Source organism: Rutidosis leptorrhynchoides, chromosome 8, assembly GCF_046630445.1.
Source record: "Rutidosis leptorrhynchoides isolate AG116_Rl617_1_P2 chromosome 8, CSIRO_AGI_Rlap_v1, whole genome shotgun sequence".
NCBI classification, from domain to species: Eukaryota; Viridiplantae; Streptophyta; class Magnoliopsida; order Asterales; family Asteraceae; genus Rutidosis; species Rutidosis leptorrhynchoides.
The window spans coordinates 288,143,566-288,215,654 of record NC_092340.1 but is presented as its reverse complement, the minus strand read 5'-3'; the positions used below and the strand labels follow the sequence as shown (position 1 = coordinate 288,215,654).

The following is a 72,089-nucleotide window of genomic DNA, read 5'->3' as shown; positions in this document are numbered from 1 at the left end:
CGCAACGGACTAAAAAGATCTACTCAACTATGCATATAAATATAATATAATATATAAATAATTATTAAAATTATTTATATATTTATATTATTTATTTATTATGTCGACAAGCAATCTGACAAAACAACATGAGCTGTAATTTCCTACCATGCGACTCGCATGGCAGGAAGGCCAAAGTCATGCGAGTCGCATGGCTTACTTTTCCAGGCCAGGTCTATAAATCTCGCGTGTTTTGTTCAGTTTTAGGTACACCATATTATCTATCTTTCTCCATTTGTAATAAATAAATAAATTTTAATTTTAATTTTAATTAATAATAATAATAAGGTTATGTTAAGGAGTGTTTTGAGTGTATAAGTCGAAATTCTGTCCGTGTAACGCTACGCTATTTTTAATCATTGTAAGTTATGTTCAACCTTTTTACATTAATGTCTCGTAGCTAAGTTATTATTATGCTTATTTAAAACGAAGTAATCATGATGTAGGGCTAATTACTAAAATTGGGTAATTGGGCTTTGTACCATAATTGGGGTTTGGACAAAAGAACGACACTTGTGGAAATTAGACTATGGGCTATTAATGGGCTTTATATTTGTTTAACTAAATGAAAGTTTGTTAATGTTAATATAAAGATTTACAATTGGGCGTCCCTATAAATTACGATATACACTCGATCGGACACGATGGGCGGGGTATTTATATGTACGCATAATCGTTCATTTAACCGGACACGGGAATGGATTAATAGCCATTAGAATAATTAAAATAGGGGTGAAATTACATTCAAGGGTAATTGGTGTAATTGTTAACAAAGTAGTAAAACCTTGGTTTACACGCAGTCGATAACCTGGTGTATTCATTAAACAAAGTATTAAAACCTTGTTACAATTCGAATCCCCAATTAGTTGGAATATTTAACTTCGGGTATAATAATAATTTGATGAGGACACTCGCACTTTATATTTATGACTGATGGACTGTTATGGACAAAAACCAGACGGACATATTAAATAATCCAGGACAAAGGACAATTAACCCATGGGCATAAAACTAAAATCAACACGTCAAACATCATGATTACGGAAGTTTAAATAAGCATAATTCTTTTATTTCATATTTAATTTCCTTCATTTTATATTTAATTGCACTTTTAATTATCGCACTTTTATTTATTGTTATTTAATCGCACTTTTAATTATCGTACTTTTTAATTATCGCAATTTTATTTTATCGCACTTTTATTATTCGCAATTTCATTATCGTTATTTACTTTACACTTTAAATTAAGTCTTTTATTTATTTAATATTTTACATTAGGTTTTAACTGCGACTAAAGTCTTAAAATCGACAAACCGGTCATTAAACGGTAAAAACCCCCCTTTATAATAATAATATTACTTATATATATATTTGTATTTTTATAAAAGTAAACTAATATAGCGTTGAGCTTTGTTTAAAGATTTCCCTGTGGAACGAACCGGACTTACTAAAAACTACACTACTGTACGATTAGGTACACTGCCTATAAGTGTTGTAGCAAGGTTTAAGTATATCCATTCTATAAATAAATAAATATCTTGTGTAAAATTGTATCGTATTTAATAGTATTTCCTAGTAAATTAATAGTATTTTATACCCCTCTGCTTTGACATCACTCTCTCTAGAATCTCTCTCTCTCTCTAAAATAGTTTGAGAGTGATAAATGGATGTGAAAATGATCCAAAACTGATCCAAACCAGCTAATATGGCTCACAAATCCGGCCCCAAGTGAAATTACCCAATTGCCCTTCATTTAAAACAATAAAAAAGAAGAAGAGAGCTGTCTGCGTAACTTGGCGCGGCGTGCCCCTGACCCGCGCGGCGCGCAAGTAGCCAGTTTCAGATTCTTTTACCTTTTTAATTACATAACAATATTCAACGAAGCCCGTTCTCGAATGTCATAAGTACACAAGTATACAAGATAAATATTCGGGTCTTACAGAAATCTTGTGGTCTATTGTTACGATTTGATATATATAGGTTAAACCTATAACTCACCAACATTTTTGTTGACGTTTTAAGCATGTTTATTCTCGGGTGATTATTAAGAGCTTCCGCTGTCGCATACTTAAATAAGGACGAGATTTGGAGTCCATGCTTGTATGATATTGTGTAAAAACTGCATTCAAGAAACTTATTTTGTTGTAACATATTTGTATTGTAAACCATTATGTAATGGTCGTGTGTAAACAGGATATTTTAGATTATCATTATTTGATAATCTACGTAAAGCTTTTTAAACCTTTATTGATGAAATAAAGGTTATGGTTTGTTTTAAAATGAATGCAGTCTTTGAAAAACGTCTCATATAGAGGTCAAAACCTCGCAACGAAATCAATTAATATGGAACGTTTTTAATCAATAAGAACGGGACATTTCATAAACGTTCTAGCATTTGGTCAATATAAGGAAGTGGGAAATGATCTTTCCTTGTGGCTTCGTTTAAACGACGGTAGTCTATACAGACTCTCCAGCCAGTGACTGTTCTTGTAGTAACAGGTTCATTATGATCATTAAGAACGACAGTTGTACCTCCTTTCTTGGGTACTACTTATACAGGACTAACCCATGGGCTATCAGATATAGGGTATATTAACCCGATATCAAGTAACTTGATAACCTCCTTCTTGACAACTTCTTTCATGTTAGGGTTTAACCTTCGTTGTCTTTGTACCACGTGTTTAAAATCTTCTTCCATTAGAATCTTATGAGTACAATAAGTGGGGTTAATCCCTGGAATATCGGTTGTTTTCCAAGCAATTGCTTCCTTATGAGTTTTTAGAACGGACATTAACCTACTCTTTTCGTTATCGGAAAGTTTTGATGAAATTATAACGGGTGATTGTGATGTACCTTGGAGATAAGCATACTCCAAATGTTCCGGGAGTTCTTTAAGCTCCAAGGTTGGCGGTTCTTCCAAGGAAGATTTTATTCGGAACCTATTACCATCGGTAATTTCTTCAAAGGGTTCATCTTCCTTGAGAATTTCTTCCTCACAGCAATCTTCATCGATTACTACTTTCAATAATTCGTCAAGTTCAAGTTCTACATCGAATTCATCACCTTCACTTATTGAGGTGAAGTTCGAGGTGTCGACATTTAGTAATTCTTGTAATTCTTTTTCGACACAACTATCAACAATATCTACCTTATAACATTCGTCATCGGAAGAGATAGGTTGTTTCATAGCTTTATCTATGTTTAGGGTAACTATGTTTAGGGTAACTCTATCTTCCCCTACACCTAGACTAAGCTTTTTGTCTTTAACACGCACAATTGCGTCAGCGGTATTTAGAAATGGTCGCCCTAGAATTAGGGGAACCTTGCTATCTTCTTCCATTTCGAGGACAACGAAGTCGGCAGGAAAGATTAAATGATTGACTTTAACTGGTAGGTTTTCGGCAATACCAATAGGATAGTTAAAAGTTCTATCTGCTAGGCGTATACACATCCTAGTTGGTTTTAGATCACCTAGGTTTAGTTTTAAGTATAAGGAGTGTGGCATAAGATTGATACTTGCGCCTAAGTCAGCTAATGCATCGTACATTACTGAATCTCCCATCAGACACGGAATAATGAAACTACCAGGATCTCCAAGTTTCGGTGGCATCTTTTGCTTTTGCAAAATTGCTGAGCATTCCTCATTGAGGAATGTGGTTGAAACTTCTTCATATTTACCTTTATCGGCTATGAGATCCTTAATAAACCTTCCATAATTTGGCATACCCCTAAGAACTTCCGCGAGTGGCATGTTAATGCTAATTTGTTTGATCATATCTGCAAATTTTTGATATTTTCTCGCGAGTTTGTCTTTCTTTAATGCCTTCGAGTATGGAATATGTGCTTTGTTCACCTTCAATGGTGGTTCTTCAATTTTCTTCGATATGATCTCAGGTGGATCATCTTTTCCTTGTTCTTTCTCAACATGTTCATCTACATCAACAGGTTCTTGCAAAATAGGAGGAGATAAAGGAACTTCTGAGGTCTTACTAGTTCCTGGGTTAACAGTTAAACCACTTCTAGTAGTTATAGCATTTACATGCTCATTCCTTGTTTGATTGTTGTTGGGATTCACTTGAGTATTTGAGGGGAGAGCTCCTGGTGGCCTCTCTGATAGTAACTGTGAGATCCTTCCAACATCTCTTTCTAAATTCTGAATCGTAGCTTGTTGATTTCGAATTTGTTGAGTTTGAATTTCCGCAGTTTGCTCATGCTTAACCATAAAATCTCTTAAGAGATCTTCTAAACCGAATTTCTTCTCGGGTTGTGGTTATATAAGTGATTGTGGTTGTGGTTGTGGTTGATTGTGTTGGAAATTATTTTGATAAATTCGTTGAGGTTGATTTCGGTTGTTTAGGTTATTGTAACCTGGTGGTGCATTTCTTTGATTTTGATTTTGATTTTGGAAATTTCGGTTATTTTGGTAAACCAGATTTCCTCCTTGATAGTTATTATTATTTAAACCTGAAGGTCCTCCTGTTTGATAGTTGTTAATTTGAGGATATTTTCGGTTATTTGCTTCTATCGCTGGAAAATCGTTGAAATTTATTTCACCTTTTCGCAAGTAACCTAGAAAATTTGCTTCCTCTTCCATCGTTGTTTTATCACAATCTCTAGTAAGATGGGGGCCTTGGCACATTTCACATCCTACCCTGATAGCATGCATTTCCTTGGTTACTTTCTCAATTTGTCTTGCTTGATTTGCCATTTGTACTTTTAAAGAAGCAATTTCATCATTGCTTTCGATATTAGCAACGGTTGATGATCTAGAGAATTCTATCTCTTGATGCCAATTATGGGAATGTGCTGCTATACCGGCAATGATTGTGTGAGCGTCTTCCGGTGTTTTCTTCATTATCGAACCACCAGCTGCAACATCGATATCTTTTCTAGTAGCAACATTTACTCCTTTATAAAATATTTGGACTTTTTGGAATGTATTCAACCCGTGTTGAGGACATACCCTAAGCATTTTGTTGAATCGGTTCCAAGCTTCATAAAGGGTTTCGTTAAACTTTTGCTTGAAGTGATTTATATCACTTTGCAATTTTGCCACTTTTGAAGCAGGGAAGAATTCTGACAAAAATTTGTCCATCATGTCATTCCAGTTTTCGATATAACCTTTTGGTAATGAGTCTAGCCAATCTCTTGCATCGTCCTTTAAGGACCATGGAAAGATTTTCAAACATGCGACTTCATCGGAGACATCCTTAATTTTGAATAGTTTGCAAATGCTTACAAACTTACGAAGATGCTCGTTAGCATCCTCATTTGGAGCTCCACCAAATTGGCATGTATTAGTCACCATGTGAAGGAATTGACCTTTTATTACAAAGCCGTCAGTCATCGTAGGTTGGCTAATTGCGTGGCCTTGACCAGTTCTTGTCGCCTTCATTAATGCTTCCATCGTTTGATTTGTAACAGCCATATCTGGTTCTATCATTTGTTGAATATCTGGTTCACAGTTAGAATCTAATGAAAGTGATTCTAAATCCTCGGCGAGAGACTCTACTTCTTGAGCTCTTAAGCGTTCGTGAAATTCTCTTTCAGGTTCAGGATATGGAGAAGTTAATTCAGTGTTGGAGGAACGTAAATTCATGCATTAATTTCTATCATAACATTAAAAGCTTTTATAGGAATGAATTCCTATAAAAGGATCGAATAACCTAAAGTCTATTAAAATCTTTTAAACGTAACTGTTCCCCGGCAGCGGCGCCAAAAAGTTGATGCGTTGAAACAGTACCTTTATTTATGAACGGATTTGAGTTGTTTTGTTACACGAATTGATTTATTGTATATATGGTATTTTAACGAATTTAGGTTGGTTTCAAACATATATAGGCAACTGGTCCTATCCGTGTAGTTTAGTTTGTTGGTAAATCCGGTTCGTTCCACAAGGAGACAGTGTTCAAATTAATTTTTTTTTAATAGTCTTTGAAGTTAAACTTATTTAAGGGGGGTTTTGGATTAGGAATTGATAATACTGCATAATAATAATAAAATATAACTTAATCCTAATTTAATTGAACTACTTATTAATTTATACGAATACATTATTTATAATTATTAACTTAAAAGTGAATTAATTAAAATTATACTAATAAGTTTATTACTAGATGATAATTAATAAAATAATAACTTTTAATAAAACTAATTGATTAGAAATTTTGTTTTGAGCAATTATAATATAAATTTATTTAAATTAACTAAAAAACATGTTTTAACTAAATTAATATAAATTAATAGGAATTATAATAATTAACTAGTTATAAACTAATTACTAATTATAAATTATAATAATTAATACTAATTATAAATTAATAACTTAAATATAATAATAAAATATTTAAAACTCTAAATTTTAACCTAATTCGCTACAGTACTCGTATTAATACTTACGCGTTTCGCGTAATAGTGTACGTATTCCGCGTATGTTTTAAATCGTACGCGTATCGTGTAGAATTATACGCGATTCGCGTATGATATGATCGATGTGACAAAACAGTAACGAATAAACTGAATTATAAAGTTGTGTAATTTTTTTTTTAGTTTTACTTTACTGAATAAATAAACGTAAATAATAATAATAATAATCAGCAATATAAATGAGAGTGTTTACTTAAATGTGTCACCTCTAGATCCATGGATTGTTTTAAATTTAAGCTCGTATTAAAATGTTTAGTATAAAACTTATATTTTCCTTTCGAATAAATATAAAGTTTTGGCTAACTAAATTAAATCTAATTTTCATTGGATTATATTTAAATAGTTACTAGTCTTTAAGTATTTAAATTAAAACCCAACCCAGTTTTGACCTTCGCCAAAACCCAAATCATAACGGTTTCCCTTTTTACAATTTCACTATTATATGACTAGTGATATTACCCAAACCACCGAACTTTACTTTTAATTTAGTGTTAGTAAATTATTCGTAAATTCGTCTAGATCACTTTTAATGTTGAAGTTTAGTTTATATAAATAAGAATAACTTTCGTTATTTTAATCTAACAAATTAAGTGACAGGGGTTAAATATCCAAATACATAATAATGTTTCTTTTAATTAGGCTCAATGTTAAAAATACTAAAGTTACATTTTAATTTTTACAAATGATAACAATCCATTTCACTAGGGGCTCTACATCTAAGCAAACACTAGGGAAATTAGTTACTCATTATACTAAGGTAAACATGAAAATATAAATGTACAAACATAATAATAACGATAAAAATTGATAACGATAATTTTAATGGAATATACTTACGAAAGTCTTCACTCTCATTTACTTTAAACGGTAGAAAATTACAATAACACACCCCTTTAGCGAGTACAATAATACCCTTAATCACGAACAATACACCATTAAAACTGAAACTATCCTAAAATTTGAACCTTGAAACTAAAATTAATACAGAGTACAAAAGATTACTAGAAAATAATATTGATGTGTACTGTGTTGTAAATATGTATGTTATATGGATCTCTTGAACTGTGTACTAACTCCTCTCACTGTATGTATATATTCTTCTGTGTAAGTAGTACTCGTATATAACATCTGAGAAGTTGATCAAAAGTAGTAGGTAAATTGAGTGCACACTGCCTTTCGTGCTGTACCACTGAAAAAAGAAGTTATATTAAACTAAAAAGCAGCCGTCCCATTTGTATTTGAATCTGTATCTGGACAGGATCTTACGCGTTTCGCGTAGACACCCACACGATCCGCGTAAGACTTAAATACTACGCGTTTCGCGTAGACCTTCACACGTTTCGCGTAGGAGTAGTTTACAGTTTTCTTATTTTTATTTTTTTTCGTTTGTTCTATGTTGATCCCGTGTTTACGTATATCGACTTGGAACTTTTCATTTGAACTCTTCTCTTCGATCATCTTGAACTTGCATTCGGGTAAACATTATCTTGATACATATTTGGTTTAAATCCGTCATTTTATCGTTGTTTTATCAAACTTCAAGCTCGTGTTTACTTTTGTCGTTTTTCTCGTGAATAATACATTTGAATGTCTTCGTTTCGGTAAAAGCTGATGAAATATAAATGATATTGCGTCGGAATATATGTATGTTTAAAGCAATATAACTCTGCGTCCTCATATGCCATATCAGCAGTGACTCTACCCTCTACCACTTTTATTATGATTCTCTGTGATACATTGATACATTTTTACATTTTCATCACTGTACGCCCAATTTTGGGCATAACTATCTTTCTATTTTTAGTGTGTATGATATTTTTAGATAAATAAGAATGCATGAATAAACACCAAATACAAACGACGATCGAGACCATACAACAAGGTGAAAGCATGACTTGGAGAAATGACACATTGAACGAGAATGACGCCACTACAATATTAGAAGAAACCACAAAAGGTGAACCATCCATACACACCTTGCAACCATAGGGGAGTACTACGTCTTCATCACTTTTTCAATAAAATATATGCAATATACTAGACCACTTTAAACACTAAGTGTAGGATTAACAACCCTACCAACATAAACTTTAAATAACAAAATACTTTTCAAAACTAAAGTGTGTGATACGTTGTATCCCTAACATTGAGGACAATGTTATTTTAAAGTGTGAGATAGCAATATATTGCACATAAAGATTCTTACAAAATCCTCAAGTGTTTAATAAACCGAATTATTCATAAAATTTAAAACCTTTCGAGCTATATAAAAACACATAGGATTCCAAATTTTATAAATGATCAAAAAGTTTTTGTTACAAAATAGACAAAAGAGTAAAACAAAGTCGAAACGTTTTGCGAAAATCGAACCAATTTTCCAAAAGAGAATTGCATAACTAAAGGCACATTTCGACCCATTATAACTGCTGTAAGGTACCACAAATAAGGCCCAACAAGCACTCATTTTTAGTGCTTCACTATGCTTCTGTTGAGTGCGCCGATATTGGCATATCTGATCAGAACTTGCACTTGATCTGCATTTCGGAATTACACCTTTTGGCGAGAATTACTAATTTAGAAACCTCAGCTACTCGTGAAGATAAAATACCCCATTACATACTTCCATTTCCATTTTCACTCCAATCCACCATGAAACAATTTACCACTATCAATTCTTTTCATTCACCTCATAAACAAAGAAATAAATCCCGAGGAAATCATAACTTCCGGGAAGTCCTCTATAAAACCGCATTAGAAAATGTCAGCATCCAAGTCAAGTATCAATAAGACCGCCAATAAAAAGGAGACCTCGAAGAGAAAAGCAAAAGATGCTTGCCAAAAAAAAATTATAGGTTCTGAGAAAAGGAGAAGAGCCCAAAGATTCGAGAAAAGTACTCCTGGCAGTCGAAAAGAAGGATGCTCATTTTGAAATTCCCGCTAAAAAACTGAAAGGATTATCAAAATCGATCCTTAAAGAAACTCCTATCTATCTAAAAACCCTTCATAACCCGAACCTCCAACCACCATTCATTCACAAAATAAGCCGAGTATATGACTGAAAATTCTCTCAAATACGTGATAGAGATTTGAGTCTTGACCAAGCCTATGATGAAGAATGCAAACATGACTGGCTATGAGCGATAACATTTCTTAGAACTGTAAGACACCCGATACACTTAAGTGAATTGAGCGACCCGGGTGAGATAGCCACAGTTATGTAACCTCCTCTCATGCTTGCGAAAATAGATTCGGGAATAACAAAGAGGATAAAATCAAGTTTTTCACTTTTACATCTTGCGAAACAAAGATCACTTGATCACTATGAATAGTAATCTTCTGTATCTAAAAAAATGAAGGTTTTCTTGAGACAAGCAAAGTCTAAGTGTTAGATATTTGATATCAGCTAAAAAGTCACATTTTTACCTCGATATTAGGGCCCAAAAATAATAAAGTTCCAAGCTTTATCGCTAAATTAATCACTTTGTCGGTTAATTTTATAGATTTAGTAATTACAAAGACGATACAAAAAGAATCAAGCAAAACGGAGCTAAAACGAAGATTCTAGAACGAAAATGGTGAAACACAAGTTACGACCCTGAAAACCAAGTTACGATCCCGGGAATGAGCAAAACGATCCAAGCAAACACCAAGACCAGGGGCAAGAACCGGCCTGCCACGCCGGCCTGCCCACCGGCCTGCCATGTGACACCGACTTGCCCTATGAGTCAGACACCGGCCACAACAAACGGCCACAAGGAACGGCTTGCCAGGTACCAGCCTCTGGCACCGGACTTTGACGCCGGCCTTCCAGCCTGCCCCAGCCGGCCCCAGCCAAAAAATAACTATTTAAACACCACTTTGCATCCATTTTCCACACACCTCTTCACGCTCTCTCACTACAATACAATTTCTTTCACTAAAAGCTTTCAAGGCCTTCTCACCTCCGAGCGGGAAATTAAGTACCCGGAGGCGAACGCTGAAGATTTTACTAGGAGAAGTCTAGAGAATGTCAGCACTTATAATGGTCCAGATCTCGTCTGTAAACGGTGAACGCCTTCCTTAATTTAATAAAGTTATTTTGTTACTTTGAGTTGCTTTCATCTTGCATGATTGTCTATCCGTTACAAATGTTTATTATATGTTGAATATCTTATTTGAAACTTATGCTATTGTTATGCTGAAACCTTGATGAGTTTAGAAGTCTAATTTATGGACCACCCTTTCCATTTACTCACGTAGCTATAACCTAGTATTAGGACCTGATCAACCCCAGGATACAAGGTAAGTAGTTATGTGTGCTTAACTTCACAATAGGGAAATAGTACCTACGTACGGTTAATCCCTTATTCATCAAAGAAGAGTTGCCCATTTAGGTTGTGATTAGAGTAGGCAATATAGAGTTCATTGAACACTGGCTTACCCAAAAGCATGATTCGCGTCAGAAGCGATGTTCTTGATATGTTGTAAGATGATCCGAAGTTGAGAAAGTGATCGCAAAGGATAGACCTTTAACCCAATTAGCAGTACCTTAGAATATAATCTAAGATTTCACATTTGTTAATGTTAAAGCATAGCTTAGTATTAACTGGAGGAATGTTACTGCAGTTAAACCAATGAGGATTAAAAAAGGCCGAGACTTTCCTTTGAGGATATACCACTTTATTCATGTACCTAGGATTCCATCCTTAAGGTCGTTTAAACCCTTTAAGGTTAACGTTGGGAGTAGGGATATCCGTCTTAGCCAGAATCTTCAAAGCCTAAACTCTTAGTGACAAATTGATTAGGTTTTTAGCCCGATTGATTAAGGTTTAGTGTTAATTCTAGGAAGCTAAACTCTTTTAACAGATCTCCATCAGTATCTTATTCTCCATACCTATCCCTTTTATCTTTATAATTCATACTACCTTAGTTAAGTTTAATCTATCACCACTTGTCACTAGGGTTAACTATTTAGGCACTTTTTTCCCACATTACTGAGCAAACATACAAAAATACGAACCTAAGTTATACTTACCACTTACTCGTTAAAAGGAAGACAAGTAGGTGAAATATAGCTAGGAAAACACAGCTAAATATAAATAAAAAAACCATTACTCCATTTTGGTAACTGATTCTGACGTTTTGCGACCTAACGACACCACATAAATAAAACCGTCCGTTTTGGTGATATCAAGAATTATGAAGTAGGTTATTCGAAACTTGGCTTAAATATCAACTACAGTGTTTCACTTTTTGTGATATTTTGGTTAACAACTTTGTATTATTTAGTTTTTGCAATATTGATACACCATTACTTCTAATATTGTTTTGCTTTCTAATCAACCTAACAAATAATATATAAAATCCTATAATTGGGACAAATTAAAATTTGATTTGACCTTTAAAAAAATATCGTGAATTCGCGGGTCTTAAGCTAGTTAGTTAATTAGAGTATGATTTAATTGGTATCATAGTATTAGTTTTCTTAAAGGTTATATACACTCTTTTTATAACAACAGTTCGGGATCACTCAAGGAATCAAACCACTCACGCGTTCATCTCCCAGAATTGCATAACTTGCCCCCAACTGCTGCCAAGAAGAAAACTCGGTCCAATCTGAGGGCATGGGCGGTAAAACCCCCTCTCTCCCACTGCCCCCACAACGCGATGTGCGAAAGGCACCCTTGAGTGGAATTCAAGGGTTAAGGGGCATCCTTGTGTGCAATGTTGTACTCCAAGGGAGTTGAACTCTTAACCTCCCGCTAAGAGAGACAGGCTACTACCACATGCACTACAATAAAAGATTAGGTTATATACACTCTATATCGTGGAATAATAAACCAGAAAAATAAGTATATTAAAATGTAGTCTTTGTATGCTTTTTTTTCTTCTCAATTTTAGCTTGTATTTTGTTCCAAAACATAGGATAATGATTATTTTAGAATTGTGTTTGGCACACTAAGGTTTTATTCGTTTTTAAGATGTTTTTGTTTGAAGATCTACAGATCACGTCTGTAAAGAAGATGTGGTCTAAAAGTCTGTATACTGAATAGTGAAGACTATTTTTTATATATGCAAAATAACTTAAGTCTGTCTGCAGCAATTAGAATCATATTTCTATGTTTGCGAGGTTGTAGACAGTATAAGACATTATTTTATCTTATGTTTTCAAAAAACAAACAGTCTATAGTAAAAATGTCCGTGAGCGCGCAGACATAAGACATGATAAGATCTGTAAACTGAAAAATAAACAATAGCTAAGCTTCAAAGAGCTTATAGGAGTTTAAGTTTATTTTTTTTCACAAGCTTCAATGTAACATCCTCGACTAGGTCTAGCTGTAAGATTACTAGTTTTCCCTTAAGTTTGTGTGGTGTTATTATATTCTTTTATTTTTATTTAATATTTATTAATATTTAATGATGTGGTTAGGACCAGTTTGTGACAAGGGTCACAAAACATGTTCCGTATTTAATTTGGACTTCGTTTGGATTGTCAAACGACGTACGAAAAATATTAAATAACTAAAAAATATCCGTCTGTTTCACAGTGTAAGTTTTATTCCTAACTAATGACAGAGTGTTATATTCTATCTTATTCTTTCACTTTCCAGAAACATCACCCCAAAACACCCCGTACCTTCACCTACATCAAAACCCTAATTCTTAATCTTTGATCTAGAGCTCAAATCGTTCACATCTTCTTGTTCCTTGTAAATTACTGAATCTTTTGAGGTAGGAATCACAAGTTTTCATGCTTTAATCTTTAACAAAATTGAGTTTTTGTGTTAGTTTTTACAAAAGTGTAATTTGGGTCAAAGTGGATTGATTTGGTGTTGTTTATGTCAAAATCTCGTGGGTTTATACTTCTACATGTTTAGTATACTTGATGTGGTCAGTTTTGGGATCAAAATCGAGCTCAAGAGCAAGAATTGATGATTTAAGCTCGAAAATCGTAGGTTAGCTGTTGCTGCTGCTGAAGAACACAACCGTACGGTTGCAGCTTGTAACCGTACGGGTGCATTGTGTAACCGTACAGATGTAAGTGCAAGCAGCAGTGTTGTGGAACTGGAAAATAAACTTGTAAATACACGGATGCATGTTGTAACTGTACGGTTGAGGCTGTAACCGTACGGATGCACCTGCGACTGTACGGGTGTATATCAGAACTTGACTTGTTATTTAAGTGTTGATTTTAGCCGTTATGCTTCCCGTTTTATACTGATGATTATAATGTTATAACTAACTTATGTATATGTCTTTCTCAGGAGAAAAGGAGAAAGAGAAGGTTCAGTGATTAGACAGCTGAACACCTTCTCATTTACTGGTAATCGGTGAGTGGGACTAACTAGAGATTGATAGTATAAAGTAACTTGTTATTCTAAGACTGCCATGATTGTTAGAATTAACATGCTAGCAATGTTAGGTATTACTGTGTTGACTCAATGTTAGTTGATGCTTGTTGATGGAGCCTAGTGCGTCCCTATCTTGTGGTAGCCTAATGTAATAGGAGAGATCAACCTACAGGTTGGGTTCCTCATGTGTTAGCCTAATGAGCATCCGTGTGGTATATGTTTGAATGACGTGTTCGTCGCGTGTGAATGATCTATGTAGCACGATATGTAGGAGGAACTTTCGGTAAACCCCAGTCTGATCAACTAGTGGTTAATGGTTCGGCCAGTCCGCCAGAGTCTCAGTTGACTGAACTACTGGGTGATGCTTAGGTGTTGGACTATGTGACATGATTAGTATGACATTTTCAATATGCTATTGCCTGTAGTTAGTTGTACTCAATTAGCTTTGTGCTAATTTCCCTCCATCTCCTCCCTGCAGGTTGTTAGCTTTTGTAGACATTGCTTTTGGGAGAAGAGGGACATGAAGATGTTATGTTTGACTAGACTTAACTTTGATGTTGTTATATTTTGTTTGAACTGTCTCCTTTTGTAAATGTAATATGAATACGTCTTTTCTGGTTATATGTATTTTGCTATAATGTCACGTGGCACCAGTTAAACAGAATTAACATTGGTTGTAAGTTACAGTGGTTTAATTTATATAATGCTTCCGCAACATATCAAAAAAAAAAATAGCGGTGTCACAAGTTGGTATCAGAGCATAGTTTGGCAGCATGCGCATTGTGATCCAAATATCATGTTCCCAAACTTAGTAGAGTCATGTCAAACATAACATCATGGGATGGGTTAAGTAAGTGTTAGGACATGTTATTTGTTAGTTGTTGGTACTAACAGAGTTTATACTAAGCTTTGATGTGAGTGTTGTGGTAGTATAGAAATGGTATACAATGAAGCTAATACTACTGACCCTACTGCCCCTGGAACTGGAACTTTCAGAGCCCCCGACGAAGATGGACATGTGTCATCCGAGGAGGAAGCCTCTCAAGAGGTGATTGATCTCCAGAGTCAGATACAAGAAGCTAGGGAATCAATTAAGACACTGGAACAAAAACGTGCACAATGGAACACTAATACCACTGCGTTGAACACAACCTTTCCCTCAAACATTTATACTCAAGCTGGAGGCAGTTCTCAGTGGCAGTTTCCTCAAACTTTCTTTCAACATCTTCAGATGCCATTCCAGTATATCCAGTCATTTTTGAATCAAATAATATATCCATTTCAAGTCCCCGAGATGAGAAAGAAGTGTACATATAAACAGTTTATGAACTGTAAACCTCCAGACTACAGCGGTCACACAAACCCTACAACGACACTTAATTGGTTAAGGGAAGTGGAGCGGGCCCTAGAAGCATGTTTTTGTGAACCTGAATCCAGACTGTTATTTGTTGGTAGACTACTCAAAGGTGAAGCAATGGAATAGTGAGATTCTATTACTGCGTATTTGTCCAAAGAACAGATCAGTTAAATAACTTGGGAACAATTCGCTACTAATGTTCACGAGCAGTATTGCTCCGAATATGAAATGGAAAGATTGAAAACGGAGTTTCTGGGTATGAAGATGACGGAAAATATGATGATTGATGAGGTTTTTAGAGATTTTACATCTAAGTTGAGGTTTGTTCATCAATGGGTACCGACTGAGAAAGATAAAATTCAGCATTTTATGCGGGTGATTAAGCCGAAATATAGAACCGTTGCTAGATTTGCAACAACTTTGACGCAGGCTCATGAGATGGACAAAATTACTGAGGGTGAAATTATTGCGGTGAATAGAGAAAGTTCGAAAAGTGAATCAATTGGGGGAAAATCAGAAGGTTAGACAGGTAGTCAGTCTATTCAGCAGTCAAGTAAGCAATCAAGATTTTGTGGTAAAAAGTTGGGTGGGTTTAAACAGAAGAGTACGTCTGGTATGAGCGGATCGGGTTCTTATCAACCAGGTTAGTGTAATGTTTGTAAATTAACTCATGTCAGTATGTGTTCTCCAATGACCAGAAGGTGTTTGAAATTTGGAGTGTTAGGTCATGAAGCAACAACTTGTTCCTTTAAGTCCAATGTTTGTTATAATTGTCATTAGGAGGGGCATAGATCAGCAAATTGTCCATCTGCGTTAAGATCTAGTTCTGGGGAAGGGTCAGGGGAAAGGTCAGTAACTTTTGGGGGATCTTCTGCTTTTACTGCCGGGCAGAAAAGAAAGAACCCTCCATCTGCGGAGGCAAGGGAATTTTAGATGATGGTAGATGCTGCAACCGCTACCGATGATGTCATTACCAGTATGTTCTTGGTTAACTCTTTGCCAGCTCGTGTGTTGTTTGATTCAGGGGTGAATCGTTCTTTTATGTCCTTAGGCTTCTGTGATAAGTTGAAGTTGCCTATTAGGATGTTAGATGCGCATTTGGGAATAGAAGAAGCTGATGGTAAAACGGTTCCATGCACATAATCAGTGACTGGAGTTACCATCGAGATTGATGGCCATCCTTTCTCTTTAACCAATTTGTTGATGCCTATACCTAGTTTTGATGTAGTCATAGGCATGAATTGGTTAAGTGCTAATAGGGCTAGTATTAAGTGCCATAAGAAGATGATTTCTTTCCATTTGGCCGATGGGTCTCGAGTAATAGATAGGGGGAGTGCGATGGATTTAACTTCTCTATGGTTTTTCTAATGAAAGCTCAGAATGCGATGTCGAAAGGCTGTGATTTGTTCTTAGGCTATGTGATTGATGTTAAAAAGGAAAAGAAGCAAGTAACTGATATTCCAGTTGTGTCAGAATTCCCCGAAGTGTTTCCAGATGATTTACCAGGGTTACCTCCAGTGCGTGAAGTAGAGTATAAAATTGATTTAGTTCTAGGCGGTACTCCAGTTGCAAAGCTCCTTACATATTATCTTAGTCAGAAATCAGGGAAATGATGTCTCAGATTCAGTAATAATTAGATAAGGAGTTTATTCAACCACGTTCTTCACCGTGGTACGCATTGTGAAATCTATACAGATCATAAGAGCCTTTAATATATCTTTTCACAGAAAGAGTTGAATATGCGTCAACGTCGATGGAAAGAATTAAATAAAGACTATGATTGTGAAATCAATAGTATCTGGGTAAAGCAAACGTGGTTGTAGATGCTTTGAGTCGCAAGAAAACAGTCAAAAATGTCCGATTTATGAGAATAGAAATTGTTTCAGACTTAATTGATTGATTGAAAACCGTCCAGTTAGTAGCTTTGAATGACGAAAACCTAAAGATTGAACAAATGAACAAAAGAAAATTTGACCATTGCAATGATTCTAAAAGATTAAAGACCTATAAAGATCGAATTTGGGTACCTATGCTTGGAGATTTGAGGGATTTAATCCTTACAGAAGCGCATAAATCTAGACTGAAAGTGCATCCGGGTAGTACTAAGATGTACAAAGTTTTGAAAATATTGTATTTGTGGCCGACAATGAAGATAGATGTTGCAAATTTCGTTGAGAAATGTCATATTTGTGCGCAAGTTGAAGCAGAACATCAGAAGCGCTATGGGTCTCTACGACAATTGGAAATTCCTCAGTGGAAATGGGATAATATTACGATGGATTTTGTAACCAAGTTACCCCAAAAACAGAAAGGACACGACATGATCTGGGTGATAGTGGATCATCTCACAATGAGTGCTCATTTCTTAGCTACTCGTAAAACTGCTTTGTTGAGTGATTTGGCAGAGTTGTACTTGAAAGAGATCGTTAGTCGACATGGTTTACCGTTGTCAATAGTTTTCGATAGGGAACTAGGTTTGTATCGAACTTTTAGAACAGTTTACAATAGAATTTGGGTACACGTATGAATCTAAGTACAACCTATCATCCACAGACAGACGGTTAGAGTGAACGAACGATTCAGACACTAGAAGATATGTTTAGAGCATGTGTTTTAGAATATGGTGGTTTTTGGGATACGCATCTTCCATTGATAGAGTTTGCTTACAACAATTCGTATCATTCGAGTATCAGAATGCCGCCGTACGAAATGTTGTATAGTCACAAGTGCAGAACTCCTACGTGCTGGTTGAAAGCAGGCGAGAAACAATTTGTAGGTACTGAAATTGTTCAGATAACTGCAGAAAAGGTTGAAATTGCACTTGAGAAATTAAAAGCAGCTAGAGACCGACAAAATATGTATGATGATCTCCGTAGACGTCCAGTGACATTTAATGTAGGTGATTGAGTATATTTGAAAGTTTCACCATGGAAGGGAGTGATCAGATTCGGTAAACGTGGTAAGCTAGCACCGAGGTTTATTGGGCAATTTTCAATCATAGAGATTTTGTATGATCAAACCATTGTTTTAGATCTTCCTACAGAACTAGAAGGAATTCACAACACATTCAATGTGTGATATTTAAGGAAGTGTAAAGTAGAATGAAAGTTTGATTCTTCCGTGAAAGACGTGAAAGTGGATTTGAGCAAGAAATTAGTCGAAGAGCCGATTAGAATAGTGGACAAGAAAGTCACCAAGTTAAGAAAGAAGCAGATTCTAATGTTATTAGTGGATTGGCGGCACAGTTTAGGTTTCAACATGACGTGGGAAATAGAGGAGTTAATGAGGGCGTGCTATCCCCATTTATTTGACCTTGATCAAATTCCGAGGACGGAATCTTCTTAAGGGGGTAGATTTGTAACATCCTCGACTGGGCCTAGCTCTAAGATTACTAGTTTGCCCTTAAGTTTGTGTGGTGTTATTATATGCTTTTATTTTTATTTAATATTTATTAATATTTAATGATGTGGTTAGGACCAGTTTATGACAAGGGTCACAGAACAGGTTTGTTTATTAAATTTGGACTTCGTTTGGGTCGTCAAACGACGTACGAAAGATATCAGATAACTGATAAATACCTGTGTGTTGCATAGTGTGAGTTTTATTCCTAACTATTGACTAGAGTGCTATATTCTATCTTATTCTTTCACTTCCCAGAAACATCACCCCAAAACACCCGATACCTTTACCTACATCAAAACCCTAATTCTTAATCTTGGATCTAGAGCTCAAATCTTTCACATCTTCTTGTTCCTTGTGAATTACTGAATCTTTTTGAGGTAGGAATAACAAGTTTTCATGCTTTAATCTTTGAGAAAATTGAGTTATTGTGTTAGTTTTTACAAGAAGTGTAATTTGGGTCAAAGTGGTTTGATTTGGTGTTGTTTGTGTCAAAATCTCATGTGTTTATGCTTCTACATGTTTAATATACTTTATTTGGTCAGTTTTTGGGATCAAAATCGAGCTCTAGAGCAAGAATTGATGATTTAAGCTCGAAACCCCTAGGTTAGCTGTCGCTGCTGCTGAAGAATACAACCGTACGGTTGCATCTTGTAACCGTACGGGTGCGTTGTGTAACCGTACGGATGTAAGTGCCACCGCACGAAGCAGTGTTATGCAACCAGACAATAAACTTGTAACCGCACGGATTCATGTTGTATCCGTATGGTTGAGGTTGTAACCGTTTGGATGCACCTGCAACCGTACGGGTGTATATCAGAACCTGACTTGTTATTTAAGTGTTGATTTTTAGCCGTTATGCTTCCCGTTTGTATACTGATGATTATAATGTTATAACTAACTTATGTATATGTCTTTCTCAGGAGAAAAGGAGAAAGAGAAGGTACAATGATTAGATAGTTCAACACCTTCTCATTTACTGTAATCGGTGAGTGGGACTAACTAGAGATTGATAGTATAGAGTAGCTTGTTATTCTAAGACTACCATGCTTGTTAGAATTAACATGCTACTACTGTAGTTATTACTGTGATGACTCTATGTTAGTTGATGCTTGTTGATGGAGCTCAGTGCGTCCTTATCTTGTGGTAGCCTTGAAATGTCCCGTTCTTATTGATTAAAAACGTTCCATATTAATTGATTTCGTTGCGAGGTTTTGACCTCTATATGATACGTTTTTCAAAGACTGCATTCATTTTAAAACAAACCATAACCTTTATTTCATCAATAAAGGTTTAAAAAGCTTTACGTAGATTATCAAATAATGATAATCTAAAATATCCTGTTTACACACGACCATTACAAAATGGTTTACAATACAAATATGTTACAACAAAATAAGTTCCTTGAATGCAGTTTTTACACAATATCATACAAACATGGACTCCAAATCTCGTCCTTATTTAAGTATGCGACAGCGGAAGCTCTTAATAATCACCTGAGAATAAACATGCTTAAAACGTCAACAAAAATGTTGGTGAGTTATAGGTTTAACCTATATATATCAAATCGTAACAATAGACCACAAGATTTCATATTTCAATACATATCCCATACATAGAGATAAAAATCATTCATATGGTGAACACCTGGTAACCGACATTAACAAGATGCATGTATAAGAATATCCCCATCATTCCGGGACACCCTTCGGATATGATATAAATTTCGAAGTACTAAAGCATCCGGTACTTTGGATGGGGTTTGTTAGGCCCAATAGATCTATCTTTAGGATTCGCGTCAATTAGGGTGCCTGTTCCCTAATTCTTAGATTACCAGACTTAATAAAAAAGGGCATATTCGATTTCGATAATTCAACCATAGAATGTAGTTTCACGTACTTGTGTCTATTTTGTAAATCATTTATAAAACCTGCATGTATTCTCATCCCAAAAATATTAGATTTTAAAAGTGGGACTATACTCACTTTCACAGATTTTTTACTTCGTCGAGAAGTAAGACTTGGCCACTGTTGATTCACGAACCTATAACAATATATACATATATATTAAAGTATGTTCAAAATATATTTACAACACTTTTAATATATTTTGATGTTTTAAGTTTATTAAGTCAGCTGTCCTCGTTAGTAACCTACAACTAGTTGTCCACAGTTAGATGTACAGAAATAAATCGATAAATATTATCTTGAATCAATCCACGACCCAGTGTATACGTATCTCAGTATTGATCACAACTCAAACTATATATATTTTGGAATCAACCTCAACCCTGTATAGCTAACTCCAACATTCACATATAGAGTGTCTATGGTTGTTCCGAAATATATATAGATGTGTCGACATGATAGGTCGAAACATTGTATACGTGTCTATGGTATCTCAAGATTACATAATATACAATACAAGTTGATTAAGTTATGGTTGGAATAGATTTGTTACCAATTTTCACGTAGCTAAAATGAGAAAAATTATCCAATCTTGTTTTACCCATAACTTCTTCATTTTAAATCCGTTTTGAGTGAATCAAATTGCTATGGTTTCATATTGAACTCTATTTTATGAATCTAAACAGAAAAAGTATAGGTTTATAGTCGGAAAAATAAGTTACAAGTCATTTTTGTAAAGGTAGTCATTTCAGTCGAAAGAACGACGTCTAGATGACCATTTTAGAAAACATACTTCCACTTTGAGTTTAACCATAATTTTTGGATATAGTTTCATGTTCATAATAAAAATCATTTTCTCAGAATAACAATTTTTAAATCAAAGTTTATCATAGTTTTTAATTAACTAACCCAAAACAGCCCGCGGTGTTACTACGACGGCGTAAATCCGGTTTTACGGTGTTTTTCGTGTTTCCAGGTTTTAAATCATTAAGTTAGCATATAATATAGATATAGAACATGTGTTTAGTTAATTTTAAAAGTCAAGTTAGAAGGATTAACTTTTGTTTGCGAATAAGTTTAGAATTAACTAAACTATGTTCTAGTGATTACGAGTTTAAACCTTCGAATAAGATAGTTTTATATATATGAATCGAATGATGTTATGAACATCATTACTACCTCAAGTTTAGTAGGTAAACCTACTGGAAGTGACAAGAAATGATCTAGCTTCAAAGGATCTTGGATGGCTTGAAAGTTCTTGAAGTAGGATCATGACACAAAAACAAGTTCAAGTAAGATTTTTACTCGAATTAAGATAGTTTAAAGTTATAGAAATTGAATCAAAGTTTGAATATGAATATTACCTTGAATAATAAAGATAACCTACTATATATAACAAAGGTTTCTTGATCTTAGATGATTACTTGGAATGGATTAGAAAGCTTGGAAGTAAATTAGTAAACTTGAAGGGATTTTTGAAGTGTTCTTGAAGTGTTCTTCCTATGATGATTATAGCTTGATTCTTGAAGTGATTTTTGATGAAGATGATGATTAACTACTGGAAAAATACGTTCATAATAGTGTGGGTGTGTTGAGAGAGAATTAGAAAGAGAATTGGAAGTGAAATGGAGTGAATGATGAGTGGTAATTGGTGAGTGGTGAGTGGGGTTAAAAGGAGTTCTAGTTAGTTGACTAGCTCATGGTAGAAGTTAAAATTGATTAGTCATGCATGACATAATCAAGAGTGGAATCCCATGCTAGTTCCTATTGGTATATACCCATAGTAAGTACGTTTTGAAGCTGTGTATAATACGGGTAAGAATACGACTAGAATTCTTGATGAAAGAAAAGAATAGGAAAGTAACTGTAACCATTTTCGTTAAGTATGAGTGTTTTGATATATGTCTTGAAGTCTTCCAAAAGTATTTTAATACATCTAAATACACTACATGTATATACATTTTAACTGAGTCGTTAAGTCATCGTTAGTCGTTACATGTAAGTGTTGTTTTGAAACCTTTAAGTTAACGATCTCAATTAATGTTGTTAACCCATTGTTTATTATATCTAATGAGATGTTAAATTATTATATTATCATGATAATATGATATATTAATATATCTTAATATGATATATATACATTTAAATGTCGTTACAACGATAATCGTTACATATATGTCTCGTTTCGAAATCCTTAAGTTAGTAGTCTTGTTTATATGTATATAACTCATTGTTAATATACTTATGGGGGTACTTACTTATCATAATCTCATGTTAACCATATGTATATCCATATATATATCGTCATGTCGTTTTTACAAGTTTTAACGTTCGTGAATCGCCGGTCAACTTGGGTGGTCAATTGTCTATATGAAACATATTTCAATTAATCAAGTCTTAAAAAGTTTGATTGCTTAACATGTTGGAAACATTTAATCATGTAAATATCAATCTCAATTAATATATATAAACATGGAAAAGTTCGGGTCACTACAAGCCTAATTTGATAGGAGAGATCAACCTGCGGGTTGGGTTCCTCATGTGGTAGCCTAATGAGCATCCGTGTGGTATATGTTTAAATAACGTGTTCGTCGCGTGTGGATGATCTATGATGCACGGTATGTAGGAGGAACTTCCGGTAAAATCCAGTCCTATCAACTGGTGGTTAATGGTTCGGCCGGACCGCCAGAATCTCTGTTGACTGAACTACTAGGTGATGCTTAGGTGTTGGACTATGTGACATTATTAGTACAGTTTCTTTATGCTATTTCCTGTAGTTAGTTATACTCACTTAGCTTCGTGCTAATTCCCCTCCATCTCTAATGATACGCATACCCGATTAGTTCGTGTAAGCGCATCAAACAGCACCGCCACGAGGATTTACAATGGCGCGCTAAGGCACAGAGTGCTATATTGGCAACCATGCGTCAGTCCCATTGGCGCGCATCGGCATCGTCTACGTGTCCGGCGATGCTGTAGCTGGCAGAGGACACCTGGCAGACAAGAATCAGATCCGAAAAGAACACTTTTTACTTTTGTCGGATCAGCTCACCTGAAGACGTACTATTTGCAGGCCACGATCCTTTTAACCTTATTACGTGGCGATAGAAGACAAGAAAGGGTATCCTATAAATACAAGACTTCATCCACAGAACAAAGGATCTTGGAATTTCACTTTTACACACACATACATTCTAAGACCAGCAGCGCATTTCCCGAATATACCCGCGCTACCGGACACATAGCATTACACTAGACATTCTACATATACAGGTAACGTTCTATGAACAAAAACCCTATCACCTAGCGCGAGACATCGATGTCCGGTCTACCCGCCGATGGTGGCTCTACGTTTAACCACCCCTGTTGAGATCCTCATCTCGCGAGGGGTTATTCACGGTACTCCGGACCGGAGAGTTAAACTCAATTGACCCTTAAATCCCCCCTTAATGATGTCAAGCATAGACCGAACCCGACCCGATCATTCTATGCCTGATCATTTGGCGCCATCTGTGGGACACTCAAGTTAAAAGAGTATGAATTGATCTTTTTTTGTATGTCCACTAACAATTCGCTTGTTTCCCTTTGATATACAGTAACAGGTATTGAGATGGCCAGCAAGTAGGAAGTACCAAAGCCCGTGCAAGCGCGAGCTACCTCACCTACAGGACCTAAGCCAGCCACCAAGGGGTCCGGAACTTCTGATAACGCGCTGCCAAGAGGCGCCCAGATGCCTTCCCCTGGCGCATCCGCGTCGTCCTTCAAGACTCCGAAAGCAATTAGGCCGATACCATGGGCCTCGAGCACCACAAGTACGGGATTCGTACCCATCTACCTAACAACTGAATCCGCGCGCAATAGCCGTAGCCACACTAGCAGTCCTGCTGATTCACAGGGCGCGCGACCTTCACCTTCGCCTCTGAAGAGATACCTCCCCAAATACCCCAGGTTCTAGCGCTACTACTTTTGTGCATGGAACTTCGTCTACAGGGAGAGGTGAATCCACAGAGTCACCAGCTCGAACACGCGAGCAACGCACCCAGAGCCAAGCAAATCTGATCTACGCTTTGATGAACGATGCGCCAGATGATATGGTGAATGAGTTTGAGCAACCCGGAAAGGCCAAGCTCATGATTAAAAACTTGTATGCGGGAATGAAAGGAGCACCCGTCAAACCCTCTTTTGAAACAGCTCCCACTGGAGAAAAGTTTTCAGCGCAAATACTGAACCACATCTCAACGCCACTACCTGTGGTACCGATAACGTTGGGATACTATGATGGATTCTCAGACCCTGATGACTTCTTGCAAAAGTACGAAGGAATAGCGCGAAACCAGCGCTGGGCTGAAGAGACAAAGTGCATGGAGTTCCCACCGCTACTTGAGGGTGTGGCTCGACAATGGTTCAACAACCTGCCAGCGCCAGTTATAAGCTGCTATGATGATCTCTGAACGCGTTTCCTGCTTAAATTTCATAACATACGCGCGACTCGAAGGACGCATGTTGAATGTCATGACATAAAGCATGAGAGAGGGGAGTCCTTGGGACAGTTCATTGACAGGTATTGCCAAGAGGTAGCTAGAATTCCCAACTGCGCAGAGTCACTAAAGGTATCCGGTTTCATACACGGGATGTGTCAGGAGCGCCACCTAACATTGTGGCAAAGGTTGAGGAAGCGCCCTCCAGAGACGTTGGCAAAAGCGATAAGGGAAGCGCACAAACACATGCGCGCTAAAGAAGACACCACAAGATACTCGAGTTACAGAAATTCAGGAAATGGTCAGCATGACGGTTACGATTCACCCAGGGGTGGGCGCCAGTCAGGTGGTTTCGGGAGAAGCCAACACGACTCTAGCCCCTACCGCCACCACAGCAACAATCACCACAATGATAGGAAGCACTAGCGAAACAACCAAGGGAATAACAACAACCAGCAACATCATCGAAACAGGGACAATGACACCAGGGAAAACAAGTAAGCTTTGATCAGGAGCCTCACAAAGAGTCTGAAAGAGATCTACGTGACTGAGCCAATCTCTAAAACGTTTGAGAAGCCCACGCGCATGTCCGAGTACGCGCGACGTGATAAGTCTAAGTTCTGCGACTTTCACGATGACTTCGGGCATGAACCCAATCGCTGCAAAGCGTTGGTTGATAAGGTGGTTGCGTGCCTCAAACGCAGAGAGTAGAAACATTTGAAGCCGGGCAAGGATGAATTAGAAGGGTATAAGAAGGAGAGCAAAGGAGTTGAGAAAGATAAGGTCATTTACGTCTTCTCCTGGGAGAAGAAGAAGGGTGTTGAGAAAGAACCACTGCTGCCGTATGAGACCCTGAAGGCGTACCTCCCGCGTGAGCCCATTTTCAAAAGAAAATGTGTCCCTCTAGTGGTGGAAGGTTATATGCCTGAATGCACTTAACACATTGACAAAATTCTCATCGATACTGGCAGCTGCGTCAATGTCATGTTCTTTCATTGTTTCGAGAACCTAAACTACACCGTGAAGCGCAATTTGAGGAAGGTAAAACAGCAGTTTAGGGGGGATAAGTGGGGACCCCGCATGGTCGAAGGGGATACTTGGGCCGGCGTTAACCTTGCGAGACGATGAACACAAGAACAGGGCGCACACGATGGTGGTCGACTTCAGAGTGATACGTTCCGAGTCAGAGTACGATGCTATCCTTGGGCAACCGGCACTATCACATTTCGCCATCAGCACATGTCTCTACCAAGGGATCATAACGCTACCTACCCCGCTAGGAGAAGCCACACTCAAGTCCAAAGTTACCGCGGAGGACTTTCGACTTCGACAGGTACACGCTAACATGTATAATAAATCGTTTTGAAAACTAAGATCACAGGTCGCGCGTAGTCACCTAACAGCAAAGTCGGCACTTGCATACTTCGCTGGATAAAATGCAATAAACGCGCAACCAGTCTGCGCATTTACTGCATTAAAATGAGCACAATCTTACATAATCCGAAACATAAGACACATATTAGAGCGCGCCTGCACACATACTCGCGCTTTCGTTGATTTGTAACACTATTTGACTGGTATCCGCAGATCCGAAGTATTCAAGCAGAGGCAAAGGCGACGAGAGATGGGGCCGGCTCTTCAGGAGTTAGAAATGACGAGGGAGACGAATCTCTTAGGCAGCACACTCCTGCCTTTGAAGGGTTGCTTTCTCCAGCACCCGTGCGACAGAAGCTTATTTGGCGACAAGCTAGTCTATTATAACCGGACGGTTATGCGTCATTGGGTTGACCTAACCAACCCGCGCAGAACTCGAGATCTGCAAGTCATGAGTATAAACGACGGCGTTGGTCACGCCTGACTTCAATCCTAAGTGTTGGCGCACTTAGAAGACTCCCGATGCTCACACACGGATGCTTAACTTAAGCATATATTGTGTGCACAATAGTATATGTGATAAGTTAAACCTTGGCGTGCCTCGAGTATAATTATGATGAAAATCAAGAAATACTTAGCCAAACATTTTTAACAAACGATATTACGCTCATGATCATATAAGAATCGCGAACATAACCCATACACTTGGCGACACTGATATTTAACAATTGCAACTCAGAAACATACAAGTAGCAAAGGACAGAATCAAGTCTAGCATGCATACACAACCTACGGCTGACAATGCAATATGCCTAAAGTATAAATTGCTAACGCGCACTTGTAAACTGTGAAGCACACTATAACATGCAAACCACGCACAATATAGACAAATAAATAAGATCAGTTTTCATTATTATTAAGAAAGTGATTACATCTTTAAAGAAAATTACAAAATTACAACGGGTCGTTTAACAAACGATCAGCATCAGCAGCGGGGTCTTCGTATAAAGCCACAAATGAAGGGACCCTGATGTTCATCAGTGTCGGCTCCATAGCCTTGCTCTTCTGCGCTGCAAGGGGATCCACTTCCTTAGCAATGAGGGCATCCAAGGCCTCAGAAGATTGGACGTGAGGCTGAATCTTTCTCCAAAAAATAAGCCTCTCCTCCGCCTTGAACGCAAGAATGGCGTCAACAAGAAGATCGCTCACGTATTTCGAGTCATAAGCACGATCAACAAGCATAGGGAGACCCTTCTTCAAAGTCTCAAATTTACACTTTGCCGTATTACGATCAATCTGACAAGAAGTTAAACGATCAGTCAAGTTTTTGCGCTCTCTTTCCCAAGCGCTCTTTTTAGACTCGGGGGACTTAACCTTTTCAGCCAACTCCTCAACCTGAGAAGCCAAGGATGCTTTATCCTCAGCTAGAACTAATGAGGTGCTGACTGCCTCGTTACGAGTCTTTTCTGAATGTTCGAGATCAGAAGTCAGATGCACGATGCAGTCATGATGCTGCTCAGCAGTCAGCGAGCCCGGCGTGGAAGAGCTGACGCCGTCCAGGCGTGTCTTCGCCTCTTTAAGGCAACTTTTAGCACGCATCAAGTTCAGCATAGCCAGTTGAACGTCAAAGCGCCATGCTGCCACGGGCAAGAGATGCCCAAAGTAGCTGGGAAGCTTGATGTCTTCCAAGTAGTTGAACTGGGAGGCCGCCGTAGCCTCCGGAATAGACAGCTGATCATTCATGCCATAAAACTGCAGGCAAGCTTCTACAAATAGGAAGGCAACTGGTTAGCAACAAAAAAGGCAGCGCAATGTCCCAGCACTTGAGAAAAGAAAAATTACCTTTTCCTTTTTTAGCGCGCTTGCGCTTACTCCCACCCTTAGTAGAGGGCTCACTAGCCTGGCCCCCTTCAACGTCTGTCTGATGAGAGTCCTCGTCCGCATGACTCTCGCACTGACTAGCGCTACCAGACCCACTGGCGCCAATAGCGGCATCACCCTGAACTTGCCTATCAATGTCCATACCCTGGTCACCCTGATTCTCCACTTCGGGTGTCTCAGTATGAACGCCCTCGATGTCGCGCGAAGCAAGAAGTCTGTCTAGACGCATCTCTGCAAATAAAACATGCTAAGTTAGACACAAGTGATTAAGAGAAAGTAAGTATGAAAATAACGCCCATCTGCCACCTACCATTATCATCGGCATCTAAGATAACTGGCAGGGCAGGCGGATAAGGACACATATTAGCAACCCATAAAATATCAGAGCTATATTGACGGATAGGGAGTTCGCGGTTGTAAAAATGAACAAGTCTCTGCTGCTCCTCTGGGGAAAGGGGAGGCCTAATGTTTAACTGCTCATTGGTAGCATCGGTATGCCACACGTATATATTTCTATACGCGAGCGGGATAAATGAATCATCGATAAAGAAGAATGAGTTCTTCCACTTCTTGCGCACCTCAACTTTCAGGCGCTGTACAAACTTAATCCTGTCATTGAAAGAATACCAGCTCTGTTGATTCTTACGATATGAAAAGACGTTCTTAAACAAGTTCAGCGATGGAGGAAATTGGTATTGCTGGCAAATCATCTCGAAGAGAATAACGCGACATGTGCTATAAGGATGCAGCTGTCCGATGCCAACATTGAAGTGACTAAGAACCTCCATGAAGAAAGAAGTGGGAGGATAGCACACATTCCCATCCACCATAACCTGCCTATATACGGTAACCTTACCATCGATAACATCGCTAGCGCGCTGATCAACCAGGGGCGCTACAGGATTCAAATCAGCCAAAGGTGGGTACCACTCCACCAACTGCGCGACTTTGCGCCGCGTCTTAACAGACTTGATAACCTCACAATTCGGAGGCTCAGAAGTAGAGGAAGAAGATGTCATCTATTAACAAATAAATCAAAGAATCGTAAGAAGAAAGACTAAATGGGCGCTAACCTAAAAAAGCTAAAAGACGAGGTTGAAGTAGTAAGCTGATGAGATTTGCACAAGAATGAAGAGCACAGACGAAGTAAAAAACTGAGAAAGATGATTATGAGGTATTTATAGGAGAGTAAAAACACGAAAGAGGCCTCAAGAGAAGATTGAAAAAGGGCGGTTAATGATACGCATACCCGATTGGCTCATGTTGCGCATCACACTTGCACCATGTGCATATCCTCCGCGCTATAGCACTACTGGTGCAAGTGAATGTGCGCCAGGGGCGCCAACTTGATGATGGTGCGCTAGAAAAAGATGACATGTCCTGTACTTACCACGATCTCTGTACAAAGGGCCGACAGGTAACAAAAAAGGTAAAAGTAGTGTTCCCTGGTCCCCTCCACGAAGTTACCAGGCAGTACAGGCAAAAAAGTAACGTAGAACACGTGGCTCCAATGAATGGACAGCACTGTAGCTATAAATAACGGACTCGAATCACAAGGCACGGGGCTGGTTCTTTCGGGGAAATTACACACATACTATTTTTAGTATATTCGTACGGATCAGTCGCGCTGTCTATACAGCGCCTCTCTCACCTGCACTACTGGACTTATAGCATTTCACTAGACATCCTTGATATACAGGTAACATTCCTCGAACATAAATCCTGAAACCTCACGCTAGCCATCAAAGACCGGACTACCCACCGATGGTGGGTCTATGTTTAACCATCCCCGTTGAGATCATCATCTTGTAAGGGGTTATTCACGGTACTCCGGACCAGAGAGTTAAACTCAATTGACCCTTAAATCCCCTCTTAATGATGTCAAGCATGGACCGAACCCAACCTGATCATTCTATGCTTGATCATTTGGCACCATCCGTGGGACATACAAGTTAAAAGGTTTTGATTTGATCTTTTTTTCTATATGTCCACTTCTCATTTATTTTTTCTAAACAGGCACTTGTAGCAAAAAAAAATAGGTGCGTTCAATGGCCAACTGCCTACCCCAGCAAGAAACGAAGCGCAAAGCTAGCGCTGACGGGAGCTCGAGGATGACGGAGATATCATTCCCCACCATTGAGACGTTTAACACTTCCTGCGCACCAATTGTAGTACAGGGATATCTGCCAGAGTCAGAACATGGCGTTAAGCGCCTTCACATATATAACGACAGTAGCGTCGACATCATGTACGAGCATTGCTTCCGACAGCTACCCACAACAGTGAGGCAAACCATCAAACCTCCGACTACGGCTTTGTCCGGATTTTCCAGAGAATCAGCGTGGCCCATCGAAATTTTGGATTTGAAGCTGGAGCTGAGAGACAGCAGAGATAAATCAAAGAAGCACACCAAAAGTATAGAATTTTGCATTGTGTGCTCGTACTCTAGATATAACTCCATACTAGGGAGGACTTCCATTTAGAAATTTAGCGTTATACCGTCCACCATTCACGGGATGGTTCGATTCCTGACGGATCAAGGAGTTGCCACCTTCGAGTCAATGCCGTTGGACGCCTTATGTGCATCTGTTACTGATAAGGGTAGTGCTACTCCAGAAGAAAAGGGCGCAAATGAGTGGTGGGTTATAGTCAATCCCGAGTATCCGGAACATAAGGTAAAGATAGGGGGAGCCTTACACACGAGACTAAGAAAAAGCTGAGGAACATCCTCATCGCTAACTCTGACGTGTTTTGTTGGTGCGATGCTGACATGACTGGAGTACCATGAGAGATAGCGCAGCATTACTGTAGTGACCCGAACTTTTCCATGTTTATATATATTAATTGAGATTGATATTTACATGATTAAATGTTTCCAACATGTTAAGCAATCAAACTTGTTAAGACTTGATTAATTGAAATATGTTTCATATAGACAATTGACCACCCAAGTTGACCGGTGATTCACGAACGTAAAACTTGTAAAAACTATACGATGACATATATATGGTTATATATATAGTTAACATGTTTTTATTATAAGTATGTATCTCATTAGGTATTTTAACAATGAGTTATATACATAAAAATGAGACTATTAATTTAAGAAACTCGAAAACGATATATATAACGATTATCGTTATAACAACGTCTTACTAGGTACATATGAATCATATTAAGATATTGATACACTTGGTTAATTATGTTAAATGATAAGTAAATATATTATTAAGTGTATTAACAATGAAATACATATGTAAAAATAAGACTACTAACTTAATGATTTCGAAACGAGACATATATGTAACGATTATCGTTGTAACGACATTTAACTGTATATACATCATACTGAGATATATTATATATCATAATATCATGATAATATAACAATTTAATATCTCATTTGTTATAATAAACAATGGGTTAACAACATTCAACAAGATCGTTAACCTAAAGGTTTCAAAACAACATTTACATGTAACGACTAACGATGACTTAACGACTCAGTTAAAATGTATATACATGTAGTATTTTAATATGTATTCATACACTTTTGAAAGACTTCAAGACACTTATCAAAATACTTCTACTTAACAAAAATGCTTACAATTACATCCTCGTTCAGTTTCATCAACAATTCTACTCGTATGCACCCGTATTCGTACTCGTACAATACACAGCTTTTAGATGTATGTACTATTGGTATATACACTCCAATGATTAGCTCTTAGCAGCCCATGTGAGTCATCTAACACATGTGGGAACCATCATTTGGCAACTAGCATGAAATATCTCATAAAATTACAAAAATATGAGTAATCATTCATGACTTATTTACATGAAAACAAAATTACATATCTTTTATATCTAATCCATACACCAACGACAAAAAACACCTACAAACACTTTCATTCTTCAATTTTCTTCATCTAATTGATCTCTCTCAAGTTCTATCTTCAAGTTCTAAGTGTTCTTCATAAATTCCAAAAGTTCTAGTTTCATAAAATCAAGAATACTTTCAAGTTTGCTAGCTCACTTCCAATCTTGTAAGGTGATCATCCAACCTCAAGAAATCTTTGTTTCTTACAGTAGGTTATCATTCTAATACAAGGTAATAATCATATTCAAACTTTGGTTCAATTTCTATAACTATAACAATCTTATTTCAAGTGATGATCTTACTTGAACTTGTTTTCGTGTCATGATTCTGCTTCAAGAACTTCGAGCCATCCAAGGATCCATTGAAGCTAGATCCATTTTTCTCTTTTCCAGTAGGTTTATCCAAGGAACTTAAGGTAGTAATGGTGTTCATAACATCATTCTATTCATACATATAAAGTTATCTTATTCGAATGTTTAAACTTGTAATCACTAGAACATAGTTTAGTTAATTCTAAACTTGTTCGCAAATAAAAGTTAATCCTTCTAACTTGACTTTTAAAATCAACTAAACACATGTTCTATATCTATATGATATGCTAACTTAATGATTTAAAACCTGGAAACACGAAAAACACCGTAAAACCGGATTTACGCCGTCGTAGTAACACCGCGGCCTGTTTTGGGTTAGTTAATTAAAAAATATGATAAACTTTGATTTAAAAGTTGTTATTCTGGGAAAATGATTTTTATTATGAACATGAAACTATATCCAAAAATTATGGTTAAACTCAAAGTGGAAGTATGTTTTCTAAAATGGTCATCTAGACGTCGTTCTTTCGACTGAAATGACTACCTTTACAAAAATGACTTGTAACTTATTTTTCCGACTATAAACCTATACTTTTCTGTTTAGATTCATAAAATAGAGTTCAATATGAAACCATAGCAATTTGATTCACTCAAAACGGATTTAAAATGAAGAAGTTATGGGTAAAACAAAATTGGATAATTTTTCTCATTTTAGCTACGTGAAAATTGGTAACAAATCTATTCCAACCATAACTTAATCAACTTGTATTGTATATTATGTAATCTTGAGATACCATAGACACGTATACAATGTTTCGACCTATCATGTCGACACATCTATATATATTTCGGAACAACCATAGACACTCTATATGTGAATGTTGGAGTTAGCTATACACGGTTGAGGTTGATTCCAAAATATATATAGTTTGAGTTGTGATCAATACTGAGATACGTATACACTGGGTCGTGGATTGATTCAAGATAATATTTATCGATTTATTTCTGTACATCTAACTGTGGACAACTAGTTGTAGGTTACTAACGATGACAGCTGACTTAATAAACTTAAAACATCAAAATATATTAAAAGTGTTGTAAATATATTTTGAACATACTTTGATATATATGTATATATTGTTATAGGTTCGTGAATCAACCAGTGGCCAAGTCTTACTTCCCGACGAAGTAAAAATCTGTGAAAGTGAGTTATAGTCCCACTTTTAAAATCTAATATTTTTGGGATGAGAATACATGCAGGTTTTATAAATGATTTACAAAATAGACACAAGTACGTGAAACTACATTCTATGGTTGAATTATCGAAATCGAATATGCCCCTTTTTATTAAGTCTGGTAATCTATGAATTAGGGAACAGACACCCTAATTGACGCGAATCCTAAAGATAGATCTATTGGGCCTAACAAACCCCATCCAAAGTACTGGATGCTTTAGTACTTCGAAATTTATATCATATCCGAAGGGTGTCCCGGAATGATGGGGATATTCTTATATATGCATCTTGTTAATGTCGGTTACCAGGTGTTCATCATATGAATGATTTTTATCTCTATGTATGGGATGTGTATTGAAATATGAAATCTTGTGGTCTATTATTATGATTTGATATATATAGGTTAAACCTATAACTCACCAACATTTTTGTTGACGTTTTAAGCATGTTTATTCTCAGGTGATTATTAAGAGCTTCCGCTGTCACATACTTAAATAAGGATGAGATTTGGAGTCCATGCTTGTATGATATTGTGTAAAAACTGCATTCAAGAAACTTATTTTGTTGTAACATATTTGTATTGTAAACCATTATGTAATGGTCGTGTGTAAACAGGATATTTTAGATTATCATTATTTGATAATCTACGTAAAGCTTTTTAAACCTTTATTGATGAAATAAAGGTTATGGTTTGTTTTAAAATGAATGCAGTCTTTGAAAAACGTCTCATATAGAGGTCAAAACCTCGCAACGAAATCAATTAATATGGAACGTTTTTAGTCAATAAGAACGGGACATTTCAGTTGGTATCCGAGCGTTGGTCTTAGAGAACCAGAAAATTTGCATTAGTGTGTCTTATCGAGTTTGTTAGGATGCATTAGTGAGTCTGGACTTCGACCGTGTTTTCTTTAAAAATAATTGCTTAACATTTTTGTTGGAAACTATATATTTTTAACATATGAATATTATGTGATATATTAATCTCTTATCGTGTTTGATATTATGTGATAGATGTCTACCTCTAGAACAAGTCCCATTGACTCACCTAATAATAATGAAGAGTCAAATGTAAATTGGAATGATTCGTGGACTGATTCACAAGTTCCCGAAGAGGAACCGGAAGAAGAGTCAGAACCGGAAGAAGAATCGGAACCGGAAGAAGAATCGGAACCGGAAGAAGAAATAGAACCGGTGGGGGAAATAATAAAACGGTTAAGTAAAAGAGAATCCTCAACCAACCGACCAAGGTTAATTATGGTCAATGGTGTTTCCGCCAAGGAAGCAAAATATTGGGAGGATTACCAATTCTCCGATGAATCGGATTCCGACGAGAATTCCGATGATGTTATAGAAATTACCCCAACTGAATTTAAAAAGGTAAAAGAAAATAATAAGGGAAAGGGCATAAAAATAGAGAAATCTAATTCCAACCCCGATGAACTTTATATGTATCGTCAACCCCTGAAGTCCTTAAGTTGTAACAATGACCCGGGAACCTCTAAACCACCAGGTTTTTCTAAACCAATGTGGATAACGATGGCTCGTATTAGGGGAACATCATATATCCCTAGAAACTTGGCAAAACGAACCAAAACCGAACAAGAAGAAACGAGCGAGTCGGAATAAGATAGTTATATTCGTGTGGTGTAATATATGTAATATAGTGTGCTTATGCTTTATGATATATGTAAAAATTGCTTGTATTAATAAGTATTTTTTTATGAATCTAACTCTTGTCTATTTTACAGTATAAAAACACAAAATGGATAGACAACCCAATATTTTAAGAGACCTACCCGGAGACATGATTGATGAAATCTTGTCTAGAGTCGGTCAGAATTCCTCGGCACAACTATTTAAGGCGAGATCAGTTTGTAAGACATTCGAAGAACGTTCCAAGAATGCCTTGGTTTATAAAAGGCTTTCGTTCGGAAGATGGGGAATATCACATTGGGAAATCCATAAGTTACGATGTGTTTACTTTGACGCATATATTGCGGGGAACCCAAATGCTATTTTACGCAATGGGTTAAGAAATTATTTTGACTCAGTATATCCGAATATAGGACTTCGTGATTTAGAAAAAGCGGCTAACATGCAACATAAAGAAGCATGTTATGCTTACGGGTTAGTAATGTTCGCTTCTCACCAAAATGAGAACAAGAACATCGGGCTACAACTATTAAACAAAACGTTCCCACAAGTGACGGAGTCGGTAATTGGGGTAAGAAATGAGGTTTTTAGGTTATTACGAGACTGTTGGTCATTACGTAACCCTCGTCCCTTTGATGACGTTACAACACGCTATCTTATCAACGGCCATAACGGTTATGTTCCACAAGACCAAGGATGGGAAGTAGTCTTAGTAAAACCAGAATGCATGACTTGTTTCTGGACGTATGAATTACGTGTCTTTATTGCCTTTGCTGAACGACTTGTGTACTAGCTAGAATTATCTTCACAACTATCTTGTATCAAAGTTATTGTGTGCTATATTTCATGCTTTATGTAAAATAAGCGGTATTGTAAGTTTGTAAAATATTGTATAAAAGTTTGAACGCGAAATATTATTACAATCAGTTTTTCATATAGAATTGTAGTAGTTGAATTGTATATTAGCTACTAAGTATGAACTTAACGGGTAGGTACTACCCGAATTTAAACTTATAAAACGCTAATATGAAGAAAAAGCTTTTATAAATGAGTTCATATTATGCTACGAAATACTATTAACTACTCTTAATATTCTGTATGATTAACTTGTTCCATTTGACTATTTTGAAGGAAATGGCACCGACTATTCAACACACCGTGAATATGAATGAAGAGGAATTCCGTACTTTTCTAGCTTCAAACATAGCTGCAGTACAGGCTGCGCTACATACCAACAATAACCTTGGATCTAGCAGTACAGGAAATCGTGTAGGATGCACCTACAAAGAATTCACTGCCTGCAAACCTTTGGAATTTGATGGAACCGAAGGACCGATCGGATTGAAACGGTGGACCGAGAAGGTCGAATCGGTGTTTGCCATAAGTAAGTGTACTGAAGAGGACAAAGTAAAGTACGCTACGCATACCTTCACAGGTTCTGCGTTAACATGGTGGAATACCTATCTAGAGCAAGTGGGACAAGACGATGCGTACGCACTACCGTGGTCAGCATTCAAGCACTTGATGAACGAGAAGTACCGTCCCAGAACCGAAGTCAATAAGCTCAAGACAGAACTTAGAGGGTTACGAACCCAAGGATTTGATATTACCACGTACGAAAGACGATTCACAGAATTGTGCCTATTGTGTCCGTGAGCATTCGAAGATGAGGAAGAGAAGATCGACGCGTTTGTGAAAGGATTACCGGAAAGAATCCAAGAAGATATAAGTTCACACGAGCCCGCCTCCATACAATAGGCATGTAGAATGGCTCACAAACTCGTGAACCAAATTGAAGAAAGAATTAAAGAACAGACTGCTGAAGAGGCCAATGTGAAGCAAGTCAAAAGAAAGTGGGAGGAAAACGGTGATAAGAATCACCAATACAACAGCAACAGCAATTACAACAATAATCGCAACAATTATCCCAACAATCGCAACATCAATCACAACTACAACAAACGGCCCAACAACAACAACAACAACAACAACAGCAACTACAACAATCATCCCAACAACAATAATAACCGCAACAACAACAACAATCAGAAGCAGCTATGCCAAAGGTGTGAAAAGAATCACTCGGGGTTCTGCACCAAATTTTGCAACAAGTGTAAAAGAAATGGTCATAGCGCGGCGAAGTGTGAGGTCTACGGACCAGGGGTTAATAGAACGAAAGGAACAAATGGTGTCGGAACGAGTAATGGTGGAGCAAGTAGTGTCGGAGCAAGTTATGCCAATGTAGTTTGTTATAAATGTGGAAAACCGGGCCACATTATTAGAAATTGCCCGAACCAGGATAACACGAATGGACAAGGCCGTGGAAGAGTTTTCAATATTAATGTGGCAGAGGCACAGGAAGACCCGGAGCTTGTTACGGGTACGTTTCTTATTGACAATAAATCTGCTTACGTTTTATTTGATTCGGGTGCGGATAGAAGCTATATGAGTAGAGATTTTTGTGCTAAATTAAGTTGTCCATTGACGCCTTTGGATAGTAAATTTTTACTCGAATTAGCAAATGGTAAATTAATTTCAGCAGATAATATATGTCGGAATCGAGAAATTAAACTGGTTAGCGAAACATTTAAGATTGATTTGATACCAGTAGAGTTAGGGAGTTTTGATGTGATAATCGGTATGGACTGGTTGAAAGAAGTGAAAGAGGAGATCGTTTGTTACAAAAATGCAATTTGCATTATACGAGAAAAAGGAAAACCCTTAATGGTGTACGGAGAAAAGGGCAACACGAAGCTACATCTTATTAGTAATTTGAAAGCACAAAAACTAATAAGAAAAGGTTGCTATGCTGTTCTAGCACACGTCGAGAAAGTACAAACTGAAGAAAAGAGCATCAATGATGTTCCCGTCGCAAAAGAATTTCCTGATGTATTTCCGAAAGAATTACCGGGATTACCCCCACATCGATCCGTTGAATTTCAAATAGATCTTGTACCAGGAGCTGCACCAATAGCTCGTGCTCCTTACAGACTCGCACCCAGCGAGATGAAAGAACTACAAAGCCAATTACAAGAACTTTTAGAGCGTGGTTTCATTCGACCAAGCACATCACCGTGGGGAGCTCCTGTTTTGTTTGTCAAGAAGAAAGATGGTACATTCAGGTTGTGTATCGACTACCGAGAGTTGAACAAACTTACCATCAAGAACCGCTACCCACTACCGAGAATCGATGACTTATTTGATCAACTACAAGGCTCGTCTGTTTATTCAAAGATTGACTTACGTTCCGGGTATCATCAAATGCGGGTGAAAGAAGATGATATTCCAAAGACTGCTTTCAGAACACGTTACGGTCATTACGAGTTTATGGTCATGCCGTTTGGTTTAACTAATGCACCAGCTGTGTTCATGGACCTTATGAACCGAGTGTGTGGACCATACCTTGATAAGTTTGTCATTGTTTTCATTGATGACATACTTATTTACTCAAAGAATGACCAAGAACACGGTGAACATTTGAGAAAGGTGTTAGAAGTATTGAGGAAGGAAGAATTGTACGCTAAGTTTTCAAAGTGTGCATTTTGGTTGGAAGAAGTTCAATTCCTCGGTCACATAGTGAACAAAGAAGGTATTAAGGTGGATCCGGCAAAGATAGAAACTGTTGAAAAGTGGGAAACCCCGAAAACTCCGAAACACATACGCCAGTTTTTAGGACTAGCTGGTTACTACAGAAGGTTCATCCAAGACTTTTCCAGAATAGCAAAACCCTTGACTGTATTAACGCATAAAGGGAATAAATTTGAATGGAATGATGAACAAGAGAAAGCGTTTCAGTTATTGAAGAAAAAGCTAACTACGGCACCTATATTGTCATTGCCTGAAGGGAATGATGATTTTGTGATTTATTGTGATGCATCAAAGCAAGGTCTCGGTTGTGTATTAATGCAACGAACGAAGGTGATTGCTTATGCTTCTAGACAATTGAAGATTCACGAACAAAATTATACGACGCATGATTTGGAATTAGGCGCGGTTGTTTTTGCATTAAAGACTTGGAGGCACTACTTATATGGGGTCAAAAGTATTATATATACCGACCACAAAAGTCTTCAACACATATTTAATCAGAAACAACTGAATATGAGGCAGCGTAGGTGGATTGAATTATTGAATGATTACGACTTTGAGATTCGTTACCACCCGGGGAAGGCAAATGTGGTAGCCGATGCCTTGAGCAGGAAGGACAGAGAACCCATTCGAGTAAAATCTATGAATATAATGATTCATAATAACCTTACTACTCAAATAAAGGAGGCGCAACAAGGAGTTTTAAAAGAGGGAAATTTAAAGGATGAAATACCCAAAGGATCGGAGACGCATCTTAATATTCGGGAAGACGGAACCCGGTATAGGGCTGAAAGGATTTGGGTACCAAAATTTGGAGATATGAGAGAAATGGTACTTAGAGAAGCTCATAAAACCAGATACTCAATACATCCTGGAACGGGGAAGATGTACAAGGATCTCAAGAAACATTTTTGGTGGCCGGGTATGAAAGCCGATGTTGCTAAATACGTAGGAGAATGTTTGACGTGTTCTAAGGTCAAAGCTGAGCATCAGAAACCATCAGGTCTACTTCAACAACCCGAAATCCCGGAATGGAAATGGGAAAACATTACCATGGATTTCATCACTAAATTGCCAAGGACTGCAAGTGGTTTTGATACTATTTGGGTAATAGTTGATCGTCTCACCAAATCAGCACACTTCCTGCCAATAAGAGAAGATGACAAGATGGAGAAGTTAGCACGACTGTATTTGAAGGAAGTCGTCTCCAGACATGGAATACCAATCTCTATTATCTCTGATAGGGATGGCAGATTTATTTCAAGATTCTGGCAGACATTACAGCAAGCATTAGGAACTCGTCTAGACATGAGTACTGCCTATCATCCACAAACTAATGGGCAGAGCGAAAGGACGATACAAACGCTTGAAGACATGCTACGAGCATGTGTTATTGATTTCGGAAACAGTTGGGATCGACATCTACCGTTAGCAGAATTTTCCTACAACAACAGCTACCATTCAAGCATTGAGATGGCGCCGTTTGAAGCACTTTATGGTAGAAAGTGCAGGTCTCCGATTTGTTGGAGTGAAGTGGGGGATAGACAGATTACGGGTCCGGAGATTATACAAGAAACTACCGAGAAGATCATCCAAATTCAACAACGGTTGAAAACCGCCCAAAGTCGACAAAAGAGCTACGCTGACATTAAAAGAAAAGATATAGAATTTGAAATTGGAGAGATGGTCATGCTTAAAGTTGCACCTTGGAAAGGCGTTGTTCGATTTGGTAAACGAGGGAAATTAAATCCAAGGTATATTGGACCATTCAAGATTATTGATCGTGTCGGACCAGTAGCTTACAGACTTGAGTTACCTCAACAACTCGCGGCTGTACATAACACTTTCCACGTCTCGAATTTGAAGAAATGTTTTGCTAAAGAAGATCTCACTATTCCGTTAGATGAAATCCAAATCAACGAAAAACTTCAATTCATCGAAGAACCCGTCGAAATAATGGATCGTGAGGTTAAAAGACTTAAGCAAAACAAGATACCAATTGTTAAGGTTCGATGGAATGCTCGTAGAGGACCCGAGTTCACCTGGGAGCGTGAAGATCAGATGAAGAAGAAATACCCGCATCTATTTCCAGAAGATTCGTCAACACCTTCAACAGCTTAAAATTTCGGGACGAAATTTATTTAACGGGTAGGTACTGTAGTGACCTGAACTTTTCCATGTTTATATATATTAATTGAGATTGATATTTACATGATTAAATGTTTCCAACATGTTAAGCAATCAAACTTGTTAAGACTTGATTAATTGAAATATGTTTCATATAGACAATTGACCACCCAAGTTGACCGGTGATTCACGAACGTAAAACTTGTAAAAACTATACGATGACATATATATGGTTATATATATAGTTAACATGTTTTTATTATAAGTATGTATCTCATTAGGTATTTTAACAATGAGTTATATACATAAAAATGAGACTATTAATTTAAGAAACTCGAAAACGATATATATAACGATTATCGTTATAACAACGTCTTACTAGGTACATATGAATCATATTAAGATATTGATACACTTGGTTAATTATGTTAAATGATAAGTAAATATATTATTAAGTGTATTAACAATGAAATACATATGTAAAAATAAGACTACTAACTTAATGATTTCGAAACGAGACATATATGTAACGATTATCGTTGTAACGACATTTAACTGTATATACATCATACTGAGATATATTATATATCATAATATCATGATAATATAACAATTTAATATCTCATTTGTTATAATAAACAATGGGTTAACAACATTCAACAAGATCGTTAACCTAAAGGTTTCAAAACAACATTTACATGTAACGACTAACGATGACTTAACGACTCAGTTAAAATGTATATACATGTAGTATTTTAATATGTATTCATACACTTTTGAAAGACTTCAAGACACTTATCAAAATACTTCTACTTAACAAAAATGCTTACAATTACATCCTCGTTCAGTTTCATCAACAATTCTACTCGTATGCACCCGTATTCGTACTCGTACAATACACAGCTTTTAGATGTATGTACTATTGGTATATACATTCCAATGATCAGCTCTTAGCAGCCCATGTGAGTCATCTAACACATGTGGGAACCATCATTTGGCAACTAGCATGAAATATCTCATAAAATTACAAAAATATGAGTAATCATTCATGACTTATTTACATGAAAACAAAATTACATATCCTTTATATCTAATCCATACACCAACGACCAAAAACACCTACAAACACTTTCATTCTTCAATTTTCTTCATCTAATTGATCTCTCTAAAGTTCTATCTTCAAGTTCTAAGTGTTCTTCATAAATTCCAAAAGTTCTAGTTTCATAAAATCAAGAATACTTTCAAGTTTGCTAGCTCACTTCCAATCTTGTAAGGTGATCATCCAACCTCAAGAAATCTTTGTTTCTAACAGTAGGTTATCATTCTAATACAAGGTAATAATCATATTCAAACTTTGGTTCAATTTCTATAACTATAACAATCTTATTTCAAGTGATGATCTTACTTGAACTTGTTTTCGTGTCATGATTCTGCTTCAAGAACTTCGAGCCATCCAAGGATCCATTGAAGCTAGATCCATTTTTCTCTTTTCCAGTAGGTTTATCCAAGGAACTTAAGGTAGTAATGGTGTTCATAACATCATTCGATTCATACATATAAAGTTATCTTATTCGAATGTTTAAACTTGTAATCACTAGAACATAGTTTAGTTAATTCTAAACTTGTTCGCAAATAAAAGTTAATCCTTCTAACTTGACTTTTAAAATCAACTAAACACATGTTCTATATCTATATGATATGCAAACTTAATGATTTAAAACCTGGAAACACGAAAAACACCGTAAAACCGGATTTACGCCGTCGTAGTAACACCGCGGGCTGTTTTGGGTTAGTTAATTAAAAACTATGATAAACTTTGATTTAAAAGTTGTTATTCTGGGAAAATGATTTTTATTATGAACATGAAACTATATCCAAAAATTATGGTTAAACTCAAAGTGGAAGTATGTTTTCTAAAATGGTCATCTAGACGTCGTTCTTTCGACTGAAATGACTACCTTTACAAAAATGACTTGTAACTTATTTTTCCGACTATAAACCTATACTTTTCTGTTTAGATTCATAAAATAGAGTTCAATATGAAACCATAGCAATTTGATTCACTCAAAACGGATTTAAAATGAAGAAGTTATGGGTAAAACAAGATTGGATAATTTTTCTCATTTTAGCTACGTGAAAATTGGTAACAAATCTATTCCAACCATAACTTAATCAACTTGTATTGTATATTATGTAATATTGAGATACCATAGACACGTATACAATGTTTCGACCTATCATGTCGACACATCTATATATATTTCGGAACAACCATAGACACTCTATATGTGAATGTTGGAGTTAGCTATACAGGGTTGAGGTTGATTCCAAAATATATATAGTTTGAGTTGTGATCAATACTGAGATACGTATACACTGGGTCGTGGATTGATTCAAGATAATATTTATCGATTTATTTCTGTACATCTAACTGTGGACAACTAGTTGTAGGTTACTAACGAGGACAGCTGACTTAATAAACTTAAAACATCAAAATATATTAAAAGTGTTGGAAATATATTTTGAACATACTTTGATATATATGTATATATTGTTATAGGTTCGTGAATCAACCAGTGGCCAAGTCTTACTTCCCGACGAAGTAAAAATCTGTGAAAGTGAGTTATAGTCCCACTTTTAAAATCTAATATTTTTGGGATGAGAATACATGCAGGTTTTATAAATGATTTACAAAATAGACACAAGTACGTGAAACTACATTCTATGGTTGAATTATCGAAATCGAATATGCCCCTTTTTATTAAGTCTGGTAATCTATGAATTAGGGAACAGACACCCTAATTGACGCGAATCCTAAAGACAGATCTATTAGGCCTAACAAACCCCATCCAAAGTACTGGATGCTTTAGTACTTCGTAATTTATATCATATCCGAAGGGTGTCCCGGAATGATGGGGATATTCTTATATATGCATCTTGTTAATGTCGGTTACCAGGTGTTCATCATATGAATGATTTTTATCTCTATGTATGGGATGTGTATTGAAATATGAAATCTTGTGGTCTATTATTATGATTTGATATATATAGGTTAAACCTATAACTCACCAACATTTTTGTTGACGTTTTAAGCATGTTTATTCTCAGGTGATTATTAAGAGCTTCCGCTGTCGCATACTTAAATAAGGACGAGATTTGGAGTCCATGCTTGTATGATATTGTGTAAAAACTGCATTCAAGAAACTTATTTTGTTGTAACATATTTGTATTGTAAACCATTATGTAATGGTCGTGTGTAAACAGGATATTTTAGATTATCATTATTTGATAATCTACGTAAAGCTTTTTAAACCTTTATTGATGAAATAAAGGTTATGGTTTGTTTTAAAATGAATGCAGTCTTTGAAAAACGTCTCATATAGAGGTCAAAACCTCGCAACGAAATCAATTAATATGGAACGTTTTTAGTCAATAAGAACGGGACATTTCAATTACCTCCGCTCCAGCATCAATTTGACCTCAATAAAGCAAAAGAAGCGGCCAATGGCCCCAGAGAAGTGAGTGGTTGCGCAAAGAAGTGGATAAGCTGGTCAAAGCCAACATACTGTGCAAAGTGAATTACCAGACATGGGTAGCCAACCCTGTGCTGGTGGCCAAGTCGGATGGAACGTGGCGGCTCTGTATTTATTTTAAAGATATTAACAAAGCTTGCCCCAAAGACAACTATCCTTTGCCAGAAATAGACTGAAAAGTAGAGTCGCTTGCTGGTTTTAGGTTCAACTGCTTCCTGGATGCCTACAAAGGATATCATCAAATCCAAATGGCGGAAGAGGATGAAGAGAAAACTGCATTCCACACAGACCAAGGGATATACTGTTACACTAAGATGCCCTTTGGACTAAAGAATGCAGGCGCTACATATCAACGCACTATTGATACAGCATTTGCTAAGCAGATAGGGCGCAACCTTAAGGCATATGTTGACGACCCCGTCATTAAGAGCAATACCGAGGAACAATTGTTGGCCGATATACTTGAAATGTTTAACACGCTCTGAAGCATCAACATGTAACTCAAGCCGGCCAAGTGCAGCTTTGGAGAAGAGGAAGGGAATTTTTCGGGACACACTGTGACTCCGCTTGGAATCAAGGCTAACCCAAAGAAGATAGAAGCAATTGAAAAAATGCCTTCCCCTAAAACAAAAAAGCAAGTTCAAAGCCTCAATGGGAAGTTAGCCGCATTGACGCGATTCTTGTCCAAGGCCGCCGAAAGGTCACTCCCGTTCTTTCACACCCTAAAGGACTGCGCTAAGAAGTCAGGTTTTAAGTGGACTGACGAGGCAGAAAAGGCGTTCTAGGAGATGAAGGCACTCCTCAAAGACCTCCCGACGTTAACAGCGCCGATTGCAGGCGAAACCCTGATACTTTACCTCGCGGTGTCTAGGGAGGCTATTAGCTCCGTTTTAGTTGCTGAACGAGGGGACACCCAAATGCCAATTTACTTCGTCAGCAAAGCGCTGTCAGGAAGCGAGCTGAATTATCGCCCCATCGAAAAACTTGTGTACGCGCTCGTCGTCACTGCCCGACGTCTGTGCAGATACTTCCAAGCACATCCGATAACGATGCTCACTGATCAGCCTATTCGACAGCTACTCTATAAGCCCGAGATATTGGGTAGGCTAACCAAATGGGCAATAGAGTTGGGCGAACATGAAATCTCATACTACGTTAGAAGCGCTATTAAGGGGCCGCTGATATGCCAGTGATAGACGACCCTGAACAGCTTCCCGCGTCCCCGCTCGAACTGTGGGAGCTCTATACCGACGGCGCGAAAAGCTCTAAAGGCGCTGGCGCAGGATTAATCCTTACAGGTCCACATCAAGAAGAGCATACATACGCATTACGATTTAACTTTAAGGTGACAAACAACGAGGCAGAGTATGAGGCGCTGTTAGCAGGAATGCACATAGCTCGAGAGCTAGGAATAAAGAAGCTGCAAGCTTACGTGGATTCACAGCTAGTTGCCAACCAGATAAACGGCACCTTTGACGCCAACGAAAAATCCATGCAATCATACCTGGCTCTGGTTCATTCTCTAGCCGACGCGTTCGTCGACTTCAGGATCAGCCAAATTCCCAGGAGCTAGAACGAGCAGGCGGATGTGCTCAGCAAACTGGCAGCCCTTACCTTTAATCATCTGGAAAAGAAAATATTAGTAGAACAAGTCTTCACGAAGTCCACAGATCCAGAAACCACGATCGCATCTGTTGAAGAAGAAGAAGCGACTTGGATGACAGATATAATAGAATTCCTGCGAACTGGATCTTTACCCGAAGGAGAGAAGGAAGCAATGAAGATCAGGGTGAAGGCACCAAACTATGAGTTGAGAGGAGAAATTTTATATCGAAAGTCTTATTTAGGCATGTCCCTGTGCTGCGTAGGACCTATAGACTTGTTTGTCAGGCAAATTTTTAAGAGAGTATGAAAATAATAAGCTCTAAAAAAATAAACTATTTGAAGTAGCTTATGAAAATAAGCTAAGAGCTTATACAAAGTGAAATTACATTATTACCCTTAAATCATTATACATGTCTTACTTTTTTTTCCTTATATGTCATTTTACGAACATAAGCTCTAACTAGTTTACCAAACACTTATATTACATAATTTTCAGCTATTAGCTCAAAAAATAAGCTCCACCTTCCAGCTCCAGTTAGAAGCTCTAGTTCTAGCTATAAGCTAGTTTTATCCAAACACACATTGAATGTAGAATATGTCGGGTGAAAGGTCAAGTGTAATGTGTTTGCACGTAACATAGATCGAAAATTGAAATCATGTGCTTATTTAGCAAAACAACAATATCCAATCTTGCATGGGTAGGGAAAGTGTGTGTATGTTGTCAGTCATTTCTTCTCATAGAGAGAAAAAAAAACGTTTATCTACTTACATGCATAGAAAGTTATCCCTCAACCCGAATTAGTATCATAGTATTCTCCACAAATACTAATTACACTCACGTTAATATCAAGTTAATTTTATCAGAGATAGGTAATGTACATTGACCCTGTTAAACATATCATAATCATTCTGCATGTAGGTCATAATAGTAAAAAAGATTAAGAAATGATGCTTATTTGAGTTTAGAGATGATGTATAAACTATAAGCATAGGAATAAGTTGGAATTTTGATCTTCTACTTGAAACCTCGCTTTAGTGATAAGTGTTTGTGTTGTTTTATTGTAGTATAATGAGGTGAAACATAAGCCTCTATATATAAGAGAGGTCAGGGTAGTGATTAACTCATATGCTTTATGGAGTGGTATCTCAATAGTCTCCCATCAAGGTGTATTACGAACACTTAATTATGGTAATAAATAAGACTCATCATTATGGTTATAAATAGGACATAAACATAAGTCTTTTGAACTCATTACATTAAGAGGATTATTGATGATATAGGCTCATAACATAAATTGCATTAAGATACGTATTAAATATTAATTAAGTACATCATAATGCATAATAAGTAGGACATAATAATGTGGAAAATAATAAGACTAACATTCTCCCACTTAACCGTGTACCTATTTATGCTTTGTACTTATTTTTACCATGTACTTGATTTAATAATTAATCATCATTAGGTAGAACTACTAACACAATTTATTACGGTCACGTGTATCGTTTTTCTATACACAACCCTTATCAATTATACAATCAGTCATTCACATAATTTGAAAATTTTATAAGCGAAAATGAATTTGAATGGCATATAAAACATAAGTGCTAACCAACATAAAGCCATTGATACTAATGATCCATTAATAATAGTTTGTTGATAATATCTCTTTAATGTGCACTAATAAGAGAATAATAAACTTCAACATAATATTACATAATCCCATGCCGGCACGATACTCTATAAAGAGCTTGGGAAGTAAACCTTTCATAAGTGAATTAGCCAACATGACATTAGTACGTACATAATTTATGGCAATGCTATTATCTTCAATTTTCTCGAACATACAGATAGTTAATGTCGAGATAGAAACCAGCTCCACCACCTCCACTAGAACCAGTTCAATTTTAAAAAACTAATTAACGTCACTATTTTCATAATATAGTCTAATAATTCGTGATATAGATTCAAGCACCTTAACTCCATAAATTATGTTCTTAAGTAAATATCATGGCTAGTCATGCAATAGTATGCAACATACTAATCCATCATGATTGAGCATATACAAGACTTTGAATAAACTTAATACATAAGGTATATTTCTCATCATTTCGCGTTTTCCTCATTGTTTAGGACGTTTACGCGAGCCAAATCGGTCACCCTTAACATCAGGTGGAACTAACGGTGAGAAACTATTCATGTCGTATTTTTTAAGGATGTTTTCCAATATAAAGACCTATCTCGGTGTACTTTGATGTCAATTGCATAAGATGCTTATTCGTTATATTTCATGATAAAATAACTTGAAAGAAACCTTTTGGTCTCATACAACATATCTTTATTATTACTTGTCAAAAGTATATAATCAACGTATCATACAAGGATAAAAAAGTTTGCTTCCACTGGTCTTAAGGTATATATATTGATCCACTGCATTTTTAATAAACTTAAATATATCAATTACAAAATGAAATTTCAGATACCATTGTTGAGAAGTTTTCTTTAGCCTATATATGGATATTTTCAAGTTATAAACCTTATGTTCCTTGCCTTCATGCTTAAAACCTTATAGGTGCGTCATATAGACATCTTTATGCAAGTTATCATTTAAAACTACAGTTTTAATATCCATCTGATGCAACTCAAACCATAGTGAACTACTAAATCCATAATTATCCTTTATAATTATTTTCTCAAATTGGAAGAACAAGTTTCAAATTGGAACAACAAGTATCATTATAATTAATTCATTCCATTTAAGTAGAGCCTTTAGCAATTAGTCGTGTTTTATATCGACTTCAATTCGTCAAGCTTGAATTCAAGCCATTGAGTTGATTTATTGCTCATAACAAATTCTTGATAAGAGATGAGATCTTCAACTTTACTTAAGTCATAGTCAACTTCATTTAAATAGACTACGAAATAATCATATTTGACAGATCTCCTACATCTTGTAGAACTTCGTAATGGTTGCTCAGTATCAGTTTCATGATTTAAGTGTTCTCATGTGGTTGTTCATTGATGATAGGAGCATTATGTTATGTTACCTGAACATCATAGTTATGAGTTTTTAGACTCTCTTCAAGTTCAATACTTCTTCCCTCGCTCTCACTATTTTCACCATTATCAATGAACTCGTCATTTATGATTCGACAATTATTGTATGACAACCCGTAAATTTCCAACCAAATTTAAACTTGATCTTTATATGTTTTCGACACGATAAGCAAAGTCTGTAATGTTGAAATCTCAAAAACTTTGAACTGTGTTCATGTATTCATTTACCTTTCGACTGCTCTCGATGATTCACGAATAATTATGTGTAAATAGATATATATGAATATATACATATGTGTGATTATTAAATTGAGAAGTATTAATAAAAACACTTAACGGTTTGGTTGATATGAAAATGGGTTATGAAATTATTATATGACTTGAAAACGTTAACAAAGTATTGAAGGTATAATATTTTACATGAACGTATTTGTTTCAATATATGTTTAATATATCTATCGACGAAATTAAAAGATATTATCAAATGAGTGAATTATCAGATACATTATGATAGGATTCGTGTCTCTGTTGTGAGGTCCACGTTGATTTGAGAAATTTTTCCATTTTAACAATATTCAAAAAATGCTAAAAGGAATTACAAGTAAGAACAAATATATCAATTAACGATAACTGGACAAAGGTTAGTAGAGATTCCTGCTTATCTTTCAATGCAATGATTGCCTCGTGTCTTTGATAAGATAATTATTTAGTTTTTATATTACTGAAAACATTTATGATATATGTGAAACCTTTTAAAGAATGAATTTGAATATATACAATAAGTCGAAATGTTAATTGTTAAGAACTATATATATATATATATATATATATATATATATATATATATATATATATATATATATATATATATATATATATATATATATATAACTTGCATCGTGTATTTAAAACGTGTTTATGTATATTAAATTAGTTAAGTAAACGATAGTAACACTCGCTTAAGTGATTCGATTAATATGTAGATAGGATAACTAGTACGTTTAAGAAGTTAAAATAAACGCTAGTACATAAATGAACTATACTTAGTTAAGTTTTAAAAATGAAAACGTTATATGATATAATAATTTCTATTATGTAAACGTTATGTGACATAACCATTGTTAAATATTTAAATGGTTTTAAATTACATAATGGTCTTTGAAATACATTTAGTTTTGAAAAATTATATATTATATTATGAAATAAATATTTCAAATTTATATTTCAAAATGAAAGTATATATATATATATATATATATATATATATATATATATATATATATATATATATATTACAACGTAATAAGATTTAATATTAATTTTATTTATACATATGCATATTATATATATATATATATATATATATATATATATATATATATATGCATATGTATATATAATGAGATGTTGATTTATGGAAGCAAATGACCACAACACTCGGATGATTAGGTTACACTTTGAATGGGTTAGTTGTTCATTAATTTAAGTCTAATTATTAATAAAGGTACACGTCGCGTAACGTAAAGTACGAGTTTTTTAAGCGTACGAAAATGCGTTCGAGAAACCAGAACTGGCACATAAGTCGAGCGACAACGTACAAGTCATCGGAACGAAAATTACAAGTCAACTATGCACGTGAATTTAATATAATATATAATTAATTATATAAATTAAATATATTATATATATATATATTATTATATAAACCGTCGACAGAATAAAAACAAAACGTTGGGTGCAGTACAGCTAGGCCATGCGATCGCATGGCCATTGCACTCCTAACCCATGCAATCGCATGGCAGTGGGAGTCAGGAGAGGTGTATAAAGCTCGATCGATTTCTGGTTCTGTGAATCATTTCATCCATCTATCTCTCGCATATCTATATCTATATATATATATATATATATATATATATATATATATATATATATATATATATATATATATATATATATATATATATATATATATATTAGAATTATAATGATTATTATTATTATCAATAATAGATTAATATTATTACTAATCTTATAATTAAGAGTATTATTATTATTATGTACATAAAATATTACGACGAGGTCATGAGCGAGTTATTTTCAAAACGGGTTTTTGAGAGGGATAGAGCTAAGAAAATTATGGGTTATTGCTTTGGAGGATATGGGTATGGTTTGAAGGTATGCTCGTGAAGTCATCCTAGCGTTTATCATCTCCGTTGCGTCTACGTACTTTCCTGCAATATTGAATCTCAATATTGATACGTGAGCACTCATAACTTGACTTTTATATATTAATAGTGTATCCCTGACTAGTGCTCGAGTATATAGGATTATGCATGCTTGTATGCTTAATATTGTCGTTAGCTAGTTTATGATAAATCACAAATTTGATACATATGCGATTGAGATAAGGTATATGATATGCATGTTGTTGGAAAGCTGTCGAAAAATTAATAACTTTTCATTTAGAAAGCGTATGGTTTCGATGAACGGATTAAAAGATATGGTCAACCGAATTATTATTAATTTTAGTATTATTATTGTTAAAATGATTATTATTATTACTATCGTCATTATTATTGTCGTTATTATTATTATTATTATTATTATTATTATTATTATTATTATTATTATTATTATTATTATTTTTATTATTATTATTATTATTATTATTATTATTAATATTATTATTAATATTATTATTATTATCATTATCATTATTAATATAAGTATTATTATTAAAATTGTTATTATTATTACTATCGTTATTATCATTAAGGTTATTATTAATATTATTATTATTATTATTATTATTATTATTATTATTATTAGTATTATTAATATTATCATAATACTTATTAGTATCATTATTATTAAAACTAATATTAGTATCATCTAATTATTATGATTGCTATTATTATCATTATTATGAATGCGATATAAAAGAGGACTAAAAGCTATTAAACAAATCGATTAGGAAATAATGAGTATAAGTATCACGATGAAATTAAAATAGTGTAAGACATTGATTTAAATAAAAATATCGTTTTCGGTATTTTTTATCATTATTATTATTATTAAAAGTATTATTAATATTAAAACTATCACTTTTATTAAAATGGTCATTTTTAATAGAAATATCATTGTTATTATAAAATATCATTATTATTATCATTTTAGTATTATTATTATTATTAAAATTATTAGAAATATCATTATTATTATAAAATATCATTATTATTATCATTTTAGTATTATTATATTTATAAATAATTATTATTATTACTGTTAATATTAAAAAGCATCATTATTATTAAAATTATCATGATTAGAATTATCATTTTATCATAATTAATATCATCATTAGTAAATATAAATATTGTTATTATTATTAGTAGAATAATAATTATTATTATTATTAGTAGAATAATAATAATTATTATTATTATTACACAATAATACAACTTTTACTTATTATTATTATTATCAATATTATTTTATCAAATGAATATGTGATACAAAGATATTTTACCACATGTAATATAATTTCATTAATAATACATACCATTATATTATTATGATATTAAGTGAACTTTAAAAATTTTATTAATTAAGATATATAAAAGTATATTTTAATTATATATAAATTTTAATATAAATTTTTATTAATTAATAAATGATTTATATTATTTACTCTAATAAAATCTGTTAAATATATTTAAATATATAAAACAACTATATTTAAGTTATATAATAATCATGTATAGATTTTGGAAGTCTTTTTGGGTCAAGTTGACTTTTGTTGACTTTTGCATATTAGTCTCGAGCATTAGGATTGTGATACACTATGACCTGACCTAAATTGTTAGATAGATATTGACCAACATATAAATATATATACTTAATATAGGTTTGTGAATCCGAGGCTAACCCTACACTTGTTCAATGACGACATATATATTTTTACTACGAAATACAGTATTGTGAGTTTCATTTGCTCCCTTTTTAAATGTTTTTGCAATATATATTTTTGGGACTGAGAATACATGCGCTGCTTTTATAAATGATTTACGAAATAGACACAAGTGATTGAAACTACATTCTATTATTGGATTATCGAACCGAATATGCCCCTTTTTAGCTTGGTAGCCTAAGAATTGGTGTTTATGATAATTGCCACCAATTGACGCAAATCCTAAAGATAGATCTATTTGGCCCAACAAGCCTCATCCGAGTTACGGATGCTTTAGTACTTCGATTTATCATGTCCGATGAGAGTCCCGGAATGATGGGGATATTCTATATGAATCCTGTTAAGGTCGGTTACCAGGTGTTCAATCCATATTAATGAATTTTAAATACTTGCGAGTGTATGATTATTAAATAAATGAAATCTTGTGGTCTATTAAAATTATGGAAATGATTGATTACGATAAACTAATGAACTCACCAACCTTTTGGTCGACACTTGTAAGCATGTTTATTCTCAGGTATTAAAGAAATCTTTCGCTGTGCATTTGCTCATTTTCGAGATATTACTTGGAGTCATTCATGTCATATTTCAAAAGACGTTGCATTCAAGTTGTTGAGTTCAATAAAGATTATTATTAAGTAAATGATAGATTAGGTCATTTATAGTTTGGATATTATGAAGTGGTATGCATACCTGTCAACTTTCGATGTAATGAAAGATTGTCTTTTGAAAACAAATGCAATGTTTGTAAAATGTATCATATAGAAGTCAAAACCTCGCAATGTAACCATATGTTATTGTATTCGTCCTTATGGATTGGGACGGGTCGTCACATGTGGTATCAGAGCGGTGGTCTTAGCGAACCAGGTCTTGCATTAGTATGTCTAACTGATAGTTGTTAGGATGCATTAGTGAGTCTGGACTTCGACCATGTCTGCATATCAAAAGTTTTGCTTATCATTTTGTCGGAAATTACCTGCTTATCACTCTTAGTCTAGACACATCTTACTGCATTGATTGTATGAATAGTGTATGGACAAAATTCATATCTTAGCGTATCTGTTAATTCATATCTTAGCGTATCTGTTACTATAAACTTTGCCTGGCATATTCCGTAAATCCCTCCGTAATCTACGAAATCTTTTATCTATATATAGATATTCTATGTAATTATAATACCATCCGATTGCCAGAAATCATTTCATATCGAAAAATCCTTTATCCAATCATACGAAATGGAACTCGCCACTTCCTCGGATTCCGATATGGAGTTTCACTCGAGCTCCGAAAGCAGTGTGACTGGAATGGATCAACCAATCAGCCATCACCTATTCTGGATGAACTGGGTATGGGTTCGTAGTCTACTTAATCACTGGAGACAAGAAGAAGGTGATCCCTTCCATCCACCACATTGCCCTCTTGGCGATGAACCTGAAGCACTTACCGGCGAACCTATTCGAGACACCATTTTCTCTCTCATTTCCAGAGTATCTCGTCACGATTATATACTATATCACATTCTAGATCTTATTCACCCACTCGTTCGAACCACCAATCATCCTGGAGTAATAGAAGAAGTCAGCGAGCTTCGCACTCGGGTACTGGCTTTGGAGAATATGGTGCAAAGGTTACAAGCACCAGCAGCAGCACCGGCAACAATAGTACCACCATCATCAACACTCTCATAATCATTACCACCACCAACAACAACCGCATCGCAAACCTCAACTTCACAATCTGTCCCCCGAGCATTAACGTCATAAGCTCTATAGATAACAAGGAAGACCAACAACAACAAACGATGAAGTATTGATTCATAACTTCATCGGAGAAATATTCTACGGTGATTATGTAATCTCAAAAATTTTAGAGATTACTTATTCTAGACATAACCATAAGTCAAATGAGTAGATCGAAATGATAAAAGAAACCCTGACAAGAATGGTGCGTGATTTACAAGCTAGACTTGTTTTATCAGCAGCATCAACAGCACCGTCAGCATCATCAGCACTAGCAGCACCTATAACATCACAAGCTCTGCCAGTTTAAGAATCACCGTGGACATCATTACGAATCAATTACACGTATATTGTGTCAACGAGTTATAAAGTATTAACTCATTCCCTCTGACGAAATTATTTGTATATTTTATATATATAAAAATTTTGAGATCAAAATAAATCTTTCGTACTAAGCTATTATGAATGAATTAAATAAGGGTAGATACTACTTGATTAAATTCATACTACTAAGATGTACATCCTTCCTTAATGATTTAACCATCATTAACTACAATCTCTATTTCAATTCAATAAATTCCAGGTCATAATAAACCAAGTGTACTATTTAAATACATGTTTGATATTACACTTTCATTTTCACCGTACTCGAAACTTTCTAGAAAACATCATTCATATCTTACGAAGTTCACAAGAATTCTACGAGCACCAATATCATTCACTAAAAATGAATAATGAAGTATTGATTCATAATTTCATTTACGTTGAAGAAATAATCCACTAAGATTACGTAATTTCTAAAGTTTTAGAGATTATTTATTTCTAATTCCAGCTGAAAATCAAATGAGTTTAATTTAATATTAACTCATTAAATCTGTATTACATCTGAAGAAAATATACATATGTTTTCATAAAGACTGTAATAAAATTCATTTGTACAAAATATTATTTGTGAAATTTTTTTAACGGGTAGGTAATACCCGAGAGAGATATAAATTCACAATTTATATGTTCCATTCTTCAATTCTGATTCAGCAAATTATCCACTATACTCCCTACTTTCACAATAGTATACATTCTTTTAATAGAAATCAAAACAACCATACTCATTCAAATCCAATTACATATTTTGATTTTGAAATCTCAGAATTCAATTTGAGCTATAACCGGTATCATCACTCTTAGATCCCTACATCTTTCAAAACTATACTTTGACTTCAAAACTGTACTAGAACATCATTTCTACTCATGGAACCCAGAAAAATATTTGTATCATTCAAAATTCTAGAACATCATATGTATATTAACAATTACAATCTGTGTTTAAACCCTTCGAAATTCCTGAAGACACTTCAAATAATGAACAATCGAGATGATGATCCAACCACATATTACCCAAAGTCTTGTAATTGAAAAACCCTCGAAACCAAAGTCATAGTTTAACACGTATCCGTGTCGGACGCTTTGGCATTTATTAGCTAAAATAACTTGCAATCCCTTTCTAAAGTAGTCAGTTTTGTCACAGCTCCAAGAAGTCAACTTCGACTTTTCAGTCGAAACAGCCTTATTAAAACCTTGATATATATGTTGCCCTTTCGCCATCGTTACCGGGGAACCGTTTATGTTCCACCACATTAGCAATAAACTTACCAACAACTTCACTGATCTTTGACTTTTTGAAAAATCATTATATTTATCGAAACCCCATCATTTACTCATCCGTATCTTGTAGCAAGAATTTTCATGCCAATTACTGGGAATCAGCAATCAGTATTTTGAAATCTCGCAGCATGTCGACGCTAACAGTTATATGTGTACATATAACGTCTATCTCCTAGACTTACATACTTCGAATGTGAAGTTTCTGAAAAACACCCCAATCTACGATTTAGTTCTCCAAATTTTTAGAAAAGCTGAATGAAGCAGCAGAAACTGTAGACAACCGTAACAGCCAAAAGTTTGATGATAAAGAATAGTGTGTTGGCAAAGCTCAGAAAAAGAGAAGGTTTGGAACTGGAAAACGGATTGAGTAAACTATGAAGGAGACTGTGGACAAATTACAAAGACGAAATCTACCTTCAAAGAATCCAAATGATTCAGTGTCTGCTGAAGTATTTAGCGAATACCTTGCTCCTTACTCAAAAAGCATTGCGAACAATATTCTTCATCATCCTCTTATCCTAAATATTCTAAAATATCATCGTATCTTCCATTATAAATATCCTCCATATTTCTGAAGATATTTTCATAATTATTCTTATCTGAAATCATTTATCTCCTCGCGTTATCTGTATCATAAAGAAAACTATTTTAATTTCTAAATTTTTGAAACCTTCGAATTTAAAGTATGAATGTTTTTGAAGTAGTGTTAGGAACTGAAGCATGAGTTAGTATAATATAATGACACTTGATCAACGTGATTATATTACACTAAGTCATGCTGAGTTTCTAAATGAAACATGATGACTCACAGATCATAACGTCATCATGTGCTATGTTACACGACTCTTGTATTCTTCTTAAACTCTAAACATATCAAGAAAATATTTTCTTGATGATTTGGTCTTTTTCGAGATATTCTGGTAATTTGACAAATCAAGATCGTGCCAATACAATTTCCTTCTTAGAACATTAACTATGTTCATTCCGAAATTCATATCTACAAATTCTGGACCATTACATGCGATGCTTAATGGATAGAAGAGAAAACAGAGCATGAATCCCCGAAATAGAAATGGGGGTATAAATCGTAGCAAATAGGAGAGGGCATTAACTGTGGATATCGATGATTATAGATAGACAGAAGTAGGGACTCTGAAAGATAAGGAAAGATATAAAGCCCGACGACAACCCATAAATTACAAACCGTGTATATCAATAAGTATTGCAACGTAAAGACACGGGAGAACTAAAAATACTATAAAGCCAAGAGTATAGTAAAAGTGAATAGATTCCCCTGACGGTAGATGAAAAAGAAGAATGATAGATATGAAAGTTAGGAATATATCAAGAATCAGAACTGGATGAAGCATATTGACGAATGAGTCAAAGTATGAATTAAAGGAGAAAGAATAGAAGGTGCGAATTGTAAGGAAACGAAGAGGGTGAATTTTTAGTAAAATATCTAACAGAGCAATCAAAACAGATGATCGCATTTAAAGCGGATCCTAATTTCCTTGGTTACCGATAAATCAAATCTCATTACGAAGATTTTCTTCAAATCCCTTGAACTCTGGAAATCAATCCTATCTACTTCAAAAGATATGACGAATCTACACTTATTCATTTCACTCTTTTATGATAGGTTCGCTTGTACTCTTCACATAAATGAATTGTTTTATCCAAATTACTCGCTGATGATAAAACTCAAATTTTCAGCTTGTATGCGTCATGAAAACATACTTATTATCAGCCATGACCATCTCAAAGAAATTTCGGGACGAAATTTCTTTAACGGGTAGGTACTGTGATAACCCGGAAATTTCCAACCAAATTTAAACTTGATCTTTATATGTTTCCGACACGATAAGCAAAGTTTGTAATGTTGAAATCTCTAAAACTTTGAACTGTGTTCATGTATTCATTTACCCTTCGACTGCTCTCGATGATTCATGAATAATTATGTGTAAATATATATGTATGAATATATACATATGTGTGATTATTAAATTGAGAAGTATTAATAAAAACACTTAACGGTTTGGTTGATATGAAAATGGGTTATGAAATTATTATATTACTTGAAAACGTTAACAAAGTATTGAAGCTATAATATTTTACAGAACGTATTTGTTTCAATATATCTTTAATATATCTATCGACGAAATTAAAAGATATTATCAAATGAGTGAATTATCAGATACATTGTGATAGGATTCGAGTCTCTGTTGTGAGGTTCACGTTGATTTGAGAAATCTTTCCATTTTAACAATATTCGGAAAATGGTAAAGGGAATTACAAGTAAGAACAAATATATCAATTAACGATAACTGGACAAAGATTAGTAAAGATTCCTGCTTAACTTTCAATGCAATGATTGTCTCGTGTCTTTGAAAAAATAATTATTTAGTTTTTATATTATTGAAAACATTTATGATATAGGTGAAACCTTTTAAAGAATGAATTTGAATATATACAATAAGTCAAAATGTTAATTGTTAAGAACTATATATATATATATATATATATATATACATATATATATATATACATATATATATATATATATATATATATATATATATATATATATATATATATATAACTTGCATCGTGTATTTAAAAAGTGTTTATGTATATTAAATTAGTTAAGTAAACGATAGTAACACTCACTTAAGTGATTCGATTAATATGTAGATAGGATAATTAGTACATTTAAGAAGTTAAAATAAACGCTAGTACATAAATGAACTATACTTAGTTAAGTTTTAAAAATGAAAACGTTATATGATATAATAATTTCTATTATGTAAACGTTATGTGACATAACCATTGTTAAATATTTAAATGCTTTTAAATTACATAATGGTCTTTGAAATACATTTAGTTTTTAAAAATTATATATTATATTCTGAAATAAATATTTCAAATTTATATTTCGAAATGAAAGTAAAAGTATATATATATATATATATATATATATATATATATATATATATATATATATATATATATTACAACGTAATAAGATTTAATATTAATTTTATTTATAAGAATGTTTTATTTAAATTAATACTATTATATATATATATATATATATATATATATATATATATATATATATATATATGTATGTATGTAATGAGATATCAATTTATGGTAGCAAATTACCACAACACTCGAATGATTAGGTTACACTTTGAATGGGTTAGTTGTTCATTAATTTAAGTCTAATTATTAATAAAGGTACACGTCGCGTAACGTAAAGTACGAGTTTTCTAAGCATACGAAAATGCGTACGAGAAACCGAAACTGGCACATAAGTCGAGTGACAACGTACGAGTCATCGGAACGAAAATTACAAGTCAACTATGCACTTGAATTTAATATAATATATAATTAATTATATAAATTAAATATATTATATATATATTATTATATAAACCGTCGGCAGAATGAAAACAAAACGTTGGGTGCAGTACAGCTAAGCCATGCGATCGCATGGCCATTGCACTCCTAACCCATGCGATCGCATGGCACTGGGAGTCAGGAGAAGTTTATAAAGCTCGATCGATTTCTGGTTATGTGAATCATTCCATCCATCTATCTCTCGCATATATATATATATATATATATATATATATATATATATATATATATATATATATATATATATATATATATATATATTGTAACAACCCAACCCATTATACAACATAAAACAGACCATAAAAAAAAAATTTAAACAGGGCTGCCCAGACTGGGTGCGCGGCGCGCAGTCCAGCCTGTGCGCGGCGCGCACAAGGTGCTGGCAGCTTCTGTCCGGATTTGTCATTTTTTCGTAAAAAGATCACCCACTTCCCGACATATTTAGACGAAACGCTTTTCACAACATGTTCTTATATGTAAAACTAACACGATTTAATAATAAAACAAGTTTTACAACACGGGCCCACATCGACCCCAAATTACGAAGTTCGTACAAACACGAGTTTCTACCACACTAGTTAAATTTCCAAACGGCACAATGAGCATGGTGTTTGGGGAATTAAACTACCCAAATCTCGGTCAACTCCAAAAGCTACCACATCAAAAGCGTCCCCTAACAAACAAAACGGGATCTCTAATCCAAACGAACGCCCTTACCCTCGTCTCCGCCAAAACCTATAAAATGGTAAACAACGAGAGGGTAAGCAAAGCTTAGTGAGTGCAACAATTATACATGCACATATATAACCCATCTACTTGCAATCGCACCCACTAAATACCTCATACGAAAATGTAACTCAATAGCATGCCGTCATACTCATAATGCAAACAACTCGTACAATATCACAACACCACATTAGCATGTACTCAACACAGTATATATATACATATGTATATCATGCTTATACAATATCCAAGAACATAATATGGTTAACCATAACGCTATGGTGCTACCGGCACGTAGTTCACACCATACGCAATTGAGTCTCACTCTTTTATAGTGCTACCGGCACGTGGTTCACACTTTGACGCTACCGGCACGTGGTTCACGCCTCATTTTATAGTGCTACCAGCACGTGGTTCACACTTTGATGCTACCGGCACGTGGTTCACATCATAATATTATAGTGCTACCGGCACGTGGTTCACACTTGATGCTACCGGCACGTGGTTCACATCATAATTTTATAGTGCTACTGGCACGTGGTTCACACTTGATGCTACCGGCACGTGGTTCACATCATAATACCCGTCACATACATGTTATGGTACTACCGGCACGTGGTTCATACCATAACATTCACAAATAAATACGCCATATATATGTACGCATAATTATTCCACTCACCTCGATTACTTGAAAAGCAAATCCGCTTGAGCTCCTAATCGTCCAAATGCAAATCACCTAAGTAATTTACAAGCAAATAAGATAAACACACTAGCTTATACCCAAAACACAATTTAGTGCAATATAGACCCATTTGCACTTACTTTACTTTGACCAAGTCAAAACTCACCCGAAAATCCCCATAATCATAATCGACTAGTGATTATGTCCAACAACTCATTTTACTCAAGGTTTCATCAACAAAACACCTTACTTACATCATTTAACACAAAACTCATTTTGACCTATTCTCAAGTCAAAACACCCATTTGGCAAGCTCACACAATTAATCACTTATAACCTAAGTTAACTAGTGATTTTAACACCCGAACGTGATTATCAACTAATCAATTTCACTAACCAACCCAAACCAACCAACAATGGTCATTAACACCACTTACTAGTTCAATCACCCAATTATCGACTAGTGGGTTTACTTCAAGAACACCCATTTCAAAAACCCCAATTATAAACATCAATCATACTATGAAAACTTGGAGTTAGAACTTACCAATACTACCACAACGTAGCCGTGAACGAGATGAACAACTTTAACACTTGCAACTTCGATTGATTCAAGCTCCTTCTTCTCCAAATGAAGCTTTCTCTCACTAAACTCTTTCTCACTCTAGGGTTTGAGAGTGTGTGGAAGAGATGAAGAATGAGATCTAAATGAGATTGTATCAGGTTTTGTGGCCTCAAACCGTCCAACAAGTGAAAAGACCAAACTACCCTTCATTTAAGTAAAAATAGAAAAACTGGAAATCTGTCGCAGGGACAGTGAGCGGCGCGCACCATTACCTCTGCGCGGCGCGCACGCAGGCCTGAGCAGGTTCTGACTTCTCTTCAATTACGCAAAGCTTCACACACTTTAAGTACATCATATATACTCCATGTACAATAAATAATCGGGTCTTACAACTCTCCCCCACTTAGATTGGATCACGTCCTCGTGATCCGCACCAAAAACTAGAAGTTAAGCACTTCTACCTTGAACATTTCGGTCTCCAATGCGGAATTACACATGTAGCAATCACCCATCCGGGTTCTCACTTCGTACACTAATGCATCATATTACAACAACCGTACTTCACACTTCCATTCGATCAAAATTTCCACCACTCACTCGGAAGTACATCGTGAGAACTTCATAATATTTTTCCAAAAGCCATATCATTCCATCATTTCAACGATATCGGGTAATCAACCCACGAGACAAAAAAACCACATCCGTTTGCTCCTATGCTGAGTATCCAAACTCGTACCATACACTCCACAATTGTCCTAAAAGTAGCACAATTCACCGACAATCATCGTCGTTACGCCTTTCAATCGTGGAATATTCGGGAATCATCCCGACGCTTTTCGAAAATCCCTCGTATCCCTCTATCGGAAACCTCGCCATTTCGACTCACGTCGCTAACTACCTTCGCAATTCATTCCAAAGTCCAACTTGGGACTTTTTCCAAGACCACCAAAGTTTTCCTTTCCTCAATAAGCGACACCTGTTTGCTCATCACGTCTACTAGATAGGATCGTTTTCCGCATTCTCCGGTACTTAACTCCCCCATTTAGGGTTTTAACCCCATACTTTCACCGTCGAGATATTAACATCCCGTGAAATTTCGACTTCCCACAACGCACATTACCCTTTTCGGCATTGGTCATTCTCAATAGTCCTTTTAAGGACTCACTATAAGATATTCGAACCTCGATCTTTCAAATCAGTTAAGTGTTAACGCCCGCTAAACATCACAATATACCACAGTTGTATCTTCGGGTTTCTCACCGGTACCCAAAATCAAAGTAATCACACCATCTGAGTCAAAAGTTACACTAGCAGGTATAAGGAGGCACCTGACGTTGTGTTATCCGACTCCATTTACTAACACCGAGTCTCCAAAGACTTGACCCTTACGGGGTCTACTCTCGGTGTCACACGTCACCTGACTACACGCGGTCACACAAATCTAAAGAACCTTACGGCTCAATGCCCACGACTTCCTAGTGACACCCGCTAGTCACTATCCACCTAGGCCGCATAGCTAGCCTATTTATCTTTCAACTCAACACTAAGGAGGCGCTTGGAACACCAAGGCTTACACCTTTCTAACTTCGTCTTAACCATTAACCCGATTATATATGGATAGTTAACCACCATGACTCTACTCGCACACGAACGTGATTAACGGAAATGCCTCTCGAACGGCATACCGCGTACACCCCCAAAATCATAAAAGAAAAGAGTGGCCGTTAAGAGCGTACCAACACTCGCCACACAATCACAAAACCGCCATCGAAATCGGACCGCCAATTAACATGTATATATACATCATCGTATGTAATTATCGTCAAGTGTACTACCACCTTCTGGTTACGGCCTAATTGGTTTTACCATAAAGCTCAACACAACATTTGGGACTACGCCCTACACGGTCTCATCACTATATGCTCGGTTAAGCTCTCGCAGCTACACCAAATCAAAACCCAACACTCTCCATAAGACGATTACACGTCACGTACTCTCACTTGGTGATATAACACCCGGTGCATACTAATCCAATAACACGCGTACACAAGCAATTAGTTGTTAAACTCACATACGAGCAACAATACACACACAAACTACAAATCCTACGGGTCTCACTCGAACGAGCTTAACGACCCAAAACCACGACGCAATAAGCCTAGACAGCAGAAGACTCAAACAACAGAGTCAAGGCACAACACACCGACCTATACGACCAATCTCCTCACCAATCATAGCCCACTAACTCTCGCGAGCTCAATTCACCATAAAACCGACGCTCACTTTCCTCCGTTGGCATCATTCAAGCAACGACCAAACGCTAACATAACTCGTACCTCGTATACCAAGAACGCCGCTACCCGCAGGGTAGACTTTTCTCACTATCAAATTATTTCTACCCGTTACCACTACAAAATCATCCGGCCAACGGTAAACACATGCTCACACTCCTGGAAAAGAGTGACTACTGCTCCAACAATGAATGCTTACCGTCTTGCATCCCGTAACACGTACGTCATCGAACCTTGCTTTAACACTTAGCATACACAGATTTCGGTTCATCCTTCGCCACATCATACCAATCATCCATTAGCACGAACGCAAGCATCCCTCTTATAGTCGTTCGATTACTAAAGCTTGTAAACTTTCCACTTAGTCACTCAAGTTCATAAGGGTTTCACTCCGGTACCCTAAGTACAATGTAACCGCAACACCATCGGAGTCGAATACCACACTAGTAGGTATGAAAGAGGCACCTAACATGGCGTCTCGTAGACTCCATTACTAACATACATCGAGACCCAGAACACTCGATCTCAAGGGTTCTATCCACCCGTCGAACCTCATGGTTCATCAACTTCAACACGAAAGCAAACATGCGCTAACAACCGAACACCAAGGCCCATACCCGTGGCTTGGTAGAATCATTTACCCCATCACTAAGAAATGCTTGGCTGCACCAAGTCTTACGCCCCCGTCTGTCAATACAACGTCATCATAGGGTGTTTCCATTAGGAATGTCACCCATATAAATACTACGTATTACCGCCATGCATTCCTCCCCAGGGCGCATTTCCACGAGTCAACGACTCAAGCGCTACCCCGGTGCACTATCATCAAAACCACCAACAAACCGAATCTTCACCGAGTTCACTAACCGCGCACCCTTATGAGTACCTTTGAAAAATACGTTCACTTGAGACTAATTAGATCTCGAAACAAAGTTTAAGTCTATAATACATACACGAATCCATCGGCACACAATAAACAATAATAAGGCATATTTGTACCAAAGATGAAAATACCTGAAACATCATCGTTGGACCCTTGCGCTTCACTGATCATCAGATAGTCACGCTCTAACCTCCAAACCCGATCGACAAACGATTCGGAACACTCTGATTTTTGGTGTCCCTTCTTTTGCCAAATAAAGCACTTGATCGTGCTTAAAGGTACACTCGTACAATCCCGTGCCAAATGACCTCGTCCTCCACACCTAAAGCACGTAGGCCCATAACTTCCCTTACTCCTCTTCTTCAATTTTTCAACACCTTCGGGCGTACTTCTCGCCCTTTTACTAGGAGCACCTCTTGATTCGAACTTTCTCTTACCCAAAGAGTGATTAGCAGTTTCTAGAGCATGAGATTCAATCCCCATAGTTGCTCTTTCGTCGCCGTCACCTTGAGGTTTAGGAAACCTCTTTTCTAACTCTTCCTTCACGACCTTAGGCACTTGGTCTCGGACCATCTCGGTCACTATTCCCTCGAATGATTCTTGGAGAACTTGTTTAACCTTGTCGGTGAAAGTCAATATATAGCGTTCGAACTCCGCCTCAATCCTTAACGTTAACTCATCCTTCCCCTCATGAATAGGCCCGTTCGTTCCATATCCCTCTTCCGTCTTCATTCTAAAGAATGCAATCGATTAAGCAACGAACGAGTACAATCATACGTACAATCCCAACCCATCTTGCTCGGCAATCGTCTTACATCACTTGTCAAATACGATTTGCACCCGTAAAAATGGTAGCTAATCATTATTACGCGTACACGCCGTATCCACTCGTTAGTACCACGACCGCTTTGCTCGATGATATAACCTAACACAAACACAAAATATATTAATAATATCCGCATATTAATATAAACGTTAGTCCACCCATAAACTGGGACACTAACCGAATTCTCGTTCTGACCCGTAATCCTACAAGTCCCGCACAAATAATCACACACAAAAGTCTAAGTCTAGGCACCTATCTCAAGTAACCTAAATCCCTTAGACCATGCTCTGATACCACTTGTAACAACCCAACCCATTATACAATCGAAAACAGGCCATAAAAAAAAATTTAAACAGGGCTGCCCAGACTGGGTGTGCGGCGCGCAGCCCAGCCTGTGCGCGGCGCGCACAAGGTGCTGGCAGCTTCTGTCCGAATTTGTCATTTTTTCGTAAAAATATCACCCACTTCCCGACATATTTAGACGAAACGCTTTTCACAACATGTTCTTATATGTAAAACTAACACGATTTAATAATAAAACAAGTTTTACAACACGGGCCCACATCGACCCCAAATTAAGAGGTTCGTACAAACACGAGTTTCGACCACACTAGTTAAATTTCCAAACGGAACAATGAGCATGGTGTTTGGGAAATTAAACTACCCAAATCTCGGTCAACTCCAAAAGCTACCACATCAAAAGCGTCCCCTAACAAACAAAACGGGATCTCTAATCCAAACGAACGCCCTTACCCTCGTCTCCACCAAAACCTATAAAATGGTAAACAACGAGAGGGTAAGCAAAGCTTAGTGAGTGCAACAATTATACATACACATATATAACCCATCTACTTGCAATCGCACCCACTAAATACCTCATACGAAAATGTAACTCAATAGCATGCCGTCATACTCATAATGCTAACAACTCGTACAATATCACAACACCACATTAGCATATACTCAACACAATATATATATATATATATATACAAATGTATAGCATGCTTATACAATATCCAAGAACATAATATGGTTAACCATAATGCTATGGTGCTACCGGCACGTGGTTCACACCATACGCAATTGAGTCTCACTCTTTTATAGTGCTACCGGCACGTGGTTCACGCCTCATTTTATAGTGCTACCGGCACTTGGTTCACACTTTGATGCTACCGGCACATGGTTCACATCATAATTTTATAGTACTACCGGCACGTGGTTCACACTTGATGCTACCGGCACGTGGTTCACATCATAATTTTATAGTGCTACCGGCACGTGATTCACACTTGATGCTACCGGCACGTGGTTCACATCATAATACCCGTCACATACATGTTATGGTACTACCGGCACGTGATTCATACCATAACATTCACAAATAAATACGCCATATATATGTACGCATAATTATTCCACTCACCTCGATTACTTGAAAAGCAAATTTGCTTGAGCTCCTAATCGTCCAAATGCAAATCACCTAAGTAATTTATAAGCAAATAAGCTAAACACTCTAGCTTATACCCAAAACACCATTTAGTGCAATATAGACCCATTTGCACTTACTTTATGATAATGCTAAAAACGAACATATATTTCATAGCATTATTCCCCAAGAAAGACAAGCTTTTAGTTGCAATTGTTCTATTTACAAGTGATATTCATTTAAATAATAAAAGGTGAAGACAAAAGACAGATTCGACGAATTGAAGACGCAAACGACCAAAAAGCTCAAAAGTACAAAATACAATCAAAGAGGTTCCAATTATTGATGAGAAACGTCTCGAAATTACAAGATTACAAGATTCAAAACGCAAAGTACAAGATATTAAATTGTATGCAAGGACGTTCGAAAATCCGGAACCGGGACCAGAGTCAACTCTCAACGCTCGACGCAACGGACTAAAAATTACAAGTCAACTATGCACATAAATATAATATAATATTTAAATAATTCTTATAATTATTTATATATTATATAAATAATAAAAATCCGTCGGCAAGAAAGACTCCAAAGTTGGTGAGCTGGAATTTCAAACTCCGCGACTCGCGGAGTTTGAAGGCAAAAAATGCCGCGAGTCGCGGAGCCCCAAATATTGAAACTGCCTATAAAGCAAACGCAGTTTGATCGCAAAAATCATCCAAAATTCAATCTCTCTCTCTATATATGTATACGTAAATATATTTATATTTATATTTTAATTTTAATTTTAATTATAATTCTAATAATAAGGGTATGTTAGCGAATGTTGTAAGGGTGTAAGTCGAAATTCTGTCCGTGTAACGCTACGCTATTTTTAATCATTGTAAGTTATGTTCAACCTTTTTACATTAATGTCTCGTAGCTAAGTTATTATTATGCTTATTTAATCCGAAGTAATCATGATGTTAGGCTAATTACTAAAATTGGGTAACTGGGCTTTGTACCATAATTGGAGTTTGGACAAAAGAACGACACTTGTGGAAATTAGACTATGGGCTATTAATGGGCTTTATATTTGTTTAACTAAATGATAGTTTGTTAATGTTAATATAAAGATTTACAATTGGGCGTCCCTATAAATTACCATATACACTCAATCGGACACGATGGGCGGGGTATTTATATGTACGAATAATCGTTCATTTAACCGGACACGGGAATGGATTAATAGCCACTAGAATAATTAAAACAGGGGTGAAATTATGTACAAGGACACTTGGTATAATTGATAACAAAATATTAAAACCTTGGGTTACACTCAGTCGATATCCTGGTGTAATTATTAAACAAAGTATTAAAATCTTGTTACAGTTTAAGTCCCCAATTAGTTGGAATATTTAACTTCGGGTACAAGAATAATTTGACGAGGACACTCGCACTTTATATTTATGACTGATGGACTGTTATGGACAAAAACCAGACGGACATATTAAATAATCCAGGACAAAGGACAATTAACCCATGGGCATAAAACTAAAATCAACACGTCAAACATCATGATTATGGAAGTTTAAATAAGCATAATTCTTTTATTTCATATTTAATTTCCTTTATTTTATATTTAATTGCACTTCTAATTATAGCACTTTTATTTATTGTTATTGTATTTAATTGCACTTTTAATTATCGTACTTTTTAATTATCGCAAGTTTATTTTATCGCACTTTTATTATTCGTAATTTCATTATCGTTATTTACTTTACGCTTTAAATTAAGTCTTTTATTTAATATTTTACATTTGGTTTTAAGTGCGACTAAAGTTTTAAAATCGACAAACCGGTCATTAAACGGTAAAAACCCCCCTTTATAATAATAATATTACTTATATATATATTTGTATTTTTATAAATTTAAACTAATATAGCGTTATGCTTTGTGAAAAAGATTCCCTGTGGAACGAACCGGACTTACTAAAAACTACACTACTCTACGATTAGGTACACTGCCTATAAGTGTTGTAGCAAGGTTTAAGTATATCCATTCAATAAATAAATAAATATCTTGTGTAAAATTGTATCGTATTTAATAGTATTTCCTGCTAAAATTTAATAGTATTTTATACCCCTTAGCTTTGACATCAAGTTAGTTTTGGCGCCGCTGCCGGGGAATCTTAAACGCCGAAAGCGCAACGCTAAATATAAAAAAAAAAGATTTTTATTTTTAGTTTACTTTTATTAAAATTCACTTTTGTAAAAATACGTTTTTTATTATTCAAAAATATAAAGAGAAAACAAAAATTTATATATTTTTTTTAAGATTTTGTCAAATATTTAAGTTTTATAAAGTTTCTTTATTTTTATTTTATAAAAATATAAGTTTTCTTTAAATATTTTTATTTAAAAAAAATTAATATATATATAAATCTATTTTTAAGATATTTTTAAAATTATAAAGTAGTTCTATTTTTATTTTAGTTTTTAAATATAAGTTTTTATTATATAAATATTTTAGATTTTAAAACAGAAAACAGAAAAAAAATATAAAATAAAATAAAATAAAAAACGCGTCGAATTTTAAACTGTACCTGAGTTGAAAATTGGAACCCCGCGACTCGCGGAGTTTGCAGCCTCGAATACCGCGACTCGCGGAGCAGCCCTGACACCCGTGACTGAAACCCTAATTCGCATTAAATACGGAGTAATTATTGATTATTATTATTATTAACCCTAATTACTTATTATTATTATAATTAGTTTTACTTTTTATTTAATTTATATTTTAGTTAAATTAGTTTAATTAAATTGTAAAATTAATAGTTTTAATAAATAATTAATATAAAAATAAAATTTTTATAAAATTTGTACTTTTTACAACTTTTTGTATATTTTTATATTTTTGTCCCTTTTTAATCGTTTTAGCGTAATATTTGTATTTTTAGCTCATATTTAGTTTTAAACTTAGTTTTTGCCATAGTTATATTTTTATTTCTAGATTTTTAGGCTTTGTCGTAAAATCCCTTAAGTGCTTTTTCTTTAGACTAAGATTTAGGTACTTTAGAATTTTGCGACGCCTTTTTAAGTTTTAGTACCTTTTTAAGTTATTTCCATTTGGGATATAGTTTTTCTTGTAAGCTTTAATATTTTTAGACACCTTTTACCTATGTATCAATTATCATTCCAATTAGTAATCTCAATTTGCGATTATAATTTTAAGTTAGTGATAGTAATAAGGTTGGGTTAGTCGAGTGTTTTTAAGTTCTATAAGTCATTTCTTTTTATTTCTTATTTTCCGACGCCTTTTAGTTTTTAACCCTTTTCTTTTTCTTTTTCGACGCGCTCTTTTTCTTTCTTATTTCTCGCTATTCTAGTTTTTAGGACATAGATTTTTATTCTACTTCTTATCTAAATTTCTTAAAAATACGAAAATTTATTTTAAGTGGTTAAATTGATAGACATCAAAATTTTCTGGTTCGTAGTAATAGTTGGATTTGTACGTGGACCGGGTTATTGGAGCCAAACAGTCCTCAATTATATTGAGACCAAACGAATCCTGCCCCTCTGCTGCATCTTTTGGCTATTCGAAACGTGGGCAAAATCAGAAAAGTCTATTGATTGGATAACTTATATAATTTTTCTTTCCTTTTTAAAAACTAATAGGATATTCAGTGAATGCACCGAGCAAGACGTTCACCACCTTTTGTACGTTCACCACCTATAACTAGATCAAGACATTTAGCAAATATTACCGCCGTTGATTTTTCTTTAGAATCGTCATCCAGTCGACCAAGTACTCCAGTTCAAATTTCCGATAATCCATTTTTTGAACCCGACCTCACAATTGAGAATACGGAGAATATTCAGGGACGATTCATAGATCCTGAACCATTAAATTTTCCTCCGGAACCACCAATCATTCAAAAAGAGATTGTTGAGGAACGAACCATTAAATCAGAATCCTCTAGTGATTCCGATTCAACAAATTCAATTATGGAGAATCTGGAACCTTTAAGTATGGAAGACCGAATGAGAGCTAAACGCACTGGCCAAGGTCACGCAATTACTCATCCAGACATTAATACGCCAGATTATGAAATCAAAGGACAAATTCTACACATGGTGACTAATCAATGCCAATTTAGTGGTGCGCCAAAGGAAGATCCAAATGAACATCTTCGTACCTTTAATAGGATCTGCACACTATTTAAAATCCGAGAAGTAGAGGATGAACAGATATATCTCATGTTATTTCCCTGGACTTTAAAGGGAGAAGCCAAAGATTGGTTGGAATCGTTACCTGAAGGGGTGATTGATACATGGGACGTTTTAGTTGAAAATTTTCTTAAACAATTTTTTCCTGCATCTAAAGTCGTAAGACTTCAAGGAGAAATTGTTACGTTTACACAGAAACCAAATAAAACTCTATATGAGGCGTGGACAAGATTTGGAAAGTTATTAAGAGGATGTCCGCAACATGATTTAGACACCTGCCAAATAGTACAAATATTCTACCAAGGATGCGACATCACTACAAGGAAAGACATCGATATAGCAGCTGGTGGTTCCATTATGAAGAAAACCGAAACTGATGCTTACAAAATTATTGATAACACTGATTCCCACTCACATGAGTGGCACCAAGAAAAAGATATCGTTAGATCATCTAAAGCAGCTAGAGCCGATTCTAGCCATGACTTAGATTCCATTTCCGC

The 72,089-nt window shown here is 35.6% G+C and overlaps 1 protein-coding gene across 1 annotated transcript; it reads left to right on the top strand.

The window, feature by feature from the left end:
* The first annotated feature begins 45,307 nt into the window (after nucleotides 1-45,307).
* LOC139864295 (uncharacterized) lies at nucleotides 45,308-46,092 on the top strand. Its single transcript, XM_071852872.1, has 2 exons — nucleotides 45,308-45,620; nucleotides 45,710-46,092. The coding sequence occupies exons 1-2, from the start codon at nucleotides 45,308-45,310 to the stop codon at nucleotides 46,090-46,092; spliced, it is 696 nt and encodes a 231-aa protein (XP_071708973.1).
* Nucleotides 46,093-72,089: the final 25,997 nt, after the last annotated feature.

What these genes read in the sequence shown, in the direction of transcription:
- LOC139864295 (XM_071852872.1), top strand. Translation starts at nt 45,308, where the DNA reads ATGAAGGCACTCCTCAAAGACCTCCCGACGTTAACAGCGCCGATTGCA. An exon ending in CTATAAGCCCGAGATATTGG is followed by an intron (nt 45,621 to 45,709) that starts GTAGGCTAACCA and finishes CTGATATGCCAG; the next exon opens with TGATAGACGACCCTGAACAG.